The 72,089-nt window shown below is 37.2% G+C and overlaps 3 protein-coding genes and 2 long non-coding RNA genes across 5 annotated transcripts; 2 read left to right on the top strand and 3 right to left on the bottom strand.

Annotated features, from left to right (window-relative positions):
* Positions 1-20,620: 20,620 nt before the first annotated feature.
* Positions 20,621-24,356, bottom strand: LOC109149942. The gene is made up of 4 exons (XR_002049039.1): positions 23,784-24,356; positions 23,280-23,379; positions 22,299-22,374; positions 20,621-20,827 (listed from the first exon to the last, which is right to left on the bottom strand). It is a non-coding gene; the product is annotated as an uncharacterized LOC109149942 (long non-coding RNA).
* Positions 24,357-25,216: 860 nt separating this feature from the next.
* On the bottom strand, positions 25,217-26,277 carry LOC109149943. Its single transcript, XR_002049040.1, has 3 exons — positions 26,073-26,277; positions 25,479-25,780; positions 25,217-25,287 (listed from the first exon to the last, which is right to left on the bottom strand). It is a non-coding gene; the product is annotated as an uncharacterized LOC109149943 (long non-coding RNA).
* Positions 26,278-27,646: 1,369 nt separating this feature from the next.
* On the top strand, positions 27,647-29,736 carry LOC109149914 (protein FAR1-RELATED SEQUENCE 5-like). Its single transcript, XM_019297905.1, has 4 exons — positions 27,647-27,680; positions 28,181-29,021; positions 29,284-29,374; positions 29,515-29,736. The coding sequence occupies exons 1-4, from the start codon at positions 27,647-27,649 to the stop codon at positions 29,734-29,736; spliced, it is 1,188 nt and encodes a 395-aa protein (XP_019153450.1).
* A 418-nt stretch (positions 29,737-30,154) lies between these two features.
* On the top strand, positions 30,155-30,673 carry LOC109149913. Its single transcript, XM_019297904.1, has one exon. It carries the CDS (start codon positions 30,155-30,157, stop codon positions 30,671-30,673), a length of 519 nt encoding a protein of 172 aa, XP_019153449.1.
* Positions 30,674-31,113: 440 nt separating this feature from the next.
* LOC109149952 lies at positions 31,114-33,165 on the bottom strand. The gene is made up of 5 exons (XM_019297939.1): positions 33,125-33,165; positions 32,457-32,637; positions 32,264-32,380; positions 32,034-32,171; positions 31,114-31,756 (listed from the first exon to the last, which is right to left on the bottom strand). The coding sequence occupies exons 3-5, from the start codon at positions 32,366-32,368 to the stop codon at positions 31,424-31,426; spliced, it is 576 nt and encodes a 191-aa protein (XP_019153484.1). The 5' UTR covers positions 32,369-32,380; positions 32,457-32,637; positions 33,125-33,165; the 3' UTR covers positions 31,114-31,423.
* Between the last annotated feature and the right edge of the window lie 38,924 nt (positions 33,166-72,089).

The following is a 72,089-nucleotide window of genomic DNA, read 5'->3' as shown; positions in this document are numbered from 1 at the left end:
AAATCTTACCTCGAACCAGAATCAACAAAATCTTTGAATGAAATCCTACGATGAACAGAGCCAGATGATAACAGAAGAAGACCGATGACAAAGCCACCAGCGATAACAAAAGAAGACAGCTATGTATATTTTTCTCTTTAATTTTGTGTTCGGTGATATTGGGAAAAAGGAAAACGATGAGAGTATCGGCTAATCATTATGATGAAGGGGAGGATTTAATGAATCAGCTACTGATGAGGATGGGAACAATTAGACTTCTACTTAAATACTTAACTAATAGCATATATTATAAATAATAATTCTAGTTGTAGAGAACTAAAATACTTAAAAGCTTAATATAATAAGGTTTAGTAATAATATAGATATTAAGTTATATACGAACTAAAATATGTAACATGCATATATATTAAGACTTCAGCTATACGGAGCTAACATATATATATACACTAAAACTTTAAGTTTATCTAATATATAAACTTGCATTACGACTTAATAACTCCAGTTTTAGGATTTATATTAGTTGTTATACCATATTAGTAATATGATCTTAAGAATTAGTAATAATCACAAAATAATACATAGTAGTAGACTAGTTTCAAATAGTTTTGGATCTCATAAAATAATATAGTTTTGGTTAAAATAATATCTATGTCAAAATAATACGTATAAAATAACTGGGTATTACAGCGAGGCTCAACCTTGTCTCTCACCGCTTATTCAGATTCGAGCTGGGGTGGGGTCCATGATGGGGGATGTTCAACGATAGGGTATGTTGTGTATCTAGGGTCTAACATTATTTCTTGGTGTTTAGTTCGTCAGAACGCTGTTGGACGGTCATCTACCGAAGCCGAGTATTAGGCTCTTGCGAATGTGGCAACTGAAGTAGTTTGGATGCAGAACTTATAATTGATCTAGGTATACGGTTGTCTGCTATGCTGGTTTTATATTGTGATAACATAGGGGCCACCTATGTGTGCAAAAATCATGTATATCATTCTCGGATGAAACACCTTGCGCTGGATTATTTCTTTGTTTGTGACCTTGCCAGTAACGGGGCTTACGAGTTCGTTACATTCGCATGCAGGATCAAGTGGCTGATGTGCTTACCAAATCTTTGTCACGTCGCTCTTATGAAGGCTTTCGCTCCAAGCTGGGTGTCTATGATGGATCCACCATCTTGCGGGGCGTAAGAAGGAATAACGTATGTGTAGACTAGTTCCTTCCTAGTTTGTAGGACTATAATAGGTCTAGTAACTGTTACGTAGACTTTGGTGATTCAGTTGTATGCATGGCTATTTAAGCCTCCTAGGCCTATTGGTGAAATATATAATTCATTGTGTCTCTATATAAGGCATACCTTAAAATCAAATGGAACAGTAAAAAAAATGAAGAGAGCTACTCAGATTGGTCCTTTGATTTTGTTTATCGGAGGATCAATTCTAAGGAATAATTGGGTTGCCATTTTTTATTTTCCCTATAATTAACTTCTGCAGTTATGTATAATGATTTTTTTTAAATAGCTTTGTTTTCAAAAAATAGCTTTATTTTCATTAATTAAACAAGAATTCGTCAATCCAGCCACTAATTTACACTTAAAATAATATAATTGAACCTAATAGCAATAAATTTTATAGATCTACAATCTACATCTACATACAATTCTAATAAGAGCCAATAATGTTAGGCCCTTAACGGGAACAAAAAAATGTCTGTCCTATTGTTTCTTAAAATGAATGGTTCATATTATTTTGATTTTAGCATTTTTTTTTAATGATTTTCCTTATTTACCCTCTATTATATTATTTTCTTCCCTTAAATAACCTAAATTCTGTTAGTATATCTACAATCTACAATCTACAATTCTAATAAGAGCCAATAATGTTAGGCCCTTAACGGGAACAAAAAAATGTCTGTCCTATTGTTTCTTAAAATGAATGGTTCATATTATTTTGATTTTAGCATTTTTTTAATGATTTTCCTTATTTACCCTCTATTATATTATTTTCTTCCCTTAAATAACCTAAATTCTGTTAGTATAAACTTTAGTAACGGAATATTCTGTTAACTATTTATTATTTTTAACTTATTAATTTATAAAAGCAAGGTCTTTGGTTCGAACCTCATCCCAATTAGAGTTGGCATAGTTGTTAAACATATACTACGAATATTTTAAAATGTATTAAAATATATGTCTACTATACTAATAAGAGTCCAAGAGAGTTAGGCCTATAATGGGTAGAAAAAATGGCGGTCAAATTTTTTAATCAAATGAATGACTCAGATTGATTAGATTTTAATATTTTCCTTTAGATTGCCTAATTTATCCTTAATGAATATGATTATCCGTTAACTTTTCCGTTAAATATTATCTTTTTCGTTAATTTATGTTAGTTCACCGTTAACTTACTCATTGATTTCAATATCAAATGAATAACTCAGATTGATTAGATTTTAATTTTTCCTTTAGATTGCCTAATTTATCTTTAATGAATATGATTATCCGTTAACTTTTCCGTTAAATATTATCTTATCCGTTAATTTATGTTAGTTCACCGTTAACTTACTCATTGATTTCAATAAGAAAAGTCTTATGTTTGAACCTCATCCCAATCAAAGTTAGCATAATTAGTACTCTATTTTACTCTTATTAAATTAAATAATAATTTAGTAGCTACAATAAAAAATAATACATACGCATTTTTTTAATTTAGAATTATGTGTCTACAATGTCTTTATTCAAAAAAAAAAAAATTATTCATTATCAATAAATTAATTAAGAGAAATAATTTTATTAGTTATATTGTCTTTATATTTCTCCAATGTAAAAATTCTTTACATTCAAATTCATCAATTGATTATATTCACTACATTGTCTGTTATCTTTTTTTGTGCACTATTTTTTAATTAAATATCAAAGTTATAATACAAAATAATGCTTTATATTTATTTACCAAGTATTTTATTAATACCATGAAAAAATTAAAAAATATAATTAATAAATCCAATCATATTAACTACTTGAGGGATTTGTTGACAAAGAGAGTATTCAAATCACACAACAAATTGAAGTGAGAACTACCTCACAATGTTCTTGTTTGACAATCAGCAGTTAGCGGTTAGCGTTAGCGGATTTGACCAGCGAATTATGGATCAGCACGGAAGGTATGGACCGAATCTTAAAGATTTCATTCTTCACAAAAAGTCCTACCATCTACAATCAAAGACATTTTTGGAGAGTGTTCTTACCAAGGAAGTATATATATCCTCATTCGATCAAGAATTAAGGTTGCGTTGATTGAAGTAAAAAACACTCGATGCAAAACAGAAACACACATCTCTTATTGTTATGTCTCTTCTCAAGACAATAAGTTCTTGGTGATTATGATGAAGAACTTGAGAAGAATCAACGTTGCTTAAACGATAGGACGCGAAGATCACTCAGTTGTGGGAACAACGTGGGACTGCGTCATTGAAGCGGACTGCATCAGAGTTAGCTCTCCAATTGAAGGGATTTCATTGGACTTTTGCATGCGTGGCTCTCCGACTTCAACAATCCACTAAACCTTTGTAGACTGGGTACTGACCTTGTGTGGGGCACTTGGGTGAGATTGTTGTTTCTCTACCTTTGTACATTGGATTATGATTTAGTGGATTGGACGCCTCGGTGATCGTCCCCCAAATGTAGATACACACTGTATCGAACTGGGTAAACATCATATGTGTTGCTTTATTTTCTGCTTTAGTCTTCCGCTTTAAAATAATCTGCTTTCCAACTGGATGACTGATTAATTAAGTCTCTGAATCAGTCAATCCAGTATTCCAGTTGCTAGAAACTAAATCGATATACTTTTACTGAGAATATGCAAAATTACAACAACAATCATATAATGACAAATTCACATTCAAGTTCCAATCTTATGCCCTGTTCCAACCTTGTGGCTACCCCCGGCCTTATAACAGTTCCAACCGTTACCTCCGAGTGTCATCCTGTACTTCTGAGTCCAACCATTTACCTCCTGGGACCGTCTGTAACACCCCACGTTTCTAACTCTTAATTACAACTCTAAACAATCATTAACATCACTAAGCAGCGGAAATAACTAAAAGATAATTAGTGGGAGTGTCACCGCCACAACCACCACTCCGTGGTGATTGCACAGGCTAAAGGGGTAAAACTAGAAATAAGATTAACTCCCCCGACCGGTTCTTTCTCTTCTTAACTCCCCCTTGAATTGACAAGCCAAGGGTGCACTTGCTACCAGGAGGTGATTTGTCCCCATAGGGCCGTCTCGGTGGCATTTCACCACCTTCAACGTGAAAGAGAGAAAACAAGGTTAGAGCTCTTAACAGTTAACTGTCTCTAGCTTTCCTATCTCTAAGGCAAAGCTCACAATACCAAAGCACAAAAACAAGCAAAGGCATCTTTTCTCATTTACTTTAACAACTTATAAAGAACAACTTCTCTTCTAAGCTTAAACTTTCAAACTCTTGGTTTTTCTCTTTCAACTTCTCTCTTTACTTCTCTACTTTACTCGAAACAGATAGATAGGCATAACAAGCACATTGGTGAATCATATAAACAAGGCACATATATAAACTCTTATTATACTTTTACATTAGCACTTTTTACAAAACTTCCACTTTCAAACTTTAACTTTCAAAATCTCAACTTCCAACTTTCACTTTATCTTCTCACTGAAAACTTCTCAGCTTTACTTTCAAAAAGTAAGAAAAAACACTTAAACACATTAATAAAGCACAAAACATATAAGCAAACACAAAGGAACTCACGACCTCACCGCGTTCCCAACCGATACTTAGAGTTTCTCTTAACTCTGATTCTCATACTCAATCACTAAACTTAGAGTCTTTCTTATCTCAATCTTCATAACTTAGGGCTCTTCGCTAATCTTATCCTTCTTAGAATTTTCACTTATTGTTCTCTTCTTATCTAGTCTTTCTTAAGACTTCAACTTAGAGGTCTTTCCTTATCTTGTCCTTCCTAGGACTTTTACTTAGGGTTTTTATACTCAACCTTAAAGGTCAAAACTTCCTAAGTCTCCAGCGGTTCGTACCGCTCTGATACCAATTTGTAACACCCCATTTTTCTAACTCTTAATTACAACTCTAAACAATCATTAACATCACTAAGCAGCGGAAATAACTAAAAGATAATTAGTGGGAGTGTCACCGCCACAACCACCACTCCGTGGTTATTGCATAGGCTAAAGGGGTAAAACTAAAAATAAGATTAAGTCTAGCAACTAAATACAAATATTGGAAACATAAAGGGGAAATAACGTCACCCCGATAGTCTACAACATCCTCAAAACCATAAAGTCGATAAGTCTAAATCCATAAGATAAACATCGATCAAACTAGAGTTTAGATATCTCTAACTACGAGACTAATCTAACTCGACTTCTCCGCACTGATGGGCCCACCTGAAAGGGATTTTGCAAGCAACACATAGACAAATAGGAAAACACCCGTTAGCACGAATCTACGTATAACCACACTCAACCCTGTAAAGCATTCTAGCATTTGCTTAGAAAACATTTGATTTCTTTATAACAAAGAGCTCATCTCAAATCATCTTTAGATTTATCACATTCTTTCTAGATGCTTGTACCCTATAATATCAGCTGGCATTCTCATATATGTATAAGACTGATCACATAGATTCATCAACATATAAACTTCTCAAATAACTTAACAAGCAATTCATGCTTACAGATACGATCATACTAATAGACCATATAACAGGTGTTCTCATACTTTCACATTCTCATCACATAACTTGATAAATAGAGCTTCTAGTACAACAAGACAATAATACTCAATGGAAAATCTTAAGTCAACTTTCTCATTATGAAATCTTATACGATACTTTACTCACATGCAATCTCGTGTAATACTATACATCACTCTCATATACAAACTTGTGCAAAGCTGTAAACAAATTCATATGCAATCTCATGCGATACTATAATCATACTCTTATGCAATCTCGTGCAATAATATACTCATACTCATATGCATTCTCGTGCAACTATATACTCTTACTTATATGCAATCTCGTGCAACTATATACTCTGCTCATATGCAATCTCGTGCAATAATATACTCATGCTCATATGCAATCTCGTGCAATAATATACTCATGCTCATATGCAATCTCGTGCAATAATATACTCATGCTCATATGCAATCTCGTGCAACAATATAATCATACTCTTATGCAATCTAGTGCAACTATATACTCATACTCATATGCATTCTCGTGCAACAATATAATCATACTCTTATGCAATCTAGTGCAACTATATACTCATACTCATATGCATTCTCGTGCAACAATATAATCATACTCTTTTGCAATCTAGTGCAATAATATACTCCTACTCATATGCAATCTCTTGCAACAATATAATCATACTCTTATGCAATCTAGTGCAATAATATACTCATACTCATATGCAATTTCGTGCAACTATAGATATATAAATACTCATACACTATTTTATAAAATAGAGTACTTTCTGTGGAGGTCTCTTTGTTACTTTCTTGAGTCTCTCTTGACTCTCTTTCTTTCTCTTGAGTCTCTTTTGACTCTCTTTCTTTCTCTTGAGTCTCTGTTGACTCTCTTTCTTTATCTTGAGTCACTTTTGACTCTATTTCTTGAGTCTCTATGGACTCTCTTCTTTCTCTTTACTCATAGACGACTTAGGGTTCCACCGAAGCGTGAATTACCCCATCGGGAACGGCATAAAGTCGACCCAATATCTCCTACCGTTTACGGAACCAATCTCGTGGTTCAAACTCTGTGGAATCAGGTATCGAACTATTAGTGTGCACACCCCCTAACCAGGATTCCAAGCCTGGCGGGAAGTTTCCAACCTCGTAACGTGGGAATACACCGCGTTACATATACTGGGACCGCAATGTCCATAAATATCTCCCGAGAGGACATAGTCCAAACGGTATCCTCCAAAACCTCACCGATATAGATAATACATAAATATATCTCTCATGCATCAATCTCATGCATGCAACAATTCTACTACTTCTCAATGCATCAAAGAATGATATACCACATGCTTATGGTTTTTGAAAGTATTATTGGGCTCACGTTGGCCCCTTATGCATTTTTGAAATATGACACATGTGAAATGTCAAAATGCCCTATAACATGCTTCTAAACCAAGTATAAAATAACATTGAAATCCCTAAGAATGAAATGTCATGCTCGGTTTGCAACATAGCAAACTCTATACATTCTATCAACAAAATATGTTTCATTTCTTATTGATCAAATATCTCAATCTAGTCATGCTTTCATAATAAATCATATTCTCAAATGATCATGCTTCTTTACTCAATAAAAACATCATCAGATCACATAGTCAAATAATTCTTCATACACAGTAACTTAGCAAATATATACTCTGTGTAGCAATTCTTCACAAATTCCTTCATAACATACTCATTTTTAATCCAAATTCAACGAAATCAAAGCCAAAACGTGTGTCGAGACGGTCCCGAAGAGCCGAGCCACAAGGGCCCGTAACACTCGGTCCGAAACAACACGTAGCTGAGCCACAAGGGCCCGGTCACTGCACAGATTCTTCTTAGAATCAAAGTCAGGGGCCTGGGGCAGGACTCTTCATGGTGCGCCCCTTACACCCTGTTACTTCACCGGGACTAGGCAGCGGCCCTCCTCTAGGGCCATGCCCTAGTCCCGTCCACACACGGCTCTAGCCGGTGGCCCTCCTGATGGGCCGCGGCTAGGGCCGTCCATCTGATCTGGTGCACACTGTGTTGTGCACCAGAAGGTATTTCATCTGCAAAATCCATTCCAAACAAGTCCAGAACAATCTCACCAACTCACAAACAAATACTAAATCACTTCTAAGCATGAACACGTCAAAAACTCATAGTTTCTACTCATTTCTACTCAAAACTAAGGCTTCACAGAGCCAATTTTAAAGAGGAATTCATGGGGTTATACCTCTTGTAGACTTTCTTCTAGCTTGGATCTCTTCTTTCTCTCTATCTAGCTTGAGCCTCCTTCACCACCTATACTTCCCAAACACCATACATCCTTAGCCTAGAACCTCAAAGATTAAAAGGAACAAGAAGAGAAATGAAGGCTAGGATTGAAAAAGGAATGAGCTTACTGTGATGTTGTTTTCTCCCTTTCTCTTGGCAGACAAATTGTGTGGAGAGGCAAAGAAAGAGATCAGGGAATCAAGATTGAATAAATGGAGTTTATATAGGGTCCAAAACCCTAGGTAGAAGGCCAATGATTGGTTGGGGGCAAAATGGTAAAAGTATGCATACAAAGTGTTTCTCAGCAAAGTATTTTGGAGTGGAATGGTGCACCTTGTATCATGGACCAAGGCTAGAAATGCTAACTTTAAATACTTTGGGGTTGAAAATGAATTTTCTCAAAAAGCTATTTGGATGAACACTTGTTTAAAATATTTTCGAATTCTCTCGGTCTCACTCAAATAAATTTCTCGATTTAAATCTTGGTACGCGAAGTACCCGAAAGCTTAGGAATTTTCGAATAGAATCCCTTTTTGATGTCGAATTAATTTAAAATGTGATGAAAATATTTTATTCAAACACCGATTGATTGCAAACAATTTTAATGGAGTGAAAAAGGCTATTTTGGGTATTCTTAATACCGGATTTATAAAATGAAATTTTAGGTTGTTACACCGTCGTCCCCCACCAATCATTACGCCAAACTCTCAGTACACGAGGGTACCATTAATTTCAAAGTAACATACCACCGATCTCATGAGCGAAGCTCAAGTAACAAAACCATCAATCTCACTCATATACACACATAGTCATCATCAAGAAGATTAAGGCTCATCAATAACCCAATCATGTATCAACAAAGGGTACAACGATTGTACATGATCATACCATATGAATCAACTAAGAGATTTCAATAAAATACATGAAGCAATACTCAACAACAACAATGGACTTCAATCTAATATCAACATGATTGGCAACCCAAGTTGTCAATCCTCAACAAGAAGGAACAAACCATACACACTAGCATAACGACATCAAAACTAGCATGCACATCAAATGGGTAAACCAAAACGGTTCCAACGAACTTCCAAGACTCATTTTAGTCCAACGAATCACAAGATTGGACCACAAGCACGATTCAAGACACCAAATCCTATCATGGATTTCTAATACTTCGTTCTAGACATACGAAACATCAAGAAGACTCACAAAAGCTCAATAATCCAACAACGGGAGGTCAAAACATCGAATACCAAAAGGAAAGAACCACGGGGAAACAATTCCCCGCAAACACCACAAGTGTTCCCCGCGAGTGGGGCCACGGGTAGACCACCACCCGTGGTCCTGCCCGCGGGGTACCACCCCACAAGCCGTGTACCTCACGGGTGAGGCGGCGGGTAGGCCACTGCCCGTCGTTCCGCCCGCGGGGTACACCCCTGTGCATCCGTTTTCCCTTCGGGGGAATTCATCTCCAAGGTCAAGTTCAAGTCCAAAACACCCAAAACCTCACACACAACAAAGATATGACTTGAACCCAAGAATAGCTCAAAGAAAGGCAATCAAGAACCCTAAATACAAGCTCTAGACATGCATTATCACAAAATCATGCATCCAATCTCACAAATACATCAAGAATCATCAAATAGAAGCCAATAATCATTCATAGCAATAGAAAATAGATTTTGTATTGCATGGGTTACCTTTGTAGACCAAAAACCTCTTTCTTATAACCTTCCTAAGCATCACCTTGAAGCTCTTCTTCCTCACAGCCTTCTTACACAAGTCAAACCACAAGAAAACACCAAACTTAGATAAAGACACCTTAAAGATAACTAATAACACTAGATAGCTTTAGATCTTACCCCTTCCTATGCTTGGGAGAAAAAAAGGTGGGATCTTGGTTCGAACCTTTGCAAAGCTAGGGAATTCTTCTTCTAGCATGGAGAGAAAACTAAGATTTCTTTAGAGAGAAGGTTGAGTGTTTATGATTTGGCTAGCAAAGGAAATGAGTGAGCATCAAAACATGTGTGAAAGGTCATCTTTACCCTTACTAAAGCTAGGAAGACAAAAGGTTGAGGTACAAAGCATAAGGCAAAAGGTACTCATGGTTGATTAAGGAAACTAGTCAAATTCTAGTCCCTCGACTATTAAATTTCAGGATTTTTAGAAGGAAATCATCAAGGAGAATTAGGATCAATTCCTTAATTAATCCAAATTAGAAGTTATATTTTCAGGGTGTCACATTATATTTTCTTGGTAATATAAGATTCACATGTTTGGTTCAGGTTATGTAACTTTCCCAGGGAATGTCGGATAACCTCCGCATTAAGTTTTTAGCTATTGGAAGGTAATGTGAGACACCCTACAATTTCTTAGGTAATCTCACATTCCCTTGTCTTATTACTAATGTTGGGCTTTGGACGTTTTAATCAATTTATCTTATTACCGTTGTCTTTTTTACATATCTTAGTTTTAAACCAAACACATGTAACAGAGTAATGGTACTGGCACCCGACCCGGATCACCAACAGGCATCTAAACCGACACCAAGTAGAATTCCAACATGCAGAACTCCAACGGGTGGAAACATTATGGCCATTCATTGCATTGAAGGGAGAGAATTAAAGTCTCAGTGCCTCATTCATGACTCTTCATGTTATTGTCGTTAGCCCCAGCTCCCCAATTATGACTCTTCATGTTGTTACCGCTAGGACCTAGCATAAATAGAACTCCCTCAGCTAGCAAAGGGGGACGTTCAATACTCTGGACAAAGGCACGCCATATTCTGTATTGAAAAGACTGAACACTTAACAATACAATTATCTCAGTTCACTTATGCAACTATTGTTATTCATATAATATTATCCGGTAACATATTTACTGTCATTGGTGCTTTCATTGAGAGCCGAACTCAAGCAGGCGACGACACACACAACTCACTCTCTCTTTCAACAGCAAGCTTGAAAGAATGGTGTCCGGCAGCTCCCACAGTTCCCGCAACTTGAATAACGACAATGCCTCAGGTGACCTCTAGGACCAACTCACCAACAATCGTGGAGGGGACCTCCAAGAACAGTTCAATAACGGGAGGCCCGGGGACCTTCGAGAACAAATCAATAATGGAGGAACAAACCAAGCCGTGAACCTCCAGGCTACCGTCGAAGCCGTCCGGCAAGCAGCGACGACACTAACTCATGCAGCGGCGGGACTACAAAGCCAAGTGCCCCCGCCGCGGCCCCAAGAAATAGAGGTAGAGTCCCCACGAAGGGTAAAAGGCCAGCAACAACAGGACGCAACCCGTGCGGCGAGGGACGCAGGACGTCATACCAGGACGGGGGGCCCAGAGGAGGGCACCCAAAGAAGTGGACCGACCAGACGGCAACCAGGACCCTCCCGCTCTGCCCTTGAACGATTGGGACACGGGGCGCCCGCGCAGCAAAGGATAGGATCACGGGCCGAGGGGTCCTCTACTAGAGGCCCTCGCCGACATGAAAATAGAGAAGGAGAGAGATCACCCACGGAGAGAATAGGCGAGTCTCGTGAGCCGGCCCCATGCTGGCACGGTGGTGAGTCGGCCCTACGTCGACACTCGGATGAGCGGCGCGTCGATGAGCCGGCTCCGCATCGACACTCGGCGGACGAGCGGCGCGCTGATGAGCGGGTTCCACGCCGGCACTTGGATGGACGGCACGGCGATGAACTAGCTCGGCGCCGACACTTGGACGAGCAGCACGTCGATGAGCCAGCTCCACGCCGACACATGGATGAGCGGCAGCCAGCCCCGCATCGGAACCCTGACGAGTCGGCCCTAGTCGAGAGGCTGCAAAGAAGAATTGAGGAGTTAGCAAAGAAGGTGGAGGCACGGGAGCAATCGCCGGAACCCGAGGTACGGATGTCAGCACCGTTTTCCCCAAGTATAATGGATGTGCCTCTGCCGAGGGATTTTAGGTTGCCCGCCATCAAGGCATACACGGGGACCACTGACCCGCGTGTCCACTTGACGAGATATAAGGCTGTTATGGTAATGATCGGGGCGGGGGATGCTGGCCGAGCATTCTTGTCCACCTTAGATGGAGCAGCCCAAGACTGGTTCAACACCATCCCGGATGGGTCAATCCAAAATTTTGGAGAGTTGTCCAAAAGCTTCCTGACATATTTCTCCAGCAGCATACAACGTAAGAAACCCTTCTCTCACCTCTACGTAGTAAAGCAAGACAGAGGCGAGAGCCTCAAGGATTTCCTAAAAAAATGGAAAAAGGATGCAATAATGTCTACGACTTTGACTCCAAGGCGGCGATCCCGATATTTATCCATGCCCTAAGATCAGGATATTTTCACAAGCAGTTGAGCGCTCATCAACCCCACTCTTACGAAGATTTGATGAGAACATCCAACCATTATGCAGAAGCAGAGGAGGTTGATAGGAAGAAGAAGGATGAAGAAGATGGTAGAAAAGGTGGGAAGTATAGGAAAGCTAGTCCGCCCAGCCAGGCACCACACCCAAACCACTCGCCCGCAGGGAAAGACCGAGACCACGAGCGACCTCGCTTGGTCCCCCTACGTAACTTGACCCCACTTACCCATCCTATTAGTGTCATTCTAAAGCAAGCTGAGGAGATGGGAATAGTAGAATTTTCGGAGGAGTGCATGAAGGTCTCCCTAAAGGCAGACCAAACAAAGTACTGCAGGTTTTATAGGCAAGCCGGCCACAATACGGACGAGTGTCACGTTTTGAAGAGACAGATAGAGGAACTCATTCAAATGGGGTACTTCACTCAGTTTGTGAAGCATCTAGGGCAACAACAATAGCATCGGCAACCCATGAACAAAAACACGTGGCGAAAGGGAGAGGGCCCAGAGCCATCCTCCTCAGACACAAAGAGGGGGTACGATCAAATTATGGAAGAAGGAGACAAGGAGCTAGAGGGGGGGCGCATGCAGTGCAAAAAGCATGTTATTCGCTAAAACACGACAAAATCAGCAATATAGGTATTGATGTAACTATTGTTCATGGTCCGCCCAAATCAATTGTGTGGAATAAGAAAAAAAAAATCCATGGAGACATTGTGTTAGTAAAGTAGGAGGCATGTCCGAAACAAATAAGAGAGGCCACGCGCCTCGGCCTCTAACCATGGTCCTCGGCCATGGTAGGGGAGGCGGTGCTCCAATTCCAAAGAAAAAAAAAACAATAATATTAATTACTGCACTCCATTCCCTAAGGGTCAGCACGGGATCCGATCCCGCTAGCTACCTGACGGAAGGGCGCTTTCTTGGCCAAGCTCATAGTTTGGTTATGAAAATGCTATTTCCTAAGGGTCAGTACGAGGTCTGACCTCACTGACTACCCTACATGTACTCCATTCCCAAAGGGCCAGCACGGGATTCGATCCCGCTAGCTACCCGATGGAAGGGCGCTTTCTTGGCCAAGCTCATAGTTTGGTTATGAAAACGCTATTTCCTAAGGGTTAGTACAAGGTCTGACCTTGCTGACTACCCTACATGTACTCCAATCCCTAAGGGCCAGCACGGGATCCAATCCCGCTAGCTACCCGACTGAAGGGCGCTTTCTTGGCCAAGCTCATAGTTTGGTTACGAAAACGCTATTCCCTAAGGGTAGTACGAGGTATGACCTCGCTCACTACTCTATGGAAGAACCGACCTTTGACTGAGCCTACAGCCTATCGAAGTAAGCTAAGAACAAACATGCAAAAAAAAAAAAAAAGAGGTCGAGGCACATGCCTCGGCCGACATCAGCTGAAGCGCTCGCCTCGGCCAGCGTTGGCCTCGGCCATCATCGGTCGAGGCGCACGCCTCGGCCAACATCGGCAGAGGCGCATGCCTCAAGCCCACATCGGTCGAGGCCCCGCGCCTCGGCTAGCATCGGCTAACATCGGCCGAGGCGCACGCCTCAGCCAACGTTAGCCGGGCCGCATGCCACTGCCATTATCGACCGAGACGCACGCCACTGCCATTATCGGCCGAGGCGCACGCCTCGGCCAGCATCAGCCGAGGCGCACACCTCGGCCAACATCGGTCGAGGCCCTGCGCCTCGACCATCATCGGCCGAGGCCCCGCGCCTCGGCCAGCATCGGCCGAGGCACACGCCTCGGCCATCATCGGATGAAGCCTGCCTCGGGGGACTTTGGTTAAAAAAAATGAGGATCTTTGATTCAGTTTTACTCCCAAGTCAACTCAAACACATCCGTAGACTCGGGAGTAGGAGGGCTAGTGACAAAGTAATGGTACTGGCACCCGACCCGGATCACCAACAGGCATTTAACCCGACACCAAGTAGAATTCCAACATGCAGAACTCCAACGGGTGGAAACATTATAGACATTCATTGCATTGAAGGGAGAGAATTAAAGTCTCAGCGCCTCATTTATGACTCTTCATGTTATTGTCGTTAGCCTCAGCTCCCCAATTATGACTCTTCATGTTGTTACCGTTAGGACCTAGCATAAATAGAACTCCCTCAGCTAGCAAATGGGGACGTTCAATACTCTGGACAAAGACACGCCATATTCTGTATTGAAAAGACTAAACACTTAACAATACAATTATCTCAGTTCAGTTATGTAACTATTGTTATTAATATAATATTATCCGGTAACATATTTACCGTCAACATGAATCTAACATTCTCAGCAATTTAACATTCCCTAAGGTAATCTAACATTCCATGAACCAAACGCCCCATAAGAGTCATCCCCTTAGTACAATTTTTGTACAAGTTGGTTATATATATATCAAATATATGGCAATTTATATTGTGCACCAGGGCGCGCATTGCATTGTGTGCCCTGGTGTAAAACGACGTCATTTCTGATTTTTTAAATTCCGCTTTCTTGTGTCGGCTGTTAATTTTGTTTTAAAAAAATCTCATGATTCGAAAATGTACATAATATACTAGAATGTACATAATTGTATAACAAAATACACATTGTTTTTGAAAAGATAATACACATAATCTAACATAATACATAATACACAATACACATAAATTCCCTATTCCGGATGTACATAATTGTATAAAAAAAATGTACATAATTGTATACCATAATGTATATAATCGCGTCAACTCTCTACATAACTTACCAAAACGTCGTCGTTTTGGGAGGCGCGGGGCGCACAGTGCTATGTGCGCCGTGGTGCAGGGTATAACGATTGCAAATATATAACATAAAAAATAGTAAACATAATAAAATATTGATTAATTCGATCAATTAATTGAAAAAAAAATTAAAGTATTGGTTTGATTGTGAGGTAACAATTTCACCCACGGTAATTATATTCAATTTTAAATTAATTAAATCTATCAATCTATCAATCTATAAATCTATCATCTATCTATCTATCTATATACATACAATATACAATTCTAATAAGAGCCAATAATGTTAAGCTCTTAACTGGAACAAAAAAATGTCGGTCCTATTATTTCTTAAAATGAATGGTTCATATTATTTTGATTTTAGTATTTTTTAATGATTTTCCTTATTTACCCTCAATTATATTATTTTCTTCCCTTAAGTAACCTAAATTTCGTTAGTATAAACTTTAGTAACGGAATATTCTGTTAACTATTTATTATTTTTAACTTACTCATCAATTTATATAAGAAATGTTTTAGATTCGAACCTCATTCCAATTAGAGTTGGCATAATTGTTAAACATATACTATGAATATTTTAAAATGTATTAAAATATATATATAATATAATATTTAACATAAACTTTGGTCAAATAATTAGTCTGACTAAATACATGACATTCAAAGTTAAGCATCAAAGATTATAAATCAAGAACTTTAAAAATCATTTGATTTTTATGCATTTAAAAAAAAAAACAAATTTAGGTTAAGTTTTATTTTTTTTCGTTTAATTAATCTTCTTTTGATTATTTAGATTAGAACAAAACTTAATATATCAATTATACTATTGCATTATTGGTATGATTTAGGTTGTTATGATATTAATATTTTTTGTATGTATTTTATAATAGTACAATTGTACATTACTTTACAAATATTATACTACGGCCAATAATGTTAGGTCCTTAATTGGAACAAAAAACGGTCGGTCCTATTGTTTCTTAAAATGAATGGTTCATATTATTTTGATTTTAGTATTTTTTTTTTTAATGATTTTCCTTATTTACCCTCTATTATATTATTTTCTTCCCTTAAATAACCTAAATTCCGTTAGTATAAACTTTAGTAACGGGATATTCTGTTAACTATTTATTATTTTTAACTTACTCATCAATTTATATAAGAAATGTTTTAGGTTCGAACCTCATTCCAATTAGAGTTGGCATAATTGTTAAACATATACTATGAATATTTTAAAATGTATTAAAATATATATATAATATAATATTTAACATAAACTTTGGTCAAATAATTAGTTTGACTAAATACATAAAATTCAAAATTAAGCATCAAAGATTATAAATCAATAACTTTAAAAATCATTTGATTTTTATGCATTTAAAAAAAAAACAAATTTAGGTTAAGTTTTATTTTTTTCGTTTAATTAATCTTCTTTTGATTATTTAGATTAGAACAAAACTTAATATATCAATTATACTTTTGCATTATTGGTATGATTTAGGTCGTTATGGTATTAATATTTTTTGTATGTATTTTTATAATAGTACAATTGTAAATTACTTTACAAATATTATACTATTATTTTTTTTATCGGACAAAATTGTTCTTACATCAATGTCAGACCTGCTCGACCTAACTACAAAGTTGTTGATCATAAATACAATTACACCTGGAATCTAAAACGGTAAGACCATTTTCCAAAGAATTGACAATGTTACATCCCATTATTGGCTCTAATTGAACAAGTTTACACATCAGAATTTTATCAATGCATGAAAACTTCTAAGAAAATTTATAAATTAATTTTTACTATATCATTATAACAATATCTATTGTAACTATATATTTTGAATTATTTATTATCATCCTCTATTTACACGAATTGTTACAATTGTCGTTGACAAACTCTTAAAACAATTTGTCTCAACAACGAATGTAAATTAAAAAAAAAAAATCAATGATTTCATTATTGTTGATGAAAAGTATGTACGCCACTTTATTACTCTTATTAAATTAAATAAATTAGTAGCTACAACAAAAAATAATGCATATGCATTTAATTAATTTAGAATTATATGTCTATAATGCCTTTATTTTAAAAAAGGGAAAATTGTAATTTATGTCCCTCCATAATATGTCAATTATCAATGTCACCCCTGAATTATTAATGGTGTAAATGTTGTCCATCAATTTTTAAATTGGTACATATATTGCCCCTCTCGTACCATACGGTAGGGGCAATATATGTACCGTTTTGAAAAATGAGGTGCAACATTTACACTACGGGAGAGCATTATATGTACCATTTTAAAAATTGAGGGCCAACATTTACACCACTAATAATTCAAGGGTGATATTGATAATTGACATATTATGCAGGGGCATAAATTAAAATTTTCCCTTTTAAAAAATTATTCATTATAAAAAATTTTGAAAACAAATCTAATTTCATTAATTATATCATCTTTATTTTCTACAATTCAAAGACTCATTACCTTCAAATTTATTAATTTATTATATTCACTACATTGTCCATTGTTTTCTTTCTACATTATCTTGTAATTAAATTTTAATACAAAATATATTATATATATTTATTTACCAAGTATTTTATACAAATATAATAAACATTAATATTTTGTTCAATACTTTCACATGATAACCTACTACACACATCTCACATGCATGAAACATGTAGGGAAAAACTACCCTTACCAATCCTACACCATAATCTCATTGCATGATGAATACATCTATGTTACCACCAGTAACTCAATTGCACATAACACATTACAAATAAAAAATAAAAATAAAAAAGGACATGTATTGAAGATGAAGACAATGAAAATGCTACCCAACAGAGAATTGAGAAGAATTAGAGAAATTTAAATCAAAAGTAGTATTTATTTAGACTATTGTTTTTAGACTAAGTATTTAGACTAACGTTATTACAAAGTTGCAAATATTTATTTTAGTGACAATATGATCAATCTCTCATATATTATATTGCATTTATATACTTTAAATTACCAATTTAAATAAACAAATCTAATATTTATTTACCCAACATTTCCGATATAATACTTATTTAAAAATAATCATTGGGCATTATTTCATTTGCGCAAAGCGCGTAAAAGAACTAGTCAATCTCATCTCAATCTATCTATCATCTCAATCATCAATCTAATAAGAGCCAATAATGTTAGGCCCTTAACTGGAACAAAAAAATGTTGGTACTAATTGTTTCCTAAAATGAATGGTTAATATTATTTTGATTATAGTAAGCTTTAATGATTTTCCTTATTTACCCTCTATTATATTATTTCCTTCCCTAAAATAACCCTAAATTCCGTTATTATAAACTTTAGTAATGGAATATTCCGCTAACTATTTATTATTCTTAACATACTCATTAATTTATATAAGAAAGATCTTAGGTTCGAACCCCAACCCAATTAGAGTTGGCATAATGGTTAAACATATATTATGAATATTTTAAAATATACTTAAAAATATATAATATAAAATTTAATATAAACTTTGGTCAAATAATTAGCCCGACTAAATACATAGCATTCAAGGTTGAACATCAAAAATTGTAAATCAAGAACTTTAAAAATCATTTGATTTTCTTGATTTTTTTTTTTTTTTAAATTCAAGTTAATTTCTTTTTTAACGTTTAATTAAACTTCTTTTGATTATTTAGAACAAACTTAATATTTCAATTATGCTTTTGCATTATTGGAATGATTTAGGTCATTATGGTATTAATATTTTTTGTATTTTTTTTATAATGGTACAATTGTACATTACTTTACAAATATTATACTATTATTTCTTTTATCGGACAAAATTGTTCTCACATCACTGTCAGACTTGCGCGGCCTAACTACAAAGTTGTTGATCATAAATATAATTACACATGGACTCTAAAATGGTGAGACCATTTTCCAAATAATTGACAATGTTAACATCCTACTAGCTCCAATTGAACAAGTTTAATTTACAAATCATAATTTTATCAATGCATGAAAACTTCTAAAGAAATTTGTTAGTTAATTTTGACTATATCATTATAACAATATCTATTGTAACCATATATTTTGAATTATTTATTATCATCCTCTATTCATAGCAATTGTAGCAATTGTCATTGACAAACTATCAAAACAATTTGTCTCAACAAGAAATGGAAATTAAAAGAAAATCATTGATTTCATTATTGTTGATGAAAAGTATGTAAGACACTTTATTACTCTTATTAAATTAATATAAATAAATTAGTAACTACAACAAAAAATAATACATATGTATTTAATTAATTTAGAATTAGATGTCTATAATGCTTTATTTAAAAAAAATTATTCATTATAAAAAATTTAAAAGAAATATAATTTCATTAGTTATATTATCTTTATTTTCTACAATTCAAAGATTCGTTACCTTCAAATTTATTAATTTATTATATTCACTACATTGTCCATTGTCTTCTTTTTACATTATCTTGTAATTAAATATCAAAGTTATAATATAAAACATGTTATATATATTTATTTACCATGTATTTTATATATTTTTTTTTTGAAAATTACCATGTATTTTATATAAATATAATAAATATTAATATTTTGTTCAATACTTTCACATGATAACCTACGACACACATCTCACAATGCATGAAACATGCAGAGGAAAAACTACCACTACTAAATATCAATAGGTGTTTGTAAGATAAATAGTTCATATTACATATAAAATCTCAGTCATATACACAGCAAGGCAAATCTAAAACTTCCTATACCATAATCTCATTGCATGATGAATCCCTCTATGCTGTCACCAGTAACCTAATGGCACATGACACACTACTAATAAAAAAATAGAAAATGAGAGGACATGTACTGAAGATGAAAACAATAACAATGTTATCCAAAAGAGAATTATGAAGAATTAGAGAAATTCAAACTAAAAGTAGTATTTATTTAGACTATCGCTTTAAAACTAAGTATTTAGACTAGAGTTATTACAAAGTTGCAAACATCTAATCTAACTCTATAATAAAGCAAGAAGTTTTGCCAATCATTGTTTCCCGCCCAATGAAAACGACGCAATTTTGGGTTATTGATATTTATCCATCTAAGAGGTTATTTGTTCTGCGCGTGTTATGTGATTATGCATTGGTATGTAGTACGCACAGCCGTTTTCAAAAGGCAACTATTCGTATTAACTTAGCATACACTCCTTGGTTCCCAAGGAGTTCAATTAATGTAGAACTCTTGGAAGTTTAAACAAAATAAATATTAGAAACGCATCAGGCCTACAATTTCGAAGATACATGCAAGTAAATAACAAGAGAATATTATATATATTACACGGAATATGCAGAGTTGCAATCTGCAAATACACATTCAATGAGATGTGCGAATTCCAAAACATTGGCTGCTGTTCAAAATCAATGGTAAATTTGAATTATGAACCTGTATAAATACCCCGGTTCTTCATGGCAAAAATCCTTCACACATTAAGTTCAGTTTACTTCCTTTTCGAAATAGTATTGGTCTGTCAAGATGCCAAGCATGTTCATTGCTGTCAAGAATATCAAGCCGGAACACCAGCTCAGGGCAATCCGGGTGAGAGCAGTAAGGGTCTATGAAGTGCCTGAGAAAAGGGGAGAAGGGCAGGCCAGTAAGAGCATGGAAGTATTGTTCCATGATGAAGAGGTAGTGTTCTTTATTTTCAAAAAATCATATTCATGCTATCTACAAATCTAATGGTCTATAAATGTGTATAATTTTTTTTTAGGTTTTTGTCGGGGAGACTACATTCATGATATGCTATCTACTAACCTAATGTTCTTTTGCTGTGTAAAATTTTTTGTCTATTTTATTCGCAGGGAGACTACATTCATGCCAGTATTATTAAAAAGGACATTGGAAAGTATAGAGATATAATCAAAGAAGGGAAAGTATTTGAAATCAAGAACTTCATGGCTTCTACAAACTACTATGTCTACAAGATTACAGAACATGACTTCCTAATCAAATTCAACTATAGAACACAAGTGAAGGAGATACATTCTAATGGCTTTCCTTGCAAAATGTTTCGGCTAAAGAGTTTTTTGGCTTTGAAAGATCCTGCTGATGTGAATGACAAGGAATTGATTGGTACTATCTTTACTTTTTTAACTACTAATATCTTCCTTAATCTATTTTTAGTAGTGTTTTCTAATATTTTGTTAAATTGGCAGATGTGATTGGAAGGGTGGTTGAGGAGGAAACAAACTAACAATGATGCAATCTCTGAAGTAAGCCTTTCATAGCCTTACTGCTCTAGAATTTTTATTTTTTTTTTATGATGGTGGCTAAATTGGTTTACTGATTTTGTTAATAATAGGAAGCCTCTATTGGAGTGGAAGTTAATAGTCCTGCCTCTATTCAAGCCTCACAAAAGGAAGTAGATGACAATGCTGACAACTCAGGAGATATTAAAAGGTCTCTTTTGGATGAGTTTTCATCATCCAAAAGTAGGAAGAAGTTGAAGGAAGCACAAATTAAAAAGGAAAAAATGTAATTGTGACCTTGGTTGAAACTGATTGTTGTGGACCTGCCCTATCCAGACTTAAAGACTGATTTTTTTGTTCTTATTATGGTTTATTTAATCCTGATGATCTCTAAATAATATTTTTAGTTCTAATCCTGTTGATCCCTCATTATTAAAGATTATTTTTGGGATATTTTCTAATTATGGTTTACTGTCTTGATGAGATTGCCTAACTCATTGTTACCATATTGCCTAACTCATTCTTACCATATATTGGTGCTTCTACTGCTACTATTATAACCTGTTTTGCAGATTTTCTAACTTCCATTTCAGGTGATTGGGAAGGATGATCAAGGTTCAAGGTTTTAAGATGCAGAAACAAGGGACAAAATTTGGCAAGGAACTTATACTTTGTAGATGTAGTTTTGTATAGGTTCCATTAGATATTAAACTTCTCCTATAAAACTGTGTAAAGATACTAAGAACATTGAATGGCAAGAACTTTTTAAAACTTTCTAATACAAGTATAACCTCTTAGAACTAAATAACTTGTGCCTAAAATATAAAGATAGGTGATAGGTTTACTCACCTATTTGCAAGTTCTTCTTTTACTGTGTTTGCAACTCTCAAATCCAATTTTGGTCAATGCTGGTGTCCACCAAAAACTGCTAGCACATATGAAAATGAATTAATACACATCACTTAAGTGAAATCTTTGTAATACAAAATAAAGTTAACTAAAATTACCAATAAAATTGTTCAACTTCAGAATCTAAGTACTAATCTTAGGTTAAGCTTTCAAAGAATCCATATTGAGAAACAAACTACTAATCATAGGGTAGTGCTTGATTCTTAATCTACCAAATCTATTGGTTCCAATAAAGCACAGTAGCATAGAAACACTCAATCTGTTAGAATATCCTTAAATTAGAAGAAATACTTTGATACTTTGATACTACACCTAACTTTAATCTGCTGTGATATAGAATAAAAAAAAAACAATTTTTTAAAAAAAATCTAAGTCAAAAAAATTTGAAAAACATCCTTAACTTTTGAAATATTTTTAAATGTGGTGCAATTTAAATAATACAGTAAGTACTGCTCTTAGGTTAAGCTTCAGGAATTATTTATGTATCTAAATAGTTTTTTTTTTTTATTCTATATCACAGCAGATTAAAGTTTAAATGTGGTGCAATTTAAATAATACAGTAAGTACTGCTCTTAGGTTAAGCTTCAGGAATTATTTATGTATCTAAATAGTTTCATTACTCTACCAAAGCTCTTAATTGTTCTATAGTATGACTTATATATATACACTAGAAGACTGATAGCTGAAACAAAGAATTCCAAAAAGTATTGGATTAATGGTATATTCATCCAACAATCAAAGAAAGGGCCAATTTGAAGTATATGAACTGGGTCTAAAATTAAGGACAATTTGTTAACAAAATTCTGTTTAATTAAAAGTTTCTATTGCCTTGCAAACTAAAATGAACAAACTTACAAACTATGCAATTATATGCATACAAACTAATCTAAAGAACAGGAAAAAAAAATATAAAATCTTAACCTATTTGCTTAGATCCCCATGCTGCTTTTAGTTTCTTTGATTGATGTCTTATTTTCTGCTTGATTCTCTACAATTCCACCAGAGCTTGGGTTATTCCATCCTCAACAAAATAAGACAAAGAAAAAAAAAAAAAACAGGTTAGAAATTGTATCACTGTATTAAAGAACAACACCAAAAGGAAAGGATACACTGGCACAAAAAACATTTTTAGAGATATTTATAAAGGGAAGGATACAATAAAATTTAATGTTAACTTATCCTTAATTGTTCTATATAATGACTTATATACAACAATTAAATACACTAACTAATGCAAATTGGATACTTTAAGTTACTATAAGACTGATAACTGAAACAAAGAATTCCAAAAAGTTTTGGATTAATGGTATATTCATCCAACAATCAAATAAAGGTCTGAGTTGATGTATATGAACTGGGTCTAAAATTGAGAACAATTTGTTAAAAACTAATCTAAAGTCAGGAAAATAAATGTAAAATGTTAACCTATTTGCTTAGATCACCATGCTGCTTTTAGTTTCTTTGATTGATGTCTTATTTTCTGCTTCATTCTCTTCAATGTATCCAGAGCTTTGGTTATTCCATCCTCAACAAAATAAGAAAAAAAAATAAAAACAGGTTAGAAATTGTGTGTCCAATATTAAAGAACAACACCAAAAGGAAAGGATACACTGGCACAAAAAAGATTTTTAGACAATTAGAAGCAAAGAAGCAATGTGTTCAATATTCTACAAACTTATATACAGAAATTGAATAAAATGGAATTATTGGGCTGTGAAGTAAAAACTAATCATTCTTAGGGAAAGTAAAACATTCTTTAGATATTAAATATAATTGATGGCCAGCTATCATTACTATTAAGAGAAAACCCTTCAGTTCCACTTCGAATCGCAAAATCATTGAAAAAATATAAATTTGCTACAATGAACCAATCTATTGATAGCTGCCCCATCTAACTACAAAAATAGTTTTCCAGTTTGAGACCTCAGCCAGAGAGACATTTGACATTAGCAGTTGCAAGTACAAACAATAGACAGTGCAATGAAGAAGATTACTAAGTCAACAATTATAGGCATCAAAAGGAAACCAAGTGAGCAAAATAAAGGTAAGTTCGAAACTTATCTTTTTTCATACTTTAAATGAAGCTTCATTTTTGCATCCCTATTGCTTTCCGATTCTGCTTATGCTCTCCATCTCCTCCAATAACTCCAGTATGTCCATAAAAAAAAATAGATTAGAGATTACAGTATGAAAAATAGATTAGAGATTACTCCTCAAAAAGTAGATTATAGGTGAGTGTTTGTGTGAATAATAATATATTTATAGCATTTAGCACATGAAAAAAACACACTTAACCGTAACTTCTCAATCTGGTGTTTTTAGAGCAGCATTAAAAAGAACACGATTTAGAACCCTAATTGCGGTGAATCATACAAATCTGAAATTAAGAGATTTTATCTATGAGAATCGATCTGCATGCTTAACTATTCTTACTAAGGAGAAGACATTACAGTATGAAAAATTGATCAATTTCGAATTGGACAACAGTCATCCATAAGAAACCCTAAACGAATTGACTGAAAGATGGAAGCATACTAATTAGAATGCTGTAATTTTTTTTTATTTGAAGAAATAAAGAGTATTTTTTTTCATTACAAACAACAAAATCTATTTTAAGCTTAATACAAGAAATATTGTAGTACAACTAATCATGCATTGAGAATTATACCAGTTACATACTGTCAGTACAACTTAAACAGTCAAAATTAATGTATATACTCAACAGATTTGTGTAAAAATTCATACACATAGATAACTATTGCATAGCTAAAACAAAAAAAAAAAAAAAAAAAATTATCAATGCATTGAGAGTTCTACAAGTTACATACTGTCCTAGGTCTTAAAAAGAAAATGAATAATGAGCAGGTTAGGAAAACTTACTTTCGTAACTGAGGATGGATTGCATAAACTTAACACTGTAGAGCATAACCTGTAAATATAATTAAGATATCATATTAAGTAACACAATTACTTTTTACTATAAAATTAAAGTAGAATCTTTAATCCAATAAAAACAAGAGAGCTTAATATAAGTCCAAGGGACAAGAGAGCTTAATATAAGTCATACTTAATTTAAAGTTTAAGTATGAAAAAAAGCATAATGTTAAAAATAAGTATTACTTAATTTAAAGTTTAAGAACACTTACTTGACATTTCAAGTGCCAAGCCATTTGAACCTCCTTCAAATAAGCCATTTGGTCCCTGGAAATATACTGTTACAAAACAGTAGTCGGACATTAATAAGCCATAGCAATTATTAGTTTTCAATAGTACTTAATGACTATTTTTCAATAGATCTTTTTTTTTTGTTTGTTTGTTTGTATCAGTACACAACATGTATATGAAATCTAGGCTGAAATTAAACAAATCAATGTAGAAGATACTTAGCTTTCTTCATGCTCGAATGTATGAAGCTACTCATTCTGCAAAAAAAATTTAAAAAAAAATCTACCATCAACAACAATCAACACATTTAATCCCCACCCAAGTACTGGAAAAGTTAAATAGATTAGCCTAACAACGCATGCATTGCAAAATTTAAAGAAAAAAAAAACCCTAGACAGACAATTAAGTGAACCTAATGCACAAATCGGGTAAAATCTTCATAGATTATGTCTTCTTAGACTTTAAATTGAAGAAATTCATAAACATAATCTACAAATGCTTGGCTAAATTAAACGAATTAGATAGATTTCATAGAAGGATTATACTTACAACGATGATGGTAGCAGCCTTCGTCTTCACTGTTAGCTTAGATTTATGGTAGTATGATTGCCAAATTTGTGATGCTTGAACAATGATTGCATCACAAATCTGGAAAATCAAGTAATATAGAGACATAGAGGTAATAGATAGATAGATGCAGAGAGAGAGAGCGATGGTGAGGAAGAGAAATGTGTGGGTGAGATATTCCGGGTAAGAAATGAACACAGCTTCCTGACCCTTCATTTTTGTTTTATATATATATATATATATATATATATATATATATATATATATATATATATATTGAAATGATGTGTGTGCACGTGTAACCTGCATAATAAATTTGACATTTGAGGTGTAATGCATATATTATTTATATATATATAATCTATATTATATATTACACACACACACACACACACACGCACACACACACACATATATATATATATATATATATATATTTGTATATAGAAATATATAAAAAAATTATAGAGATTAATTAATAGATAGTGTATATATTAGAGATTTTTATATAATATATGGTTTGTACTATTTCAATTTTTTTTAAATTTTATTTGATTGTGTCTGTAGAAAATGAACCCGTATTTGTTCATGGACAGTTATATGATGCTGTATTCAGATTAAGTAACTCAGACGGTCTTAAGATATTAATTTGTGGCGAAACATAAAATAATTTTACTTACTGATGTAGTTTATAAAGAGGTTTTTTATAATTTGTAATTTAATTTTTTCTGCCAATAATATTTTTCCTTTTTTGCACAATAACACTTTATTTTTATTAAAATTGTATTTACCCCGTGCATCGCACAAGACAATATCTAGAAAAATACTAATTATGCTCCATATGAGAAAGCAAAATACTAAGTACATACCACCAAAGTTAAAAAATAGAAAAAAAAATGTGATTCAAAAGGCATAGTAAAATAATGATTTAAGGAACAGAATCATTTAAACCCTTTTGTTAAATAGAAAGTCTACATTGTACGTAGCTGTTTCAAGTGTTAGTAATCCAATAAGTTTAAAATTTTTGATTTGTGGCGAACATGTACCATGTCTAAGTACGGCTAAAAAATGTTATGTCCAAAAGAAGTTTTCAACAATGTGTAATAAAATTTCATAGTTGATCATTTCAAATTTATTAGTTTTAAAATTGTATATTTTTTCATCTTATTATATTATACAAAATATTATATATATATATATATATATATATATATATATATATATATATATATATATATATATATATATATATAGGCTAACTTTCTGGTACACTCCAATCTTAAAGTGTGAACTAGTGCACTCATCCGGTCCATTGATTCTGTTAATCCAACCACCCTAAATAAACTTACTTATCCTTATCATGCATCGGCACGCACGTTAACCCTGGGGTATTAGCGGTAACTAGTTTTGCTGTTGTATTTGAATAGGACTAGTTTATTACGCAAGATCCAAAATGATCAACTATTTACGCCCCCTAACTGCTCTCCGACAACGACCCGGACTCTTTGCGCAAGTTCGACAGTGATCAATTCTGTACGCTTTCCGACATCCAGACGATGAGTGCAGACGGTGATGAACTTCAGGCAACAGGTGCTGTTGTTTTGTTTTTTTTTTTTTTTTTTTTGTTTTTTTTTTTTTTTTGGTTTTTGAGGGGGCATCGTTGGGTATCTCATATGGCGACTGCCGTGGTTTGCTTTCGGAAAGGTACGTCGTGACGAATCCGGCAGTACGGTAGGGTGCAAACATATGGGCCATCGTGATCCCCTTCCCCCTTGTGATTGCATTCGCCTACCTTTAGATTCCAGTTATTATGGGTTAGCAAGTATTGAACTCTGTTGCAGTTCAATGACATTTTATGGAGGCATGAAATTCCTCACACGTGAAACATTTTAATACCCATGCATGATCTACAGAATCCTACAACACACCCATAAAACTTGGCCAGATTTTACAACTTACACCTTAAGAGTGGATTTAATTGCATGCATAATGTACTCTCAATTAACCAGAATGCTACTGAGTGCAAACTGTGATGTTGTTTACTCCGCATGCTGATAGTGGTTAACAATGTTGATATTGGTAAACTGTAGGGTTGATCGGCGGTGATTTAGGTACCGGCGATGTAACGCAAACCACGACGGGGTTTACTATCGCAGTTAACCAATACTGGAAGCCCAATGTAGACGCTAATCTCGTGCCAGAAGTCGAACGTCGTTTTAACACCCTTCACGAAGGAATCCAATTCTACAAGGCCTACGGACGAGCGGGTGGATTTGACATCAGGCACAGTAGTTTTAAGCGAGATCGTGCTGGTGAAATTATGTCGCGTCATTTAGTATGTAGCAGACAAGGGGTGAAAGGAGGTGGCAGGCGCAAACCCATAGTAGAAGTCCGTGCTGGGAGTGGTAGCAAAAAGCAACGACGAAGAAGGATTTCTAACAGAGTGGGGTGTCGCGCTAAGCTTGGATTTAAGAAAGAGAATACTGGAGAGTTTATGGTGACTACATTTGTGGAGGAACACAACCATAGTTTGTGCTCAAAGGGTGCGAAATTATTTATGAGGGGTAACAGGCAGCTTAATGTGGCCCAACAAGCATTGTTAGCAAATTGTATTAAGGTTAATATTGGTTCTTCCGCCGCGTTTAGGTTATGCAGGGAGGTGGGGGGTTCGTTTGAGAGCGTTGGTGCAACGAACATGGAGTTCGATAATTTTAAACGAGACTTGCAAGCATACGTTGATGTGATTGACGGTGAGATGATTATAGAAAGGTTGAGAACAAAGCGTGAACTCTGTGTAGACTTCTTTTTTGATTACCACCTAGACGAGGAAAACCGGCTCGCACGGCTCTTTTGGGCGGACCCTATCAGTAGGGGGAGTTTTTCTTGTTACGGTGATGTTATCTCATTTGATGCCACGTACAGCACAAACAGGTGAGTACTGACTTTCATTTAAGGATGCAGCAATTGTTCGTGTTTATTGACTTTCATTTAAGGATGCAGCAAAATAGAGGAATAGATTACCTCTTCTGTTATTATGTTTTTTTTTTTTTTAAAAAAAAAGAAGTTGCATAGTTGTTAGTTTTGCTTATGTCATGCCTAACCAAACTACTTTGGCAGTAACAACTCACGATTAAATGCCATGTAGATGATACAACTTCTGCCGTAACATGATTTCATTTCCCTTTGATTGCAGATACAATTTGGTGTTCGTGCCATTCACTGGAGTGGACAATCGCAAACGATGCATTACTTTCGCCGCAGGGTTAATCACTAGAGAGGATGTGGTATCGTACAGTTGGCTACTAGAGAGATTCGTCAGTGCAATGAGGAAGCCCCCCTATGTGCTGTCACCGATCAGGACCCAGCTATGAAGGTTGCTATGGAGTGGGTTATACCTGAGTGCCGTCACCGTTACTGTATGTAGCACATTATGACGAAAGTTAGTGAGAAAGTCGGGCCTGGGCTAGCAAATAATGAGGTGTTTCACAAGAGTTTGAATGATATTGTTTGGAACGAAAGAATCTCCATCGATGATTTTGAGGTGCAATGGAAGCTCCTAATGGAGAAATACAACTTATCTGAGCACCGATGGTTTGGTAAACTATTTGCAGAACGGGAGCATTGGATTCCAGCGTTTTTTTTCTGATTTGCCAATGAGTGGGTTGGAACGCACCACATCCCGATCTGAGGCACAAAATAGCGTTTGTGGGAAGTTCACCCGTCCCCTTTCTAGTTTGGTTCAGTTTTACATACAGTTCGAGAGTGCCCTTGAAACTCAGCGACACAAGCAAGCAAAATTAGATGCTCAATGCGAAGGGTACTTGCCGGAGTTCAAAACTCCTTTGGCATTAGAGCGAGAGGCCGCTCAATTGTTCACACTCGCTATTTTTTACAATCTGCAACAAGAGATTGAAGCTGCGTGTTTCTATTGCCAAGTTGTAGGTATCCATGAGGATGGTGGGGGCATTTTTTATGACATCACAACAGATTCCGCCCCTCCGTACACCGTGCACTTCAACCCGGACGGGTGTAGAACTGTTTGTAGCTGCAAGATGTTTCAACGAATGGGGTTGGTTTGTCGGCATATGTTCTTGGTGTTCAAGGGCGCACAACTAAAGCAGTTACCAACCCAGTACATTGTGGATCGTTGGCGCAAACATCTGAGTTGCAGTGCTTGTAGAGGGCGACAATCTAAAGAACACCTCCCAAAATCAGGGGCAACAGAACTGTGGTCTGAGATAAACACATGTGTTGGGCTCGTGGGTGAGAGCACGACACGTCAAGGTCGGATGGTGCAGGTATTGAAAGAGTTGCAAGCGGAATTTGCGAGTGATGGTACAGGTACTGAGGCGACAAAGGGTAACAGTGCCGCGATCCAGGCATTATGCGTGGTGCAGCCACCTACAACCATAACCATTAAAGCTCCAGCCCAAGCTAAGAACAAAGGGAGTGGGAAACGTCTTAAAAGCAGCCGAGAAATAGCCATAGAGAGCAATGGCAAAGTTGGTCGAAAGTGTGGGTTGTGCGGCGAGTATGCCCGTCATAATGCGCGTAGTTGTCCTTCGAGGTGCAATATGGTTTAGTTAGTCATACCCCATGGTCCCTACCTAAACGAAACAATGCTTATTTAGTTTAGAATTATTTTCGTATGTTTAGAATGATGATTGTTTCATTTTAGTTTTATTCCAATATCCGTGACTAGTAAATTTCCTTATGACAAGTGAACGATGCCTGTAAGTGGTTGTTTAATTTTAGTTTTTGCACATTCATTATTCCATGTTTTTTTTTTTAATTTAATTTACTGTAGCAAGCATGCACTTAGGTCTGATTGTTAACACTGGATCAACATCACGGTGCAATTAATGATGGGTTTAGGCTGTGAGGTGCATAACATCATGCATTTGGGTTGTGCAAATGTACCTAATTGCAAATGTATACTTCACTAAGGGGTACTCTAGTTGGTAGAAAATGGGGTAATATAAAATAACAAGAGAGTAACATAAACCTTTAAGTAGAAAATGAGTTCAGTAAGAAGTAAATAAAAACTAATAACAACTTGATAACAATGCTTCTGTTTGTCACTCTACGAGGCTGAGGCAAAAAATATTATTTAACCCAAAGAAATACTCATGAACGTAACAATTGGGGTGTTAGCAACCGTGGACCTGTGCCGACCATTGATAAGCACCCATCTGTTCCATAATTAAAAGGCCATAACTAAAATATGCCGCCAGACTATTAATCCGTAGGAGACCAAAATAGAATGCACCAGCGTAGCGTTAAAAAACTATACTAACTAACGTCGCAACGATCCCCTACTTCTGCAGTCATTGTTATAGTTGTGCCAACCTCTGGGTATCATATTGGCCGACGCAATAGGCTATATCCTGCATCTGTTCATTGACCTCGGACAACAGTATGTTGTGCATGAAACGCTTTCGTAGCTCGAGTAGTTGTTGACTATTTCTTCGCTGCAATCCGCAGTCCCAGTTTCTGCAACTTTTTCCGGTGTATGATTCCATGTGCCGCATTGTAAACACCGCTGAGTCGAGGGTAGACGTGGTATTTCTCCACGCCATCTGCATCCTTTTTGGTTTCATGCTTGCTAACCGGAATGCATGCAACGTTTGTTGTTTGCTATCTAGGTACACGCTTAATAGGTCATTCTGCACAGAAAACAATTTGGTAAGTTAGTTGCTTCAATTTATATTGTTGCTTATCCCACATAATTAAACATTCGTACCAATGCACCTTTTTTTTTTACTTATGATCGTACACGTAACCAAATGCTACCACAACATAACCCATAACTATCACCTTAAACCAAATAAAAAGCAAAATAACCATTATTCACCCAGCAAGCATTCGCCACACAGTAATAAAATATATTTTCACAGATTTTAGTGGAGGGCAGTGCATTGTGGTTTTATCACAGCTACGTACCAACTCTTGTGGTGCTCCATCATACAAATCTTTGTTTGTTCCGCTCGCGGATGAGCTGTCGATAACATCAAACCTACCGTCCTTGAAACTTACGCTCATCATGTAGTACCGGCCCTTGTGCAGAATTGGAAAAATAAACTACACACCAGAAACCCGACTGCGTTAGTTCTATACTTTTTTCATAAAATACTTCGTTATGAGAGACTATTTCTAAATTTATGAATGATTACCATATCTATAGTTCTTGTCCCTACATGGTGTGTAGACTTGAGTTCCTCATCTAGTCGCCTATCAAACCACGATTGCCTCTCATCCTGGCTGGAGGAAATGGACATGACGGTGCCAATCTGCAATGAGATATGTTATACACCGGTGGTTCATTGGGGTGTAATGGGCTCGTGCGATAGGGTTTTAGATACTTATCGTGGTAGCAGTCGAGAAAAAGATGCGGGAAGGTTCCCCCTCGGCCTTGGTTTTTTCCTTGAAATTGAGCACGCTACACCATGCATCCACTATAGTCTTTGCCACATATGTCCTTTCCTTCAAACTTTTGAAATCTGACCATCTAGCTTTCCGGTTGATATGTTGGAACAGCACCTCATTGCTACACAAATAACAAAAAAATTGTTTATGTTACCGGAGGTTTGAGTAATGGTTTCAAACCAGGTTCAGCGATGCATTATTAAACAGCTACACTTAAAAACCAGATCAGACCCAGCCCCATTAAAGCATATATTTCAGAGACCAAAAAAAAAAAAAAAAAAAAACCCAGACGCATGCTTATGATATTGTTATCACGTATATGGTATTTCTGTGCATTCCAGATCGTCCCCACATCTAGCATAGTGCAACTAGCCTAGTGCTAGCCTACTTTATAATAGCTGGTCTAAAATCTCATGTATATACCTATAAATGCACCCATTTGCAAGACTAAGGACCGAGTGATAAACCAAAACTAGCATAGTTGTTAAGAAAGAAAGAAAGCAAGCTCAGCTGCTTGGGTTTGTATTCAACAGAGGTTATAAAAAATCCAACACACATATAATTTAGAGACAAACAAACGAGTATTTAGATGCTAACAACCCACTTACCCGTCACCGTGCGGGCAGGCGAACACCCACAACCAGACGGCGTATACGGGCGGGCTCTTCCCTTTACGATGTGCCGCATCCCGCCTCCCGGGGCCTACACATTGGGGGGATGGCTGCAGACCAGGCCCTACCTGTTGCACCTGTAGAGGTACCTAGCACCAGATTACGTCATACGCATAAGTAAACATACGAGCACACGCCAATGGGGAAATTTAGACACAAACCTGGGGAGATGGTGTTGCAACATCCAACGACAGCGCCCTGTTTTTTCCCAGATTTTGCGTAGCCAACTCTTGTGTCATCCCTAAGTTAAAGCTAGGAGCATCGAGGAGACACAAACCTGGGGAGATGATTAGTGAGATGTGAAAATGATTTTATTTAAATAAATCATTTTGTTAGCCATGATTATTTGGCATGAGGAGATGTGTACTTCCCTACTGTGGGTGTGTGGTTTCAGCGTATCAAAGGCCGGACGTGATGACCATTAAAGCAGATACAAGTTACAGGATGAGATCGGTACAATACTTTTTATTTGTCTCGGCCTCGGCATGAATGTAAGTTTTATCTTGTTTACTGGTTAAGTTCTGGCTTAGGTCTAGAAGATATGCATGGGATTCTTTTGAATTTTGCATAGCCTGTTAAATACAAGGATATGTTTATGCATTATATAAATATTTTTATATTGAGACTCTGTCTCGATTGCATGCATAGTATACAAGGTACATGTATAATATGTTGGATCTTGAGGTGCTGTAAATCTGCCAAATTTGAATTAATTTGGTGTTATCAATTTTTTTTTTCTTATGCATGGTTACAATGTTTAATGATTGTAAGTTGAAATTAATTTCAATGTCATGCATGAAATTATTGATAACTTTAGCACACTGAAAATTTATCCTTGTGAAAGTGTGAAATATTATGTTATATATATTTCTGATTAAGGCAGGAAGCCTTTGAAATATTTGTTATATTTCTTGTATTTAACACACAGTTTCTCATATTGAGAATGTGTTAAAATATTGAAAGCCAAAAAGTTTACTGGTTTATCTAGTATGGAAATTGACAGTGAAAAGAAAGTTTTAATTTAAATCATGGACTATGATTTAAGAAGGTATGATTCTTCAGTTTAGAAGAAACATGAAAAGTTAAAAGATTAAAATCATATATGATTATTCCCCAAAGTGAATGGATATTTCTGAATGGAGGAGGTATATCAGTATATGATTGTTCTCCAAAGTGGATGGTATTCCAAGTGGAGGAGGTTTAATTTTTTATTTTAAGGAATCACTCACTGTTAATTATTTCTACATGGTGATTGAAAATTCTTGGTTATAGAATTTACATGAAAATAAATATTTATTGACTAGGAACCTGTAAAGTGGGTTCCGGTAGGATCAAACAAATATTTTATTTTCACAAGTTCATTGATTGAATATTAAAATTCTATGATGCCGGTTATATCTAATCAGGAAGAGTTTTCCTCAATTAGTGGATGGGTTTATCTGCTTGGAGGATGTATTTTTTCCTGGATTTCTAAAAACCAAAGTTGCATTTCAGATTCAACTATGGCATCTGAATTTATTGCATTGGTTTAGGCATGCAAAGAAGTTAATTGGCTAAGGAATTCATTTATAGAGATTCCGGTTTGCCTAAAACCGATGTCACCAGTTTTAGTACATTGTGACAGCGCTACTACACTGGCCAAAGCATATAACAATAAGTTATAATGGCAAGTTAAGACACATAGGCATGAGATATAGCTATGTGCGGGAGCTCCTAAGTTATGGTGTTGTAGCACTGGACTTGGTACAGTCCCGTTTTTAACGGATCCGTTTGCAAGAGTCCTTGCAAGGGACATGGTACATCGGAAGGGATATGGAAAGCCTAATTATTTAATTGCAGGTGAAGGAAAGCTCAACTCACGTCTAAGTTATTACGTTAGATCTTGAGTTCAATGTAGATGAGTACTTCATTTTGTGATTACAAGCATCAAAAGTTTAAATTAAAATTTGTATCCCAAGAAAAGGAGATGCTTGGTTCTGCATTGTTGTAGGGATGAGTTTTTACTATTAACTGATCTTTTGAAAAAATGCAAGTTGCAGTGCATGATATAAAAGATTAGCCTCTGTGAGCATGAAGTGTGGCCGCTTCAAACAAGTTTGGGCTTTACTTGGTTTGTGCTCATTAATGGATACGGACACATGGCCATAATAGTGTCAAGTTACAGTGAGTTGTAATGACTGTAAAACTTGTGTGTGTTATATCTACTATACGTTTCTTCAAAGAGACTGCGTGATTCAAGGTTCGTCCATCACTGCAATCCGAATTAATGTAACGCATATAATACTATGTGAAAGTTCAATCTCTAAGACACTTTCATTATGCATAAGTTTTAGATTTATCTTGGTACAGTGTTAATTTTTACTATATAAATGGAGGAGGAATGTTGGAAATTTATATAGTAATGGAGATTAATGTTTCAGATAAACTACCATGAAAGCTTAAATAATATTTGGAGTTGTGAAGTTATAAATATTATTTTAGTTTGGTAGAAAGTAAGTTGGGAAAAATGATTTGGAACCGAAGTTTCATGATTCGTTGGTGTTAACGAATCGTTAGTTTTAAACGGATCAATGCTTTCGGTGTCCATCAAATCGACTGGTATCTGCTTTGTTGATTTGGTGTGGTTATGCATGCAGTATGCATGGAATATATATATATATATATATATATATATATATATATATATATATATATATATATATATATATATATATATATATATGTGTGTGTGTGTATCCTTTTTTACTCTTTGCATGGTCACATGCAATCGACTGGTATCTGCTTTGTTGATTTGGTGTGGTTATGCATGCAGTATGCATGGAATATATATATATATATATGTGTATCCTTTTTTACTCTTTGCATGGTCACATGCACTCAAGTAAAACATAGGTATATATATATATATATATATATATATATATATATATATATATATATATATATATTATTTAATAATATTGTATGCATATGAAAGTTCATACTTTGATTAGTTACATATATTTTATATGTAATTATCTTTTCCCATGTATTTTAGATAAGATTTTATCTTATTGGAAGTTAAGTTTTAAATTTAAATAATTAGCTTCCATGTAAACTTCTCCAAACTGATTTTTACATCTATAAAATCTGGAGAATCATCTGAAAAACAGACATGCAAAAACTTGCATTAAACAGAGAAAAGTTAACGGATACAATTTTTACAAGCAATTATTTTGCAGGAAATCAAGATACTTCACAGCCCTACAGTTCTACAGGAAATTCTCAAACAAAGCAACTTGAGAATTTCATTCATCTTCTTGTATCCCATAAGATTAAATCTTGAACCTTGTTGCTTTTATAGAGGGAGATTTAAAGCTTATAGGAAAGTAATTACACGCTTGAAGATATGAAATGATCCAATTTTTGTTCCCTGTTGTATTCTGTATTATTGTTGTATCTCAAATGTATTATAGAATACAAGCCATTTTTCCAACACAATCTACATAAGAGCAAAGATAATTTAAAAAAAAAAAAAAATCAACATCTAATGCTATAATTAATTTCAAATAATAAACTTAAAATAAAATAAAAAAAAGGTTTAAAAATATATAAACTATGAGTATAGAAAGTTACCCAGTAAAATTTATTTCTTTCATTTTTTTTCTAAATAATCTTGTCCAATACTAACCCAATATTTCTTTCATTTGATTTAACAGAATTGGGCTTTTTTTTGTTCATTATTATTCAGTTGCAGTAGATTACAAGTTGCAGTAGGGTTTTTTTTTTGTTCATTATTATTCAGTTTATTGTCTTAATTAGTTTGGCTAATTTATAAAAATGATGATTGATATTTTATATTTTATAAATCCCTAATTGACTAATTCCCTAAATTTTAAATCTTCAACTTTTTGTTTATGAAATTTTTCTGTTTTGTAATTAATCCCAATTAGTGATTTCATATATGCTTTTGCGGATTTGTATATGCTAATCGCCTAAATTCCTAATTGAATACATATTTGAAATATTTTCAAACTGGGCTTCTAGTCTCAACTCTCAAGTATTGAAGATCTAAAGGTAAGGGGAATTGCTTGTTCATGAAATTGATTTTTATATTGTGCATATTGTGCGGTGTGTTAGGGGTTCATACGGAAGCAGCAGCCAGAGATGGTCAGCCTTACAAACGAACTAGTTTGTTTTTAACTCATTTTCCTTTTTCACTTGTGTTTTGGTTGCTCCAAGCCCCACTGCTAGCTGTCAAATTGTGGCAGAAACTTAGGTGAATGCTAAGTAAAATAGAAGTCGTGGTCTCTGGGGTAAACAGAAGGTTATTGTTTGGAAATTTATTTTCTGTTGCACGTCAATTGCTCGATAAATTGTCTCTTAAAGAATGTTAAACATATGTTTGTGTGGGTGAATTGCTTAGCTGTTTTGAACTATTACAAGTATCGAACTAAATATTTTATATTGCTTGATGAAAACCATACACTAATGTGTTGTCCCAATTCCCAAGGATGATAACCTTGTTCTATGCTTAACCAAATTCCTGAGTATTATTGGTGGCTCCAAATTCTGGATGGAAAAATATATAAAAGACTTCATTCCAATTCATACATTCTGTGAAACACTTGTACTTTACATAAGAGTTCTTTTATTCAAATGATTTCTAGTATTCCCTGTGCATATAACACGATGTTCAAAGGTTCAGAAAAATCACATGAAACTTTTAGTTTATCAGAAGTTACAAATGATCAACAACTTCCACCTTTTTCTCGGTCTATTTTCCAATGTCTTGATGCAGTTTATAATCTACAGGAGGGGATGGCATATGATTTGATTGTATTGACTACAAATATAGTTAACGGGCACACATTTACAGACACATTTGTGGAGAAAATGGGATGACTTCTAAAGATCTACATATTGATATTCGCTAAGAAAACCATGGAAGAGACTGGAAGCGAGGCTTTTTGTTGTGATTGCTTCTTTCGTTCTCATAGGCACGTTTGGTGATTTTGTTTATGCGTGAGCTTTCATACAATGAACATTGTGTTGTGTGTGGGTTGGCAAATAAAAGCGGGTTTTTATGAGTTTTGGATGTATAATAGTTCATTTTGGTTGTGTTATGTAACAGAGAACACAGATAATGGCAAAATTGCTCTTATTTATTACTCTGTATTACAAGTTTAAACAGATGTGTTATATGTATGTGTATTGAAATGAATTTTAATTGTAATATGTGCGTTTCTTCTTTCTGGTATGTGCATCCTGTGTACATACATTGGTTTTCACTGTGGTGCGTGCATGGGTCTTGTATAGCGTGTGCAAGTTATTGAATCGTGGACTTTAGCATGCCTTTGTTTTTAATTTTATTTATGTTTGGAGTAAATGAATAAATTGTTATTTGGTGTGAGCGTGAATTCATTTTTGGGGTTGCTTTATTCTTTGTTTTCTAAAAGCACTTGGCATTTGTGTTAATAACTTCGGTGTGTGCATACCTGTAATGTGCTGTGTGCTTGAAGAACTTGTATAATTTTGCCCGGTAGTTTGCACACACCGGCCTCCACCTATGCACGGTATATCCTTAGTACTAACGTAGATGTGTTGGGAAAAACTTCATGCTCAGTTGTTTGCACATGCCGTAACACCCGGATGCACACACCTACGCTTCCCTTAAATTTGTTGCACACGCCGTAACACCCGGGTTGCGCAGACCATATCACATATATGCACAGACCAGGATGAAAAATATGCAATTATTATTATCACTTAGTAATTTGCACACACCTACACCCTTCAATGCACACTACTATGTTAGTTTATACAACATGACATAGCACATTAACGCACACCCCACTGTCAAATGCAAATACGGTGCATAAAAAAACCAAACTCATTGTGTTCTTTTAATCTTTGGCTTTCAAACCAATCTAAGAACATGAATCCACGCACGCAACTAAAACGAATTTTGGTTAACTAGTACACATAAATAAACAATTCAAAGGACTTATCCATACATTACGCACACGTCATATCGCATTTACGCGCACAGCACCGTAATTTGCACACACCAACGTGCACGAACGCACACCCCATTGTTATTGAATAATTAGAAAACAACATTAAGTCAAAACTATAACAAAAAATCCATATTGTAGTCGTACACACATCCAACATCATGCACACGCTTTAGAACATCTAAGCACACTCCACCCTAAATTATATATATTCTACCCCAAAAAACAAAGGGATAATAATCTTACAATTCTTTTCATTATAAACAAACTATAACATATGAATTCTAACTGCCTCCTAATACTATTTTAGATTAACACTTTCATTTTTTTAAATAAAATAAATAAATGCCCCTTTCCTAAAATTTGCAAAAATTATATCATGTATACGCACACACCACCACGTAAAAATTTTGTGGTGCACAACTAAAACAAACACATACTACCCATACATTCGTTTCATTTTAAAAATGGACAAACAACATGCATCCACCCACACCCCCAATAATAGTTTTCTGTTATTAAATAAAAGAAATAACATTGTAAAGCTCACATTCTACGATTCGCACACGCTAAAACAAATACATGCACACACCGCCAAATACCCTATTCCCTACTGGTTTAGCAATTTTTTTCCCATTCAAAAAAAAAAAACATCTTCCGTGCACTTCCAACACGAGAACGAATGTATAAAAAAAATAAATTCAACACGAGAACGCAATTTAGTTGTCGTACAGCTCTCATACACAAATACAAACTACTTATTACCATTCATATTTCCTCTATTATTATGCTAAATATTCCAATTTTATACTAATCAAAATTAGCCACACTACTACAATTACTCTTTTCTCCTTATGTTTAAAATCTATCCTTAATTAATTTATATCTCTTTCAATCTCAACCACCAATTTGTAATGAGTTAATGGCTGTGATGAGATCTCATGATCTCATTTTTAGTAGGGACCTCATGGAAAACGCAACATATATATATATATATATATATATATATATATATATATATATATATATATATATATATATATATAATAAGCAAAATAACGATAGCTTTCTTTTTATTTTATAATAAGTCTTCATTTTTTCCAAATTAAATAACTATATTCATGGTTTTATAAGGACCGGGTGCACCATAAACCGAGTATATAGGTACAAAACGGGGGTAAGAAAACAGTAACATTATTACCCGGGGCGCTAGACCCAAAATAGTATCGGGTATATAGGTACAGAACAAAGGTTAAAAAATAGTAGCTTTATTACCCGGGATACTAGGTCCAAAATTGTACGTATAAAGTCCGAGGTATAGGCCCCGACTAACAGCCCAAATACAAATATCACGACCCATTTTTTTGGCGGCCCAAATACAAGGATCACTAGAACGGGGTGCCTGTAGTGCTCAGATGATGCCCCCTTTAAAGAGAGGGAAGGGTTCCTTATATAGTATAGATGGTCTTTCGGATTGTTGACAAGTGTACGACATCAACTAGTCTTCCATATCCATCCTCTACGTGTCCGATGCATGATGCAAGGGTCGATTACCAACCTATAGCTAACCTAACTAGTCATGCTCTAGTTGGAAGGGCCGATTACCAACATCCTCTATCATACCTTATCCCTCCACACCATACCGCACCATTCCGAACACCACAACACATTGCATCGCACCCCTCAGAAACAGGGGCGTCGTTGAAGTACCCGGGGGCGCACCACCCCTCCCGGCCACGCCATGGTTTGAGGTGACCAATGGTCGGTAGTCAAAGTTGCCTGCCCAAAAATATATGATATATATTAGGTGTTGCACTTTAATAAACAAGAGTTGGTGTGACTTGGTGGGTTAAACTTTATATACTATGTTAGAGGTCTTAAGATCAATTCTTGTTAGTAACATTTTAACATATTTTATAAAACCATTGTTTTGAAGTGTTTTAAAAAAACAACACACAAACAATAACAGTTATATAAAATCTAAGATAAATATTAGCTGTCGCGCTTTAATATTTAAAAGTTGATGTGGCTTTGTGTGTTATGTTAGAGGTTTTGTGTTCAACCCTTGTTGGTAGAATTTTATCTTATTGGGTTTTATAAAACCGTTGTCTTTATAAAATAATAATGCGCATAGACAACGGTTTTTTATAACCATTGTCTTTGTAGTGTTGCGTATTCAAGTACACTTAAAGACAACATACCAAAGACAACAGTTAAATAAAATCATTCTTTTAAAAAAAGAACGTGCAAAGACAACGGTTTTGTAAAACCGTTGTCTGTGTAGTGTTGTGTATTCAAGTGCTATTAAAGACAACACACAAGTGGAAACGGTTAAATAAAACCGTTGTCTTTTAAAAAATAGTAATGCGCAAAGACAACGGTTTTTTATAACTATTGTCTTTGTAGTGTTGTGTGTTCAAGTACGCTTAAAGACAACATACCAAAGACAACGGTTAAATAAAACGGTTGTCTTAAAAAAATAAGAGCGTGCAACGACAACGGTTTTATAAAATCGTTGTCGTTGTAGTATTGTGTATTCAAGTGCTATTAAAGAAAACACACAAATGACAACGGTTAAATAAAACCGTTGTCTTTTAAAAATAATAATGCGCAATGACAACGGTTTTACAAAACCGTTGTCGTTGTAGTGTTGTTTATTCAAGCACACTTAAAGACAACATATCAAAGACAACGGTTAAATAAAACCGTTGTCTTAAAAAAACACATATAAACAACGATTTTTAAAAACCATTGTCGTTGTAGTGTTGTCTTTTCTCAAATTGCACAAAGACAACACACTTATAACAACAGTTAAGTAAAAACTGTTGTCTTAGACAAAGTGTTGCGTCAAAGACAACGGTTTTACACCAAACTGTTGTCTTTTATACAAAAGACAACCCTTTTGTTAAAAACTGTTGTCTTTCTAGTGTTATCTATGTGCATTTTTCTTGTAGTGTAGGGAATGAAGTTTTTACTTAAGAGGTAATCAAATCACATAGTTGTATTTTAAAAAGTTGTAAACCAAACACTAAGGGGGTGTATTCATTCATGACTTTTATAGACTTTTAAAGACTTTTATGAACTTTAAAAGTTTGGAGGTATTCAATTCAAACTTTTAGGGAGTCTTTAAAAGTCAGGCGGTATTCAATCAAGATTTTTAAAGAATCTTTAAAAGTCGGGTGGTATTCGATTAAAACTTTTAAAGAGTCTAAAAGTCATGCGGTATTGAAAAAGTTATGAACTTTTGTAGACTTTTTAATTTTAGGACTTTTGTAGACTTTTCATTCTCAAATATAAATAGTTGAAATGCAATCATCAAACCTCAAGATTTCAAAATTATCTTCCTACCAACTTTGAAGGTTTTCTCCATATCTAAATTTTATAAACCTTATACATAAATTCAATAAATTATTTTTTCTTCATTATCCTATATTTTCCTCATACCTAAACTCTACCAATTTTTTCTCTCTCCTACACTTTACAATCTTTATCTTAAAATTCGAAATAATATTATTTTTACTTCATTATTGCTTGTTTATTTTGATTTTTTTTAAACTTTCTCTACGAACTTTTCTCCGTAACTTCTAAACTTTCTCTAATTCTCCCTAAATAGATGAACAAAGCAAAATTTTCATCTATCACCGTCAAATTTTACTATATGTTTCATAATATTCATATTGATGGCGATATGAGACCCCGGGGCCCATTTTAATGGGAAAGTCGGTCCAACCTCCCAAGCGGGGTGTCCATCTTTATTGGTGGGGTGTTGGCCCAATAGGAATAATGAAATTCTATTGGGCTAAGGAAAGAAGAGAGTTTGAAGCAAAATATTATTAAAATTATTATTAGGGGGTATCAAACCCACAACCTCAAGCATAACATCATAAATCTCAAACCACCTAGCCAATCAAGATCTTGTGTACTAAAGGGCAGGAAGCTTCACTTATGCATTGGAGTGCGCTGGAAGCAAGGTAGTGGGGGGACACATGTGTGGTCCAGAATGAAGGCTGCCAGATACCGTCCATTTGTCAACCATCCGTGAATCCCTCAATAGTATATATAGGCACCCTTCCCTCCCTTTCAAAGGCACCCCTTAGCTCACCAAACTCCTCCTAATCCATTGGTCTGAGTCCTCAACCCCTTGCTGGCACACCAGGGTTTGAGTCCTATTGGTAACATATTTAGTTTTATTTCATTTATTAGTTCCCTTAGCTTGTTTAGTTATTATTTTGGGCCCTATTCCATTCCTTGGGCCGTGATCTTTGTATTGGGGCCGTCATTTTCGGCCTGTATCTCGGGCTTTGTATGTGCTATTTTGGGCCTAGCGCCCGGGGTAATAAAGTTACTCTTTTACCGGGTCGGCCCAAAAGAGAAAGAAAGAAAGTTTGAGATAGGAAATAAACGGTCACATAAGACCAACAGATTTTATGAAGTAACTTGGTCGATATTCCTGAGTTGCTAAGTTGGATAATACCCGCCGGGCTTGAAATCCTAGTTAGGGGGTGTGCACATTGACAAGTACGATATCTGATTCCACAGAGTTTGAGATAAGAACCAAGAGAGTGGTTCTATTAGCGAGATGAGTATTAGGCTTGCTAGATGCTGACCCCGGATAGGTTCGTTCACAAATTGGTGAAGTTTTTACCTCGCTCACGAGTACAGAAAGAAAGAAGAGAAAATCAAGTCAAAGTGACTCAACAGAAACCTCAATAGAAATGTTCTTTTTATATAAGAGCGAGAATATATTTATACTTATAGCATCATGTTATATCTTGCTGCATGACTTAACATGTTTTGCATTTAGAGTGTGATGAGAAGTACATTATTTGTTGTCGCTTATAAGTTAGCATGATAGTATGATCTTGTTGTTGAGTTTTAAGCATCTCTTTATCTTAGGCCTGTGCATCGGACCGATTCGGACAAGTTCGGACGGTTCGGATATCGAAACCGCCAACCCGTTCAGATTTCAATTTGTGTTCTTGTAATCCAACCGGTCCAATTTAACTACAAAATCCTACACACACACACACACGTGTATATATATATATATATATATATATATATATATATATATATATATATATATATATATATATATATATATATATATATATATATATATATATATATATATATAGAAAAGTATTCTAGTGCAAACTAGTGTTAATGTCCACACGTGCACAAACATCTTGGCCGTGCATTTTTTGCTTGTGCGACGGATGAGGATTAGTGTGCACGGGACCATGGTGCACTCCGCCACATTGGGCACTTGCGTAGACTGAGTTATTTGTGGGCGGTTTGGTAATTGTACGGGGGCCAATAGGATTGGTGTGGGTTTAGCGGGATCGGGGGTTTGTATTTCACTATACAGAGCACTGCGTAGCTGTCGGTCTCGCCAGGTGGGTGTCGATGGCAAGGTCAGGAAACAATCGCCGCTCTAGGAGATGCTGGTCTGGCCTCTCATTCTCGCCGACGACGCCGCCATCCGCTCTGTCGCGCAGGCACGCGGAAGCATCTAGGGGGTTCAGGCGCCGGGGTAGCTCACGGTCGCCGGCATTCAACAATAGCCACAACTCCGGGCACAACTCCGGGCGGGCCATGGCGGGGATTGCCTCTAGGGTGTCTGCCCGTCGGCGGAGTGCGAACCAGTGGGGTGTTCGAGGTTTGTCTCGGTTCTATATTTGTTTGTGCGAATTCTCGGGGGGTTTTTGTAAAGTGGGGCTGGGGGGTGTATGCATGTGGCTCTGTGTGTGTCTTTTACAACCTGCATTGGTGACTCTGTAAGGTTGATGATCTGAGGGTGGTAGGAGGCTCAGCGGGGTTACTCAATTCAGGAGGTTGGAGGTAATGTCCATTGCGTGCATTTTTGCCAACATAAAATGTGTATATAACAAAATGGATGTGGTTCTGAAGCTCTGTATGTGGGGGTTTTTGTTAATTGTGGGGCAGGTGTATGTATGAAGCTCTGTATGTGGCTAGCTGTGTATAAAGCTCTGTATGTGGCTGTTAGAACTTCCAGTGGTGGTTCTGTAAGTTTGGTGGGTTAATGTTACTGCTATCATCCTTTCCTTTTTCCCAATTTGTTTTCCCATATTTTTTTCACAACTTAAGCTGGGTAATCAGATTATAATTCCCACAAATCCCAAATCTAGCCTAGCAATTGACGTGTCTTATCTTTAACCAGTTGTGTATCAAGGAAACATAGAGAAGTAGAGACCTAGAGAAATATCTTCCTAGCTATAGAAATAAGAGAAAAACAGTAGTTACAGAAACCACACTAGAATCTGCAAGCAAGAGCATGTAAATAAATAAATAAAATAAAAAAATCAAACAATAGGACAGGATTTTAGCAATAAAGCATAGGGGATAAATTAATAACCTTTTCTTAGGCTGTCATTATGATTGTTGAAGTTTCTTTTAGCATTTTGAACAGACTGGGGCACGGCCTTCCTAAATCTGCAAGCAATTTGATCAAAGTAAATGAACAATATCCATTTTTAACAATATAAAAATATACGCTTAGTCTTTTAAAAATCTCTTGGATAAAGCAAAGTAAATGTCATCCGTATAGCGAGTATTTCCCCCACCAAACTTGGCATCAGGTCTGACCGCGGGATTCCCGTTATGAGAACTTCTATTTTCCTGCAATTCACCATCTTCACTATTAAATACTGCAGCTGTGTTTTAAAAGTTATCAAGGTAGATACAAGTTCTAGCGAACTCCTGGGAGAGTAGGTTTGATGGTGGCCTGCTAAAACAGAAAACAAAACAAAACAAACAAAAAAAATGTATGCAATTAGTAGTGATATGGTTGTAGTATAAGCCAATACTCTGGTGTTAATGGGACTGGTGGTATACGAATACACGGTAGGTAGTTGGGTACTTTTGCGGTCTCCGAACCACATTAGGGCACTGATGCACATCTGAAATAAATAAAACTCTGTTACTAACGTCTTTGGATTTACCCGTTGTTAGTCCTAATACGAATTCTGTAATTAAGTACTTTTGGCTGGCGATTGTGATTCGCATGGCGGGGTTTAATTGCCGGCTGGGTTACTGTTTAATTAGACCAGCCGGAATGCACGGCTGATATGCGATCTCACAGTCGCACATTAGCATCAATTTGCACTAGTAATTTATTCTATTGTATATATATACTGAACCTAAGGTTCCAAGAAAACAAAATGTAATGTATTTTAATTTTATTAGTAAAAGAAAGATGCTTTTAACACGGAAAATTTCCAAATCTGTTTTGTATTTCAATTTTATTAGTAAAAGAAAAATAAGGGACTTATTTCTTTGTTGAATTAAGCAAAATATGTCATGTAATCATGGAATTTAAAAAAACAGGTTAAAGTCTACGTTATTTTATTTATTTATTTATTTATTTAATTTTTTTTGGGCAGTAGTTTGGGACTTTATGGAAAAAGATGGGGAAGTAGGCAGCGTTGCTTTTTGTTTTTGTTGTTTTTTCAAGCCGTTCCAAAAAATCCCCCCGAGTTTATGTTTATGCAGAGTTTGGATGTTCTCTATATGTCATGTCATATTAACTAATAAAACTAGATATGCAGTATAACTTTTCAGTTGTCTGTCTTTTATAGTTCTCTCATTTTTCATTTCCAGAAAAATTGAACCCAATGCCCATTGCTAGGCATAATTCGTGTTATGTGTTTCTTAAAATACGGTATGAGTACTTAGTGCAATAATCGGGCTGTGGTTTGTCTTTGTGATAATGTAGGGCGCGACGGACAGGACCCGGTGGGTGGTAGCGATACAGACGACGAGTTTCTCACGCCGCCAGCGGACTTCAATGATGTTGAGGGTGCGGGATTACTTCATGGTGCGCCGGCCCCTGTAAGCCCCCCGTTCCCTCGGCTTAAGACACGGGGGAGCCCGAGGGAGCTTGTCCGCCTTGTTGGCTCGCTCACACCACGGCAGAGGCAAGACGTGTGTGAAATGGGCATGGAGGGACTTTTGGGAGTGCAGATTCGGGTGCTGCCCGTGCGGCTTGGTCATTGGTTACTCAAAAATTTTGACCCGACGGAGATGAAGTTAAAATTGAGCCACGGGAGGTCAATCACCATCACGGAGGAAGATGTTGCAGCAGTACTGGGGCTCCCGCATGGGACGGTCCCGATCACTGAGCGGGATAGCCATCTGGTAAACCCTGACCTGCAAGCTTGGAGGATTAAAGTTAGGAAGGAAGAAGGCAATATCACCGTAAAGGCTCTTACCACGCAGATCTTAGAACAGAATGTGTCCGGCGTGTGGTTTAAGAGGCATTTTTGTGTGATAGCGGTTAGCAGCCTCATTGCTAGCACACTGAACGGATATGTGAACCAGAGGACGGTGCATATGTTTCGGGACACCACCAGCATTAGAGAGCTAGATTGGTGTGGGTACCTCTTGCGTACATTAGGCAGTACACACGCAAGTTGGAAGCAAAGCTCTTCAGGGAAATTCCCGGGGCCGTTATTGTTCTTGACGGTAAGTATAGGGTAATATGGGTACATGCGTATGCGGGGGTATGTGTATTGTTTGTAATGTGGGTTATTTGCTTGGTGCAGCTCTTATATGTTGATAGGGTGGTCGTCGGGTCGAGGGATGTACCCAGAACCGTGCCAGCGCTCTATGGGTGGACGCCAATGCGGCTAAAAACACGGGAAAGGAGGGAGGTAGATAGTGGGGGTTTTGGGACCGGCCATCTGGATGAACCGATACGTGGTTCAGCACCGCGGTCCCGCCGTTCGCAGCCCCACGGGGTACCGCAAGACGAGGGGGACGACGGGGGGTCACTCCCAACCCACAAGGAGCCCGTGCGGGGGGTAAAGTGTAGTTTCAATAGTTTCTGTACAACTAGTGATACTGGGGGGTGGTGTTTAGGGGTGGGGGGGTTGATACTGTGCCTCAAGTGGATGGTTTTGTGCAGATGGATGCGTGGCCCCAACCAATACCCACGCGACCACGGGGTCGTACCGTCCAACGGGTTGCACCGGTGTCATTGCTGCCACGCGAGGATGTCATTGCTGCCACGCTACACCACGTTCCTGCTCCAAATTCCCGCATGGTATGTCTTTTTCAATCTTTATGGTGTTTATTAGTTGACACTTTTGTACAGATAAACCTTATGGGGGAGGGGGGGTTATTACTAAACCTTAAGTGCGTGGAATATGGTTTTGTGTAGATGGATGCGCTGCCCTAAGCGGTCCCCACACGACCACGGAGTCATATTGTCCAACGAGTTGCACCGGGCCAGGGAGGTGCCGTTGCTCCTACGGTGCACCACGTGCCTGCTACGAATGCCCGCATGGTATGTCCTCTTCATTGGTGTTTACATAGGGTATTAACATATACGCACTTTAAAATGAACGCAGAAGGCAATTAATTCATTGAATTTAATTATTTAAGCACTAGTGCATTAAGCATTACATTATGCAACTCACTCCTAAATTACCAACCACAATTAAAATATGGAATGCAACAAGACTACACCTAAACTACTTACAAAACAACATTCTAAATGCACACTGGCATACTTTCACAACTGGTGTGGCACAGTCGGTCTACCTTTAACGTGGTCTTTGGTTTTTTGGGAATTGTTTGGTTACAGTTGTTCCAACAGGAGTTCACGAACGTGGCTAAGGATTTACTATCGGCGGCTACACGGATTACTGAAATGATCCAGGAGGACCCAACTCAGGCTCGGGACCACCACGAGTTCAAAAGTGTATGCGATGCGGCTAGTTTGTTGAGGAGGGAGACACCGGGGACGCCAGAGGGCATGCACCACAGCAGCAACGCACCAATTCAGCCGGTTGCATCCATAGCTCCCCCGGATGATGCTATGTGGCAAGACACACAGTTTTTAAGGGAATTGGACCGGGTGGAGGATGCAGCAAGACAGGGGTCAACAACTTCCGGGGGGCTGGGCCAAGCGACCACAAAAGAGTTTGATGGGGTCGATGCACCATCTTTTAGCTTAGGCTTCACACAGGAGCTACAAACCCCAAGTGTCGACAACCGCACGACAGAGCTATCGGACATACGGACGCCATCTCCACAGGCATGAACTCTAACACCCGCATGCACGACTATATATTTCCATGTTTGTCCGTCTTAATAAACGCAGGTACCCGTACACGCAGGTACAACGAAGGGAGACTAGGGCGGGGACAACAATGCAGGGGGCCTCAAGGCTGAGAGTTGATGTACGCCGCAAGGGCAAGAAGCCCCAAGAGCCCGAGGATGAATTGTTTGGCATGTTTTTCAGCACCGCCGATGGGTACCCTAGCATCTCACTTCCACCTATTTATGTTGTACGGATGTGGCTGTTTGGCTCTCCGCATAGTGATCGGTAAGTCACGTGGGGCTCATGCGCTTATACCTAATCTGTTACTAACCCCGAACACCATGTGCTGACCCTTGTTGGGGTAAAATATGACAGGAATCAAGTTTTATTCCAACATGCCGAACGCAAAGCTAGGTGGGCGGACTTCTTAACCGTGAAGGAGGGAACGAATGTGGCCAAGGTAATAATAGATGCGTGGTGTTCGGTGCTCAATGCTAGGGAGCAACCTCGGAGGCGCGGGATGCTCAGTCGTCTGTTTTTCTCAACAGCTGCTACGGTATGTGTCCATTCTCCATTTTCTGCTGTTTATTCCATTGTCTGCTCTCCCGCTTTACTGCTACCATGCCAAGTGTGTCTTTACTTACTAAAAAATGCGGGTAGTGCACACCGCATAATATATTCCTCCTTCTCATAATATGTGAACCACAAAAATTGACATTCCTTGTTCATTACTTCTGCATATATATTTTTTTCCTAATCTGTTGTTGCTAAACAGTTTGAAAACTCATGTGTGGGTAGGGAAATTGAATTCATTATTCTGTTTTCTATATGGATGGTGTGTTGTGAACCAGGTTAATCTAAAGATGTCATGACCTCCATATTTGTTAATTAATGTATCATGTGCTGGCAAGGTATAATTAATTTTATGCCCATTCGGAGGATTGCGTTTATGGAGTTGCCTTTTTTTTTTTTACAGACACAGCGATAACTAATAATTGTTGTATTTACAGATTGGGACAGTAACGGGGATCTCAGCAAGTCGTGATGCAAGGGTATCGTGGTTTAAACGCCGGCTAGATATCGAATTCCACACCACTGACCTATTGGGGACAGCTACAGTAGACATGGTAACCCATCCCATGTTTTTAATACACTGAGCCCCCAACAGTATGTGTTAACTGAAACTGCCCTATTTCTTGTAGTATGTCTTCCCCATATTGCGCAGGCCGCGTTTTTATGTGATGTGCATCAATTTTAAGCACCCCAAGTTTGTAATCCTCGATAGCTCGTCGTCCACGGACATGTGCACAGACCAATACGGGGGAACACCGGAAGAACTGGTAAGCACAACCATTCTTACTCTGAGTGTGGTTCGTACTAAACCAATGGGATAGTGTACCTTTAATTTATGTAATTACAATTTGCAGAGAGACCTCCTAGCCGCATACCTCGATACCAAACAACACACTGTCCGTGCTCTCCGGCTGAGAGCCATGCAACCCGAGAGGATGCGTTTGGCATGGAGTGACACAGCTGCTAATGGGGACTCGGGAATATATGCTATGAGACACATGGAATCATTTGTTGGACAAGATGCCGCGAGTTGGGATAGTGGACTTCGGACAGGGGATCAACTGGTAATTGGATCTTTGAGGAGGCGGTACTTGCACAACATCTTGCTCAGCGCAGTGAATTCCAACATGCAGTATGTTCGTGCACAAGCCGGAAAGTATGACCAGGATAGGATGAAACGGTTGCTCACCGGTGCACCGCACACACCGGGCACCAGTAGTTAACGCTCAGGATAATAGGGAGGCATTAGCACGAACAGTAGTGTTTCCAAGACTAATAGCAACTTAATTGCCTGTTGCTCATGTAATTCTTATCTTCATTTTTTAGCAACTAGAGTACAATATGGAGCGTTCGTTGTTAATAAAATGCTCTTCGGCTGTTTTTTTTCACCCATCGGGCAATGATTCTCTGTCCAGATTATCTGTTTTTATAGTAAGTAAAGACACACTTGACATAAAAGCAGTAAAAAGGGACAGCATAAAATGGAATAAAAATAAAAGACGCCAGGTTCATGTGTTCTGGGGCATTCATGAAATCCAGTTTTGTGAGATTAGTAATATACTTGTGCCATATGACACTTGCAATTCTTGTACTTGGAAATGGTTTATGTTATTCTCCCAATTAAAATTAAAATTAAGAGTATGCTAACGCAACGATTCTGTCCTTGTTCTATTAATTTATCTCTTCCACAACAAATTTTGGCCTTTTTTGCATCATTTATCTTGTGAGAGGGTAAACAATGCATGCTTAGAGTACTGGTTAGTTCATAGTGCAATATCAATGCCCAAAAAAGCACGTACGACCGATGCCATGGTACAACGTCAGATTTTACATAGTAAACACTTACACTTACCTACCCTCCCTAAATTTTTCCTAATTTTTCTTTACTGCTAGTTAACACTCTCAATGGGTCCTAATTCTAATTTCTTACATCATGATCTGCCTCTACCCCTACCCTCCCTATCTAACTACAGAAATCTAGTAGTAGTCATTTGCAGCCATAACACACCATTTAGTAGTAGTCATTTGCAGCCACAACACACCATCCATAAAGAAAACAGATTAATTAATCCAATTTCCCTATCCACACATGGGTTTTCAAACTGTTTAGAAAAAACAGATTGGGGGAAAAATATATATGCACAAGTAATGAACAAGGAATGCCAATTTGTGTGGTTCACATATTACGAGAAGGAGGAATATATTATGCGGTGTGCACTACCCGCATTTTATAGTAAGTAAAGACACACTTGACATATCAAATGATTGTCCGCAATTAATTATTACAATTGCAAAAACAATGTTCGAACGTTATTACAATATTATTACTAAATAGAAGTGCAAACGTCATTTCAATATTATTACTAAGCAAAAAATGAAATTCATAAGTTGGAGAAAACCGGATTCAGGCACCATTCACTTCAGTGGACAACTGCGGGCATTGTGACGGGCGTACTCACCGCACACCCCCACATTTTCGTCCCTTCTTGGCACTTCCCTCTATGGCTAACTCACGCTGGCTTTTAATTCGCTTTGCGGTCCCCTTGTTCTTTGCTTGTGCGGGGGGTTTGATAGTTATAGTTGTCGGGGGTTCCACACCGCACAAAGCCGCTATGGCACCACGATTACCCTTTGCATGGGCATCACCCATACCATCACACAAGAACTCACTCGTCAAATCTTGTATTACCTGCAACATCCGTGTCTGCCGTGTTGTATTACTCCCTATAATTGCGAGGCAGCTATGTATCTCGGTCCACAGTCTATTCGGGGCGTGATCCACGGAAGGGCAGTCAGAACGTTTAGCACAATAGCAACTTAGTCTAGTGTGCTTACACCAGCGAGGAGTGATGCATTCAGGTGGCAAGCTCTTTACCTGTGCAGCCCGAAACACCGAAAACATGTGCTCGCAAACCAACCCCAATCTTTCAAACAACTTGCAGCTGCACGACGCACTAACCACAGTCGGGTTAAATTCAACAGTATGGGTCCCACTGTAACTCCCTTTAATGTCATAGTGGACCAGCCCATTATCTTCACGGATTCCTACCACCCCACAATAAAAACATGCAGATTCAATCTCTTTTTGCAACTCATAAAAAATTCTTAGGGTGAATACTTGTGCCAGGTGTCGCTCGATTGCGAGGGGGGTTTTGAACTCGGGTAAGGACCCTTCACTCTCAGAATTCAATTTGTCCTGGGTATGACGTTGTGTTTCCAAAACGCTTTCGTATTGCATGTAGAACTCAACTACACTACAGTACGGGCGAGTGCTTTTCCCGTACACATTATTCGTTGCTTCAGATCGGGATGTGGTGCGTAATAGCCCACCCATGGGTAAGTCTAAGAAATAGGCAGGAATCCAAAACTCCCGCTCCGCGTATAGTTTGCAAAACCATCGGTGCCCTGTTAAGTTGTTCTCTTCCATTAACGAGTGCCATTGTGCCTCAAACTCACCAATGGTAATGGTCTCTCCCCACACAATATCGTTAAGTTTATTACGGAATGTCTCGTTTTGCGCTAATGTGCTGCCCAGTTTCTCACTGACCTTGGTCATGATGTGCCACATACAGTACCGGTGGCGGGTTTGCGGCAATACCCGCGCAATAGCAGACTTCATGGCCGGGTCCTGATCTGTAACAACGCACATGGGGCTCTTTCCCATTGCATCTTTAAACCTATCTAGGACCCACACATATGATTCTGTGTCCTCCCTAGTTATCAGTGCTGCGCCAAATGTAATACACCGTTTGTGGCTGTCAACCCCAGTAAAAGGCACGAACACCAAATCGTACCTGCAAAACCACAAGGAAACAAATTACTTTGCACTTGCTCGTCATTATCAACTGAGAAATACAAATCACTGAATATTAATCAGTTATGCGGGCAGGAGTGCAAACATGGATAAATCGGATATGTATGAATTGCGCATTAACGTGGTGAATTAAATTAATGGCACAGGGCGGGGCACAAAACGTGGCACTGTACCTGTTCGTGCCGTAGGTTGCATCGAAAGAAATCACATCACCAAAACTCGTGAAACTAAGACGGCACGTGTGGTCAGCCCAAAAAAGACGAGCAAGATGGGCTTCGTCATCAAGATGGTAGTCGAAGTAAAATTCCTCACACACCTCACGCTTTTGTCTGAACTTTGCAATAATCATCTCGCCGTCCTTGGCGTCAACATAGTGTTGTAAGTCCCGCTTGAAATTGTGAAACTCCATTTCTGTTGCACCAACATCAGCAAATGACCCCGCTGCTTCCTTGCATAACCAAAAACTTTTAGAACCGCCGACATTAGATTTAACACAGTTTGCAAGGAATGCTTGTTGTGCCACATCAAGCTTCCGGTTGATCCTCATGAATAGCCTCGAAGGCTCGGAACACATGCTGTGGGTGTGTTCTTCAACAAAAACTGACACCACAAATTCCCCACCCGTGTCCTTTTTCAAGCAGATCTTAGCATTGCACTGAACTCTGTTCGACACCCGCTTCCTACGTTGTGTGCTTTTACCACTACCGCTGCCAACCACGGGGGAAGGCTCGGGCCGACCGGTCCTTTTCACTCCCTCCCGGTTACAGACTAAGTAACGCGTGGTAATTTGGCCGCCTAGCCCCCGCTTCAGGGAGGTGTGACGTACAGAAAACCCACATGTTCTAGCGTATGTCATGTAGAAATGAACACCTTCAGCCAGTGTTCTGAACCGACGCCCGACGAACGGGATTACAGCGCGGTCCACAGTAGGCCACCAATACCTGACTGGTACGGTGGTGTACATATCGTTGCTTCCACCATCGGTCGCATTCGCCTCTGCAAGGACAAACCAAATATTGATTAAAAAGGGTTCTAGTGATTACAAAACACCAAATAGATGACCCCCCCTCCCCCCCCCCCCCCCCCAAAAAAAAAAAAAAAAAACATTTCGAGAAATACGAAACTAGTTAACAGTGCAGGTAATGTCATAGTATTATTACAATTAATTCAAAAGAAACTACTCATTTCGCATTGGGGTTTCCACCAATTGCTTTGGAAACAACTAAACAACTTTTAGGCAGTGCAAAAATACTAACCGTATGCCTAGTATGACATTACAAATTGACTAATACTACTATTAATATCGCATAACCGTGGAAATTACAGGGTGGGGTGATCCTACTCCTGACCGGATCTGGTCTAATAGTAATTACTTTGTTAACCGGAAAAAAATTGCAAAAACAAAAAAAAAAAAAAAAAACCAAAAAACATTTCGAGAAATACGAAACTAGTTAACAGTGTAGGTAATGTCATAGTAGTATTACAACTAATTCAAAAGAAACTACTCATTTCGCATTGGGGTTTCCACCAATTGGTTTGGCAACATCTAAACAACTTCTAGGCAGTGCAAAAATACTAACCACATGCCTAGTATGACATTACAAATTGACTAATACTACCAATAATATGGCATAACCGTGGAAATTACAGGGTGGGGTGATCCCACTCCTGACCGGATCTGGTCTAATACTAATTACTTTGTTAACCGGGAAAAAAAACACAAAAAAAAAAAAAAAAAAAAAAAAAAAAAAACACCATCAAACAATTTCAGCTTCAAACGATCAAAAAAAATAAAAGAGGATCAAACGCAGTGCAATTAGCTAATAGGATTATAATAATTCAACAAAGTTAACATGCTTATTGATAACCTGTTCGATGGTGAAAACCCTGGGTATACCAAAAAAAAAAAAGTCAACTAACATCTTAAACATTATTTGACATGTTTCTATTAAGCAAGTTGGCATTTAGTATGGTCTAACACTCTAACGTCTTGTATTTACTTTAGTTGTTCATTTACCAGCGTAGTACATAACACTTCTATAAATACTCTTTCTCTAACCTTAAATGTAATTGTATTAACAGTTCACTTGATCTATCTATTACGTCTTTGTTTCCTTGTCTATAATATCTCTCATTTAACTATATGTATATATATCAAACCAAAATTACTAATTGATAATGATGGAGACATGGGACTCCGGGGACCCATTTTAATGAACTAAGCTCTTGCTGAGAGAGGAGAGGAAGACGCAGTAATGGAGGGTGGATATGATGGGGATGGGAACCAACCGAGAGAAGCAAAAAGCACAGGAGAACAAAACATAGGCCCTCGTGCAACTCTGCATATCTAACGTCCATCACTCATTCAATGAACATACAACAAATATAATTACAACTCAAGAAAACGATCAAACAATTTCAGGGTCAAACGACCAAAAAACGATGAAAAAAGAGGATCAATCGCAGTGCAGTGGATTCACATCATTCCGTGTTCCAATTGGATTGCCAACAACAACCAATAAAAAAAACCCCAAAAAAAAATAACAATCAAACAAATAAACTAGGCAGCGGTCACTGGTGGTGGATACAAAATTTTGTGTGGTCCTCCCTGTGTTACAGAGTTCACTGGTAGTGGTAGTTATTAAAGTCCTCGTAGAAATCAAAACAGGAGGAACATAACCCATATGCAATTGTTTTGATCACTGTTTTGCTATAACCTTGTCCCAAAAAAATGTTCCGGTTCGGATTGAACACTGGCCAACGCAATTTGACAATGGAATTCAGCGCGTACCTGGTGTCAGGGAAGCCTCCGCAACGTCGCCGGTCGGTAGAGCTGGTGGCAGTACGGTTTCGATACTCATTGTCGCAACAAACCAAAAAAATCGCAATCGCAGGGGGGGCGGATTCAATATCATCGCAAGAGACGGTCGGAGTCGCAGTCGCTTCAATTCGCCGCACGCACTATCCAGCGGGAGACTCGGTATGGTTAATTCAAAATGTATACAATGCAATTACCCAATCACCCATTAACATTATGTTCACCGGTGTATGATAACTACGGTGTGATATTTTACTAGCCATCTGATAATCCATATCAGTGCACCGTATGTGTCCGCACGTTCATACCATAACACAAATGTGCACCAGAAAAGCACCCTATATATATATATATATATATATATATATATATATATATATATATATATATATATATATATATATATATATATATATATATATATATATATATATATATTTTCAGATTCGGATATTTTTTTATCGGATTTTGGATTTTTTAAAGTAAAAAATAAAAGGTAAATAAAAAAGAAAAATTACAAACTAAAACAAGAAAACCTTCAAATTAATTTCCAGATTTTCAGTTTCCTTTGCCTTGAAGTGGTGTTTCTAGATTACAATGTCTTCTCCAGATTTCCAGTCTCCTTTGCCTCCCTTTTCCAGTATCTTTTGCCTTCTTCTATACAGCAACAGTGGAGCTCTTACATTTGGGGAGGCGGACGACGGTGCTGGCGTGCTGCGGTGGTGCCGTGGTGAAACAGCAAGAGGGCAAAACAGGTGGTGATGGTGAACTATCGGATAGTGGGAGGAGGTCATGGCACTAACAAAGCATGCGGTGATGGTGGCATAGGGTAAAGCTGGACGAGGAGGAGGTGGTTAGGTGATTAGGGCTGCGCAAATGATCGAATGATCTAGAACTCTTATGTTGGCTGCTTGTTAATTATATATATATATATATATATATATATATATATATATATATATATATATATATATATATATATATATATATATATATATATATATATATATATATAATGGTAAACGGCGTCGCATAAATACAAATAAATCCGAACCTTAAGATTAGGTATAAGATGTAACAACCCAAAATTTCATTTTATAAATCCGGTATTAAGAAATTCCAAAACAGCCATTTTCACTCCACTAAAAATTTTTGTGAACAATTGGTGTTTGAATAAATTATTTTTCGTCACATTTTAAATTAATTCAACACCAAAATGGATTCTATTCGAAAATTCCTAAGTTTTCGGGTACTTCGCGTACCAAGATTTAAATCGAGAAATTTATTTGAGTGAGACCGGGAGAATTCAAAAAGATTTTAAACAAGTGTTCATCCAAATAGCTTTTGAGAAATTTCATTTTCAACCCCAAAGGTATTTAAAGTTAGCATTTCTAGCCTTGGTCCATGATACAAGGTGAAACATTTCATTCCAAAAGACTTTGCTGAGAACACATTCTATGCAAGCTTTTACCATTTTGCCCCCAACCAATCATTGGTCTTCTACCTAGGATTTTGGACCCTATATAAACTCCACTATTCCATTTTGATTTTCTGATCTCTTTCTTTGCCTCTCCACACTTTTTGTCTGCCAAGAAAAAGGGAGAAAACAACATCACAGTAAGCTCATCTCCTTCTTCAATCCTAGCCTTCATTTCTCTTCTAGTTCCTTTTAATCTTTGAGGTTCTAAGCTAATGTTGTATGGTGTGTTTGGGAAGTATAGGTGGTGAAGGAGGCACTAGCTAGATAGAGAGGAAGAAGAGATCCAAGCTAGAAGAAAAACTACAAGAGGTATAACCCCATGGATTCCTCTTTAAAATTGGCTCTGTGAAGCCTTTATATTGAGTAGAAATGAGTAGAAACTATGAGATTTTGTTGTGTTTATGCTTAGAAGTGATCTAGTATTTGTATGTGACTTGTTGAGATTGTTTTAGACTTGTTTGGTTGAGTTTTGTAGATGAGAAAACCTTCTGGTGCACACACAGTGTGCACCAGATCAGACTAACAGCCCTAGCCGCGGCCCATCAGGAGGGCCACCGGCTAGAGCCGTAGTTGCACGGGACTAGGACACGGCCCTAGAGGAGGGCCGCCGCCTAGTCCCGATGGAGTAGTGGGGTACATGGGGCGGACCATGAGGAGTCCCGCCCCAGGTCCCTAAATTTGATTCCGAGAAGAATCTGTGCAGTGCCCGAGCCCTTGTGGCTCAGTTACGTGTCGTTTCGGGCCGAGTGTTACGGGCCCTTGTGGCTCGGCTCTTTGGGACCGTCTCGACGCACGTTTTGGCTTTGATTTTATTGAATTTGGATTAAAAATGAGTATGTTATGAAGGAATTTGTGAAGAATTGCTACACAGAGTATATATTTGCTAAGTTATTGTGTATGAAGAATTATTTGACTATGTGATCTGGTGATGTCTTTATTGAGTAAAGAAGCATGATCATTTGAGAATATGATTTATTATGAAAGCATGACTAGATTGAGATATTTGATCAATGAGAAATGAAGCATATTTTGTTCATTGAATGTATAGAATTTGCTATGTTGCAAACCGAGCATGACATTATATTCTTAAGTGTTTCATGTTATTTTATACATGATTTAGAAGCATGTTATAGAGGATTTTGACATTTCACATGTATCATATTTCAAAAATGCATAAGGGGCCAACGTGAGCCCAAGAATACTTTCAAAAACCATAAGCATGTGGTATATCATTCTTTGATGCATTTGCAAGTAGTAGAATTTTTGCATGCATGAGATTGATGCATGAGAGATATATTTATGTAATATCTATATCAGTGAGGTTTTGGAGGATACCGTTTGGACTATGTCCTCTCGGGAGATATTTGTGGACATTGCGGTCCCAGTATATGTAACGCGGCGTATTCCCACGTTATGAGGTTGGAAACTTCCCGCCAGGCTTGGAATCCTGGTTAGAGGGTGTGCACACTAATAGTTCGATACCTGATTCCACAGAGATAGAACCACGAGATTAGTTCCGTAGACGGTAGGAGATATTGGGTCGGATTTATGCTGTTCCCGATGGGGTAATTCACGCATCGGTGAAACCCTAAGCCGTCTACGAGTAATAGAAAGAAGAGACTCAAGAAAGAGAGTCAAAAGAGACTCAAGAGAAAGAAAGAGAGTCAAAAGAGACTCAAGAGAAAGAAAGAGACTCAAAAGAGACTCAAGAGAAAGAAAGAGAGTCAAGAGAGACTCAAGAAAGTAAGAAAGAAACCTCCACAGAAAGTACTCTATTTTATAAAGAGTGTATGAGTATTTACATATATATTACTGCACAAGATTGCATATGAGTATGAGTATGTTGTTGCACAAGATTGCATAAGAGTATGATTATAGTATGGCATGAGATTGCATATTAGTATGTTTATAGCATTGCACAAGATTGCATATGAGTATGAGTATATTGTTGTAGAAGATTACATATGAATATGAGTATATTATTGCACAAGATTGCATATGAGTATGAGTATATTATTGCACGAGATTGTATATGAGTATGAGTATATTATTGCACAAGATTGCATATGAGTATGAGTATATTGTTGCATGAGATTGCATATGAGTATGATTATAGTATTGCACGAGATTGCATATGATTACAGCTTTGCACAAGGTTGCACATGAGTATGATTATAGCATTGCACAAGATTGCATTTGAGTAAAGTATCGCATGGGAGTACATAATGAGAGTGTTGATTTATAATCGTTTTGTTGTATTAGAAGTCTTGTTTATCGAATTATGAGATGAGAATATGAAAGCATGAGAATACCTGTTATATGGTTTATTAGCATGATCCTATTTGTAAGCATGATTTGCTTGTAAGTTATTTGAGAAGTTTATATGCTGATGAATTTAAGTAAACAGTCTTTTATATATATATATATATATATATATATATATATATATATATGAGCATGCCAGCTGATATAATAGGGTGCAAGCATCTAGGAAGTATGTGTTAGATCTAAAGATGATTTGAGATGAGTTATTGTTTATAAAGAAAGCAATGTTTTCAAAGTATATGCTAGAATGCTTTACAGAGTTGAGTGTGGTTATACTTAGCTTCATGCTAATGGGTGTTTTCCTATTTTTCTATGCGTTGCTTACAAAACCCCTTTCAGGTGGGCCCAGCAATGAGAAGAGATCGAGTTAGATTAGTCTCTTAGTTTGAGATTTCTAAACTCTAGTTTTATTGATGATCATGTTATGGATTTTAGACTTATTGACTCTATGTTTTGAGGATGATGTAGACTATTGGGGTGACGCTTTTCCCCCTTATGTTTCCAGTATTTTATTTGGATACCAGATTTTTATCTTATTTCTAGTTTTACCCTTAGCCTGTGCAATCATCACAGAGTGGTGGTTGTGGCGGTGACATTCTCACTAATTATCTTTTAGTTATTTCCGCTGCTTAGTTATCTTAATAATTGTTTAGAGTTGTAATTAAGAGTTAGAAAAGTGAGTGTTTAGAGTTGTAATTAAGAGTTAGAAAAGTGGGGTGTTACATAAGAGCCTTAAGATTGAAGTACAAAGTCTAAGAATTCCAAAGTTAAAAGCTGCTCAAAGCAGTTTATTAGCACAAAAATTCAACAATGTCTCCACTAAGGCTCGATCTCATGACCTCCCATATGGGATATGTCACTACATGACATCTAAGTATAAGGTGTTTGGCATAAATACTAAGTTCTAAGCAATAAAAAGTGGATCCATAAACCAAACTAAAAAGTTAAACACTAAACGAAACTAGAAAGCAAAACACCAAACCAAAAAAAAAAAAAAAAACCTACTCCGTTTAAACTTTAAAATGTGAGTTTAAACTATGAATCCTAAGTGCGCTATATTTTCAAATTGACCAAAATGCACAGTATATTGTTGTAAAGTATACCACATATTGGTGGGGAATATACCCCGGGTTCAGGCTCCCCGTACGATCCGTACTCTTATTTGGGTCGGATCAATTGAAGCATGTGCTCCATCTCAACTAAAACCTTAAGTGATACCAAATTGAAGCATGTGTTACATCAGCCTAAGCTGATAGTTGGATTGCACTTAATGGCTATATGCTCAACAGGGTCAAACAGTTAGGGTCAAAGTCAGCGAATCAAAGTCAAACCCGTCTCGATTGGGCCTATAAAAGGGACTTTAACCCCCATTTTACAATCATTATTGCATGGACCATGGTCCACACAATAATTTGCCCCATTTTAGGGGGGGGGGGGGGGGTTTGACTGAAATGGGCATTGGGAAGTGTTTGTGGACAATAATGGGAGGTCAAATTTTTTTGTACAAAAATGGGAAAACCGAGTTTGAGAAACGCGGTTGAGGTCAAACCCGCGTTTCCCAAACTCGGATGGCGGGGTTGCATACGCTACGGACAACCGCATTTGGGAAATGCGGTTGTCGTATAATATACGACAGCCGCATTTCTCAAATGCGGTTGTCGTTTACACATAGCTGCATTTGGGAAATGCGGCTCTCGTATATTACACGATAGCCGCATTTCCCAAATGCGGCTATGGTATTCCTTCATCGCCGGCACACCACCGGCCGACGTTTTAGCCAGCGTCATAAATGCGTTTTTCGAAAAACGCATTTCCCAAATGCGTTTATGTCCATGGCCGGCCGGATATTATTCTAATGGTTTTTTTTCGCAAATGCCTTTGTTCTGGGCACATAATATTTTTCTAAATTTTGCGACTCTAATGCGCGTGTTAGTATCCGATAGTCTACATTTACATATTTATACTTTTTTTGAAGTTGAGTAGAGTAGACTAGAGTTGTGATTGGAATTTGTGTGTATTAAACTACACATTACGAAATTTAATTTGAGGACACAATGCAGAACAAGAATTTTAAGGGCGTTTGTAGTATGTAACTGCAACAAAATATATGCATCTAATCTGTGGTTTTTAAGAAAGTCGTAAAAAAAAAACATAAAATTTTGTATATGCACGTTTCATGATATTGTATTTAATTAAAATTTTATGCGTAATGTTAATAAAAAAATTGTCGATTACATGGCATATATAAATCATATAATAAATGATTACAAATTACATAGTTTGGAATATAAAATTGCATAGCTTTTGAAAGACTAATATTACACATTGAATATTATTTTGCATAAATAAACAAATATTCGTTACAAATTTCACAAAGGTAAACCCATGTGGGAGCGTATTACCTGTCAGCTTATAACATGTGGGCGACGCCACGAATGAATAATATCCCATTTGGGCTTTGAATTGAAGGAGTATGTATGCGGAATTGTGAGGCTGCTGTCCCCGACGAATAAATAATGTCCCTCGTGGATTTTGAATTGAAGGAGTATGTCTGCAGAACTGTCAGGCTGCTGTTCTGACAAAAGAACTACCACTCGTTGTCAATGAAACTTTGATTGAGGTGCATTTTGTCAACGTAACAACAACCTAACAATGTAAAGTGAGAGTTATAGAAAAAAAAAATTAAGAAGTGGTTGTATTAAAAATTTAGGATAATTACGTCAAAACTCACCGCAAATCCAACAGTTCCGTGCATAACAAGAGCAATCGATTGTGATTGCAATCACAAGCACTTGCTCTAACCTCAAACCCAACGAACAAAAGAATAGCAATGGCGGAAAGAACCTTTCCCTTCCGAATCGCTCAAAAGTCTCATCTCTCGGGTTTATAGGCATTCGCGAGATTTAATTGCATGACATTCAACATTATCCACCGTTGTATCAGGGTGTGATAAAATTTCAAATATTTTGAGAAATTTCCAATAAAAAAATAGAAATTTACAACTCCGAAATTTAGAAAAATACAGCATGAAATTCAACATGATTAAATATCTTGTTGAAATTTAGGAATACAAAGGGAACAATTTATAGTACAAGATGTGTAATGCATCCAAAAAAATTTAAATTCTATCCTAATTAAATTTACATGGGCTGTCAGCCCTGAGATGACAACCCATGCGTTGTCATCTCACGGCTGACAGCCCATGTGCGATGTCAGCCCGGCTGACAGCCCTATGGGTTGGCGCCGAGATGACAGCCCCTTTGGGCTGTCATTTCGATGGCAGCTCAAGCCCATGTGGGTGTCATAATGAGATGTTATCTCATTATGACAACCCATGTGGGTTGATTCAAGTATTGTTTTTAACCGCGCAGTGTGTTGAGTTTTTTGAAGTGTGGCTTTTACAAAGTCTTCTGTAAAAGTTTGCACTGTGGAACCGGAGTTAATTAAAGGTTAGTGTATTTTAGCATTTTTTATTTTTTAAAGTTTATTTTTGTTAGTTTGTAACGCGTTTTTTATCATAGTTATATCTGATATGTATTTTTTTTTTTTGCAGGAATTACGTTAAGGATAATGGCAGGCATGAATTTCACTTCTGTATATGAAATTATTTTTATTGTAATTATAATTTTATCATGTATGAGATTTTATTTTCTATAGGTAACCAGGTGGTTGTGTTGATATGTCGTCATTCCGAACATGATGGGCATAGAGATGATGTGGATTTCAACATTGCTCCTCAAAATGCCGTGTTCGTCTCTGCAACATGTTCATTCAAACAGTTAGTCGCCGAGATTAAGAATTGTTTTCAAATTGGAGACAATGTTGGTGCTATATTGTTATGGGGAAAATTTCAGCCAAATCAATCTCTGGGTGATGTAGTTTATCCATTTCCAATAACCGATAATCAGACATGGTCATATTTTTTGGGGGTTATGTCAACGTTTGGGGCGCTAGTGGTTTTTGTGAAACTTCCACTGCCTTTCCATTCAACATTGAACATGAACATTATTCAAGGGGGTACTAGCGTTGACCGCACGCCCATTAGAACATGTGAAACACGAAGGCGTAGTGTTGGTCGATCACGACAAAGCACGCAAGCAGAGCACATACAGATAGTACCAATGGATCATCTTATTTGTGACGCGAATAATGCCATTTTAGACGAAGAAACAAACACAAGTGGGGATGAATGTTTGTTTCCTTCCGATGATGATGACGACCCTGATTATGAGCCCGTTGAAGAGGTTGAATCGTCTGCCAACACGTCCATACATGATACGGGTGCTCGTCCGCCAACACATGATCCAGATTGGTACAATGATTATACATCATACGGGAATGCTTTTCAAACTGCTAGTTCGTCCATTGGAGTTGGAATGGTGTTCGACAGCTACCGACAGTTAAAGAATATGGTGACACAACACAATCTTGACCAACATACGCAGTTTAAAACGACGACCAAGACGAGCAAATATTGGAAGGCTACCTGTTTATATCCGCAACAGTGTGCGTGGATGATTAGTGCTGCGCAGATCCAAGATTCCGATGCATGGAAAGTTAAAAAGTTTCATAATATCCACGGATGCCGTGTGGACTATACGGAGGGCGGAGATGACTACAACCTTACCAGTAAAGTGATTGCGGAACTAATTTTGCAAAAAATTGCAGATGATCCGCGATATAAAATTAAATACGTCATCGAAGATGTCAAGGCAAAATGGGGTATTCGGGTTGATTACAAGAAGGCTTGGTACGCAAAGGTCATCGCGTTGGAGACGCTGTATGGAAAGTGGGATGAGTTCTACAACATATTGCCACAGACGTTAATGGTCATACAGCAAACAAATCCAGATTCCGTTGCTGATACTGTGTACACACAAACGGGAGTCCCGAATGAGTTTCGATTTAAGTATGTGTTTTGGGCATTCAAACCGGCAATTGAAGGGTTTAAACACTGTTTACCCGTACTTACGGTCGATGAGACGCATTTGTACGGAAAGTACAAAGGACACCTTCTATTAGCAGTAGCTATAAATGCCAACAAAGAAATACATCCAGTTGCATACTCAATTGTTGACGCTGAAACAGGAGATAGTTGGAGTTGGTTCCTGAGATTGCTGGCTGAAAATGTTTTTGGCGATTTGGAACACATTTGTATTATCTCGGATAGGCATGGTGGCATCGACCATGCATTTCGGGAAGTACCTGAACTGGCCGAGCCGCGGGTCCAGCGTCGATACTGCCTCCGACATTTGTGGTCAAATTTGATGACCAAGTTTAAGAACAAGGAATTAAAAAATCTGTTTTGGCAGGCCGGTTGTGCTATGGATGTTCGGGGGTTTGAGGCGGTAATGAGTATAATCGAGCAACTGATGAGGCGGCATATAATTACTTGATGGCAATCTCTGCCCGGTTTTGGGCCCTAAGTCACGATGGGGGATTTAGACATGGATTGATGACGACCAATAGCTCAGAATCTTTCAACAACAGCCTAAAGCGTTGTCGTCTTTTGCCCGTCTCGGCTATAGTGAAGCTAACGTACGAAAAAGCTTCTTTAATGTTCGCCGAGAGGCGTACAGCTGGAATGGTAATGCATCAAGGGGGGTTGCAATGGCCACGTAATATTCTCGATGAGATGTTGAAAAGGGAAAGCCACAAGTACCGCGCCATTGTAAAACGCCATGACGACCTTGACGGTATTTATTCGGTTGCGATTGAAGGTGATATAAATAGGTACGGGAGACCGAACTTCGTGGCGATAAACATCAACGAACAGGTTTGTAACTGTGGCCAGTGGTCTGTGGACGGACTGCCATGCATTCGTGCACATGCGGCATGTCATTACGTTGGTAGAGTCCCCGATGCTATGGTTCCGGATAAATATTCTCTTGCTAAGTATCTCCTAACTTATGAAGGAACCATCATGCCTTTATTGTCTGAAAATTATTGGCCAGTCCCATCTTTTACGACGTTGCCCCCAACAGTTCGACCTGCTGCTGGTCGACCAGGTCGTCGCGCGAGCACAAGAATTCCGAACGAAATGGATTTGAGGGGAAAGCGTTGTAGTGTTTGTCGTTCAGCAAACCACGATATTAAACGATGTCCACGATTGCAAAGGGATTAATGTGTAATATTAATGTACGATATGAGCTCACATTAGTGTTTTTCGTTGTTATGTTTAAATACTAAAAATTGGCACCCAAAAAAAAAAAAAATTCATTAACTCAAAAGAAAAAAAAAATAAGTGACTAGTCATTCGGACTAGTCACCTTGCTTGCTGTCAGTGTACAACTGACAGCAACGTGATTACTCACGTCGCTGGCTGTCAGTTGTAAACTGACAGCAAGCAATAGGGCCGGACTGTCACAATTGTCACCAATTGTGACATCCCGGCCTTTATTTAGTTTTTTTTAGTCGGCCTTTATTTAGTTGGCCCCCAATTAAAGGGGGCCATTTTTAAATAAGGTGTAAAAAAAAAAAAAACTTATACTAATTTGATCAAATATAGATATTGATAAGTGCAATATTAAATTAGAAATTCAATAATACATTACAACTAGTAGTAGAAAAAGTATTTACACATTGATTATGTGCCACAAGGTGGTCGTCTGATATTACGCGCTGGACGACGACGTTGGTAGTGTACTTGAATTCTGGACTGTTGCTGTTCTTGGGTATTGTTCACCACTTGAGATGTATTTATTGTAGCATCTTCGTCATAATAATTCTGAATTGCATGTTCAAACGGCTCATTAGGCCGGAGATGCGAAGCGCTTCGAATTCGTCGTCCGTCATGCACCGGAGGGGCTTGCGATGACGACCCAACCGCATACGAATTTGTTTGGTCCGCACACACTTGTGGGGTCATGAATGATGCACCGGCCATTGTTGATTGGTTGAGATCTAATTGAGTGATATCGCCCATATCATATGCAGTATGAAATCCCTGCTCCTCAAAATTAGGACCTCGGCCGTCGGGTTCATCATCGTCTCCTTCAAAATGTACGTCATCATTAAGATCCAACTGGGGAATACGGCGGCAGCGTCGACCGCCTTGGGCACGACGACCCCGGCGATTATCATCGCGCCGCCGATCCGGAGGGCGCACTTGATCAGTGGGGACATAAAGAAAATTGTCATTGTCCCTAGGAAAATCCATAACATAACCATAATTTAGCCGAACAAGTTCGTGTCTTGCAATTTGTTGCATTGCATTGGTACGACTGTTGCATTCTCCCTGTTCGACTGCAAGTTCCCCGTGGATGTTAATATGTCGTAACGCTTCTACCTATACAATTTATAAATTGTTAACAAAAACAATAGTGCAATTATTACAGGTTTTTAAATAATTTCGCGAATTATTCAATTTTTTTAATATGTATTATTCGAAATGTTTGACATATTTCCAAAAATTCTTCGTTTTTTCGTATATTATTTTTCGAATTATTTTAAATATTTTTGGAAATTCTTCCAAATTTTACAAACTTATTTTTCGAATTATTTTACATATTTCCGGAAGTATTTAAATTTTGTACTATTCGAAAAAGTTTGAAAATGAATCATTTTAAAGTTGTAATTCATATAAAACATTATTACCGTTTCAATGTATGATGGCGCCGTCTGCATGTACCCCTCGGAGTGACGATGTTGGGGATTACCGATAACTCGTTGACCAACTCGGTAGAACCAATGCACATAAGCCTGGCTTACATATGGGCCAAGTGGTGCATGTGGTGGCATATGAATTACGTACTGTGCTCGGTCTTCCCACATAGCAACATATACGTGATGGCGAACATCCCATTGTTCATTCCTAGTACGACCATCTAATCTGTGTTGTTCGGGGTCATACTCCACGTGTGTTGGAATGTCTTGGTAACCACCAAATTGCCGACAAACTCGATCCAGATAGTGCCACTCTATGGCATAAAAAAACCAGTAACGGAACACGTGCAGTCCAAACATCTCGCCCTTCCCGACAAAAAATTGGCAAGGCATCAACGTTGTATGGCACCCACACAAACTGCAATTTTAAATTTGAAGCTATTTCTAAATTATATTATATCTCACCCATAATATAAAATAATAAAATTTAAAATAATTAAATTTTAAAATAATAATTTAAAAAAAAAAATCGTTTCCGCCGGAGACGAAGTTACCTTCTTCGTCTCCAGCCATGGAGACGAAGATAACCTCTTCGTCTCTGGCCGGAGACGAAGGAACCTTCTTCGTCTCCATGGCCGGAGACGAAGGGGTTATCTTCGTCTCCATGGCCGGAGACGAAGGAACCTTCTTCGTCTCCATGGCCGGAGACGAAGGGGTTATCTTCGTCTCCATGGCCGGAGACGAAGAAGCTAACTTCGTCTCTGGCCGGAGACGAAGGAACCTTCTTCGTCTCCCGCCAGAGACGAAGAGGTTCTCCGTCTCCATGGCCGGAGACGAAGATACCTTTGCTTCGTCTCCAGCCGGAGACGAAGAAGGTGGAGACGTCTCCGGACATGGAGACGTCTCCATGGCCGGAGACCGGCGTAATATATTTTTTTTTTTTTATTAATATTAAGTAAAAATTTGAAATAATAATTTGAAAAAACAAAATGTTAAAAGGGTGTGCCCGGCTAACGAATATACTATACTCACGTTATCCACTTGACATCTATCTAGTTCATCACGATATGCTGCATACGTGTGATTAGAGGTAGATTCCCATGTGTGCGGACAATGCCATCTACATTCAAAATACCTATGCGTTACAAAACATTGTGCATTTACGGTTAAACAATGTCATAGTGTAGATAAAAATTACCGGGCACCATAAGGTCTGGACAAATCATTTAATGGGAGTACTCTGGCGGGTCGAGTGCAAGGCAAGCGCTCCCATGCCCATAATTGAACCCAAAGTAGACATCCTCCAATAACAGATTGGTCAAAATTTGCAGGCCGACAAAGACATCTGTATAAGTATGCTAGCACACCCGAACCCCAGCTATATTGACCAGACATTGTAAAATCCTCAATACAATCCAACAGACATAATTTAATACTATTTCGACTCGTTTCTGGAAACAGTAATCCACCCAGAAATAATAAAATTATGCCACGCACGTACTGTTCCAGTTCTTCATCATTGGCATAGTCGATATTAATAGTATTCACGTGTTCATTTAACACAGTAATATTTAAAGATGATTTGGTATACGCACCATTTCTTGGAGTAAATCCTAAAAAGTTCTGAATTTGCAATAAACGTTCTTCTTTATTTTTTTCAATTTGTCCAATCAACGGCCTGCCATCAATTTTTAACCCGAGCAAAACTTCTACATCTTAGAGAGTAATGGTTACCTCACCGAACGGCAAGTGAAATGCATGTACTTCGGGCCTCCACCGTTCAACCAATGTCGTGATCAAATGATGATCAAGTTTCAAATCACAACCTAATCGTGTAAGTGCTAAAAATCCTGCCCGGCGTAACAATTCCTCTACACGATCGGTCACACGGAGGCTTCTAAAAGCATTATGAGCATAATGCACACATGATAACAACGCGTCAAAATCTTCGTAGGCCCACACAGACTCTGATCGATGGAGCTTTTGAAATGTTAACAGACTTGGATTGATTGGACCGGGATGTAAATAATTTTCACTCATTTTTTTTCAAAAGAAAAAAAGTAATATATAAATTCAGCAAAGTGCCAATTTTCGTGTATGGTACTTTGGAGAAATTAACTTGCACAATAATTTTTCAAGGCATGGTGGTTTTACATAAAGATCTTCTATTTATAGGATGTTTTATTTTTTTTTAAGCTTTCTACACACAATATTTCTGACTGACGCGTTAGTAGGTAGCCTGACGCGTCAGCCAGAAATGGCTCGTGCATGGGCGGTGGTGACATGGCACGTCAGCATAGACTGACGTGACATGTCCCGTCAATCAACGGTAGGGACTTCACTCTCAGTTTGACTGCAAACTGAGAATGAAGTCCCGAAACTTTCAAAATAGGCCCCTTGTATTTTTTTTGTTTATTTTTTATTTTTGGGGATTAATATGCCTCTATCTAACATAATATTGCAAGTAATAAAAAAGGAATAATAATACATTCACAAATAGAAGTCGATAGAAGTCAGTAACAAAGAAGATAAATTTTTTTTGCATTCAATTAAATTCCACAACATATTAATACATCATTTTAACGTATCCATATACATATAGATATCTATGTATCTATATGTAGATACTACTAACTCTATTACAGAATTTTAAATATATAGATAGTCATACGAACAACAACTGTAGTTTCCAATATCGGTGACTTGCATTAAATGCACCGCACATTGGCACTGTTATAGAACTAAACCAAGTTCGGGTTGGGGTGGCAGTGAGCGATATTATACTTGAATACTTGGCCAGCACAACCCCGATATATATAATAAAAATATATCATTTTCAATTAAATTTCAACAACGTATTTTTTAAAAAAAAATATGTCGCGAGATTTAATCGTATGACGTTGGTTAATCGCGAGACTTAATCGGATGACTTTGACTAACAACTGTCTGAGAGCTGCATGATTTGATCCTGAACGATTGAAAATACAAATTCATTACATTCAAAAACAAAGAAAAAAAAAAAAAGTGACAATTAATTAACATTAAACATTTACTATTATGGACTACATATATTTTCTACTTAAACAAACATACATAAAAATTTATTTATTCTACTTACCGTTTCTTTTTCTTGTTTCTCATAGCTAGAATATATAGGGAGCTTCTTGGGTTTATCATGGACATTTGCTTTGCTACACAACTCAATTTATAGAGCTGGACTAGTTGTAGTCTTATTATATAATATATATTTTGTCAGAATTTAAAAACAAAAAAAAATAAGGATAAAAGAAGGGTGAGACGCGCTAGGGCGTCTCACCCTTCAGCATGGTGGGCGCGTGTAACACACGCGCCCACCAAGGCATAGGGTGATGATAATGGGCAACGGCCTTCTGGTCGTTGCCTATTATTGTTTTATTTTTTTTTTAAATATAATATTATGATGTTTTAAATATAATAAATGATTTTTTCAATTAATAATTTTAGTTTTATTTGCTCAAATTTGTACCTTATAATAATTTGCAGAAGTCAATAGTTATATTCAAAACTGTCCACTTGTACCCCGGTTCACATGTTTTTGATATAGATACATTTGTCCGGACATCTAGGAACCCCACAACCCTGCATATTATATATACCTCCCCTTCTTGCTACTATATGTTAAACAATGGATCTATTCAATGATTTCGAAATAATTCCAAGTCTCACTACGCTACTTTGTCATCGACTGTTGTATCAGGCAAAGACCATCCACGGAAGAAAAGTAATGTTTGCAAGGGTAGATCGAAGATCCTCCGATACATTTGTATCTTATCCCACTCGGGGTTGGCAGCAATATCTACTGATGTTAGGTATACCCGTGCCCGAATCAAGGAATTTCACAAATATAGAAGATGCCAAACGATATGCTCTAGTCATATTTCAATGTCTTCGACAAATTTGTTTCCCACCATGTAAGTTTAACCACAATTTGTATTTTTTCTTAGTGTGTATATCATTCATTTGTGTTTTCTCATTCCGTTACTAGCATGCTACGATCTCCTGCATATGCCAGATGTGAGTGAATACGCTACGACATGGTTCACTATTCTGGTTACCGAAGACCTTAACATGGTAATTATTTACCTATCTATTTTCATTAACACCATAAATTCAAAAGAACTCTACAATTGATATTCTATATACACTTCCAAAACAGAGAATTCCAAATTGTATGCACCGCCAT

Source organism: Ipomoea nil, unplaced genomic scaffold, assembly GCF_001879475.1.
Source record: "Ipomoea nil cultivar Tokyo-kokei standard unplaced genomic scaffold, Asagao_1.1 scaffold2165, whole genome shotgun sequence".
NCBI classification, from domain to species: domain Eukaryota; kingdom Viridiplantae; phylum Streptophyta; class Magnoliopsida; order Solanales; family Convolvulaceae; genus Ipomoea; species Ipomoea nil.
The sequence above is the reverse complement of the archived record's forward strand: the minus strand, read 5'-3'. Positions and strand labels throughout refer to the sequence as shown.

Bases quoted from the DNA above. Each gene is read 5' to 3' on its own strand.
- LOC109149952 (XM_019297939.1), bottom strand. From the start codon at position 32,368: ATGTCCATTTCCTCCAGCCAGGATGAGAGGCAATCGTGGTTTGATAGG. The intron at 32,172-32,263 runs GTAATCATTCAT...TCTGGTGTGTAG, and splicing joins GGACAAGAACTATAGATATG to TTTATTTTTCCAATTCTGCA. The intron at 31,757-32,033 runs GTACGTAGCTGT...TTTTCTGTGCAG, and splicing joins ATGGAGCACCACAAGAGTTG to AATGACCTATTAAGCGTGTA.
- LOC109149914 (XM_019297905.1), top strand. From the start codon at position 27,647: ATGAGTGCAGACGGTGATGAACTTCAGGCAACAG. The intron at 27,681-28,180 runs GTGCTGTTGTTT...GGTAAACTGTAG, and splicing joins TGATGAACTTCAGGCAACAG to GGTTGATCGGCGGTGATTTA. The intron at 29,375-29,514 runs GTATCGTACAGT...TACTGTATGTAG, and splicing joins TAATCACTAGAGAGGATGTG to CACATTATGACGAAAGTTAG.
- LOC109149913 (XM_019297904.1), top strand. From the start codon at position 30,155: ATGGGGTTGGTTTGTCGGCATATGTTCTTGGTGTTCAAGGGCGCACAA.